At 39.2% G+C, this 60,948-nt stretch overlaps 2 protein-coding genes across 5 annotated transcripts; one reads left to right on the plus strand and one right to left on the minus strand.

Moving 5' to 3' along the window:
* Nucleotides 1-2,425: 2,425 nt before the first annotated feature.
* LOC114313575 (uncharacterized) lies at nt 2,426-51,528 on the plus strand. Of its 4 annotated transcripts, XM_082887848.1 has the most exons (8): nt 2,426-2,786; nt 6,025-6,342; nt 8,672-8,725; nt 9,157-9,216; nt 21,469-21,576; nt 22,560-22,669; nt 50,234-50,333; nt 51,205-51,528. In XM_082887848.1, exons 1-7 carry the CDS (start codon nt 2,480-2,482, stop codon nt 50,285-50,287), a joined length of 1,011 nt encoding a protein of 336 aa, XP_082743974.1. In that variant the 5' UTR covers nt 2,426-2,479; the 3' UTR covers nt 50,288-50,333; nt 51,205-51,528. The 4 variants fall into 4 exon arrangements, with proteins under 4 accessions (XP_082743974.1, XP_028115747.2, XP_082743976.1 ...); XM_028259946.2 differs by lacking the exon at nt 50,234-50,333 and having other exon boundaries at nt 2,428-2,786; XM_082887850.1 differs by lacking the exon at nt 6,025-6,342 and having other exon boundaries at nt 2,430-2,786.
* Nucleotides 51,529-58,739: 7,211 nt separating this feature from the next.
* On the minus strand, nt 58,740-59,978 carry LOC114258235 (uncharacterized). Its single transcript, XM_082889477.1, has 3 exons — nt 59,533-59,978; nt 59,180-59,408; nt 58,740-59,096 (listed from the first exon to the last, which is right to left on the minus strand). Exons 1-3 carry the CDS (start codon nt 59,976-59,978, stop codon nt 58,740-58,742), a joined length of 1,032 nt encoding a protein of 343 aa, XP_082745603.1.
* Between the last annotated feature and the right edge of the window lie 970 nt (nt 59,979-60,948).

Here is a 60,948-nt window from a genome sequence, read left to right on the forward strand (position 1 = left end):
CTCTACTTCATGTCCATTTTAATGATCTGAATTATTCAAGGTGTATGGCTTGTCAACTACAATATTTTTTGTAAAAAATTACATTGATCGGATATCAATAGTCACTTGATCAGATTACGTTTGTGTCAATGAAAAGTATAATGTTAAAATAAATTATTGACACAAATGTAATATAATTAAGTAGTTATCAATATCCGATCAATATGATTTTTTACATGGATAATGTACTCAACGAACACCATACCATATATTTAATGGTTTGGATAATTAAAGTGAGCCTGGAATAAAGTCTACCTTAAGCCAATAGTACCCTTCGATCTGTAAATGGACCGGAGAGAAACTTTTCTCCAAATCATAGAACTCATATATGGAAGAATAAGAGCAAGGATCCTCGGCCGCCGTTTTCGGCAGCCGTTCCATCAGCCCCGTTTTGGGGGTTTTTTGATTTTTTTTCTTTTCTTCTTCCTCGTCGAGCTCGACAGAACCAGAGGGGAGGGGAGGGGAGGGGAAGAAGAGCCGCCGGTGGGCCGGACTGGAGGGGGCCATAACCAGTGGGGGAGGAGGAGGAGGAGGAGGAGGAGGAGGAGGCGGAGGAGACGGCGGTGCGGCAATGCTGCGACGGCTGGCGGCGAGGCGACGAGCTGCGACGGCGACGATCGGACCTCCCCCTCCCCTTCCTTCCCCTCTGGTTTTGGATCATCGAAGAGAGAGAGACAGAAAACAAGAAGGAAGAAGAAGAAAAAAAAAAAAAAAAAAAACCCCAAAACGACGTCGTTTCGGGGGCTGCCGGGTAGGGCGGCCGATGATCCAAATTCGAAGAATAAACCCAACTACGAGGGGACTCATAATATTGCTTGCTATTTGTTGTAGTTTAAATGAAACAAATGTTTTAAAAGAAAAAGAATCCTTAAATAATATTAGATAAATTGGCAAAATTTTATAATTTTTATTTATTGAAGTGTCACTTATCACATTATTAAAAATAAATTTTTTTCTAAAATGTTATTATCATATGACACATTAAGAAAATGGATGAATTGCACTTAGTACTCTTATACATTTATAATAATTTTACTTTGGCTTTTTCGCTTTTAATTGTGACAATTAAGTTCTACATTTTCAAGTGAAGTTAGCCTCTTGTCTATTTGTTCTTAATAAAACTAACGATTTTTTTTCATGTGAATTAAAATGACACTTTTTTTTCATCTTATTAGCGTCTTTATACTTTCATCACAATCTCATTTTACTCATATTTTCACTAAAATTTTAATTTGGGACCCTTTTAATTTTTGTTAATGTCATGCTTCATGGATGGACGGAAATGTGACATTACAACTTGATTTAAAGCGTAAAGAATTAATTGTCACAATTAAAAGTGAAACAATCAAAGTAAGCTTACATCAAAATTAACCTTAAGAAAATTTATAAAAGTAATTAGTTTGTACAACATTTTATTTGCCTAGTAATTATTAGGGGAAAATTACGCCTACACCCCTAAAGTCTGTTTATAATGTAAAATTTTTAAAATTTTAGAAATTACAATGACCACCATGTTAGTTTGTCAGTTAACACCATTAATGAAAAAAATAAAATGACCTTATTACCTTTAACTAGTAATATGAATTTATCATATTATCTTCAATCTCTTGTTTTTCTCAATACTCATTACCAACGTTTCATTACTAACATTGTCACCTTTCATCGCTTAATACCATTGTGACCCACCACTTTCCTCCCATCTCTTCTTTAATATTTTTCTCCTCTTTCTCTCTTTAGCTTTGACATTAGGATTTACAAACAAGTATAGTAAAATGGGTAATTTGAAATGGGTTTCCGTTTAAATTTGAGGTTAAGATTGTTAAGTTGTTAATTTTTATTTCTGATGTCATATAGAATCGTTATGTCACCTAAGATTATGTTTGGTTTATAGATTTAGAAAGAAATTTGAAAAGAAAAAAGAAAAAGATAAATTATTTAAAAAGGAATTTGAAAATAGAAAGGAAAAAGATAGATTATTTTATGGGCAAATTACAAACACCCCCTTGAGGTTTGGTGAAAATACAAATTCCCCCTCTGAGGTTTGAGAAATTACAAATTGCCCCCTGAGAGTCAAATTTTCATAACAAATTAGAAAAAATTAGGGGGGAATCTGTATGAAAATAAAAACCTCAGGGGGCAATTTGTTATGAAAATATAAACCTCAGGGGATGGGATGTAATTTCTCAAACGTCAGGGGGGAATCTGTATTTTTACAAAACCTCGAGGGAGGTGTTTGTAATTTGCCCTTATTTTATTCACACTTTTCCTTTCTCTTTCGAAAACTGCAAGGAGTGGCAGTGTAATTTTCGAAATGTCGAGGGGAAATCTGAAATAAAGGAAAACCTCAGGGGTGTAAGTGTAATTTACTCAATTATTTAAGTAGGAGTGTCTGCGTGTCTGCAGTCTGGCAGCAGCAAGAGAGAGAGAGAGAGAGAGGGAAATGGCGAAGGAGAGAGACTCGCAGCAGCAGGACACAGGGGAAGAACTCGAAGCAGGAGACGATGATGGACCTCCACCTGGTTGGCCTTCAATTTCAACCCTCCCTGCAAAAACCGAACCAGAAGAAGAAGAAGAAGACGATGATGATGATGGACCTCCACCAGGATGGACACAAATGGCTGTAAAAAAAGAAGAAGAGGACGATGATGATGGACCTCCACCTGGTTGGCAATCAATCCCTCCGTCGCAACCGCCAACAATCACCCCTGCTCCGACTACTCCGCCGCCCCCGCCTGCGGTTGCTTCCGGTGAATCTTCTCTCTCTCTCTCTTATTGATTTCCCATTTGTGTGTATCTATATAGATACATACATACATACATATATATATATATATCTGTGTATAATGTGGTGTGTATAGAGAAATGACAGTGGAACCCTTATAATGTTTTTGTATATCAAATTCACTGAAAGTTGTTTGTGGGTAATGGAGTGAACTGGAGCCTCTGACATATATATATATATATATGGATATATACATGGATATATACGTTGGATTGAGAGAGAGAGAGAGAGAGAGAGTCCATTAGGGTTTTGAATCCACATGGAGAATAGAGGGGAGACAAAATGGGGAAAACCCTATAGTTCACTAGGGAGCTTGAATCTACAGATAGTAGAATGTTGGAGGGGGAAGGATAAATGGAGTCGTAGCTCTAACAAACTCAAACGTTTATTGTATCTTGGTCTCATCTCGACTAACCTAATTGAGTTCTATTTACAGACCCTTCAAAACTCTAAAATATGAAATTGCCAAAATAACGTTTTTGTGAATTACCAAAATAACTCTTGTACAAACTTACAATAGCAAATGATACGGTTATTATTTTCCCTACAGACCACATCACATCAACTTCTACGGTTGGAGAGATGGAGATGAGAATGTTGGTTTGCATGGAGATGTTAATTGAGCGTACTCTTGAGGTACAAGGAAGTATGAAGCATGCTAGGTGTCTTTGTCATGATCTGATGTTGTCTTCTCGTAGAGATTTCTCCCTAGGATTGGTCTGGGTGGAGAATGAGACAAGCCACCTCTTAACTCTAGTCATCAAGCCACAACACCCTAATGACCACTTGCAGCTTGCAAGGGCAATAGAGCTGTTCAAGGGCCATCAATTTATGACACCAACTCGAGGGGCTTTGTAAGCCTTGTTCTTCACATTGGCTAGTTTAGCTGGATTGGGGGTGCCTTTGGACAACCATGTGTAGATCATGAGAAGTATGCTTGATCAAGATGAGGGAGATTTGAGTGTATTGATGCAAGTGGAGATGGGTGCATTCAGGTGGGGAATTCACTTGAGCAAGGGAGAGAAGATCAAGAGTACGTGGGGAGCTCTTTGGAGATTCCTGCTAGAAGTTGGCTTGAAACTAAGACACCGTGTATATTAGGTTCAATTAAGAGAGCTTTATCATGGAGTTTGGAGAGAAAATTAACACATGTAAATCCTTGGGGCAATCGGACTGGGAGAAAATCTTTGAATTAACTGTGGTGCACTTGTGGGAAACTCCTTGCCGAAAGCTTGTGCACTCCTAGGGATTAGTCAGATTTTGATTCAAATACCCCGGTGCCCATAAAAAAAAAAAATACTCTCTCTATCCCAAAATATTAGTCCTTTATTCTATTTTTCGTTGTCAAAAAATATTAGTTTTTTTTCAAAAATCAAGGAATAAAATAATATGAATTTACTATTTTTCCCTTCTTTTAAATTCATTAATAACACAAAAAGTATAATTATGACAATTGATATTTAAAAAAAAAATGTACTATCAAAGGGTAATTTTGGAAAATTAATATTTTTAAAATGTAATAATTGTACTATTAAAAAAAGTTGGATTCTTCAAAAGGGACTATTATTTTGGGATGAAGGGAGTAAATAAAAATTAACACATGAATACCCATTGGTTGCACTTGGAATCAAGGCCCAAGGAGAAGATGATGTGGCACCAATTGTGGCTTTCCATGTGGCCATGTGGTCCCATGTACCTACAAAAGCATTGGCTTTTTGCAAAATCGAGAAAAATAATTACTTTTTAATAGATTAGTTGAAGCCCTTCTTGACCTCTTTTGCTTATATTTGAATATAGCATGTGTTGGTTTATTTAACTTCACTAAAATTTACTAAGGAATAAATTAGTTCCTTAAATCTTATCCTTTATTAGTAATTTTGTTCATATTGTTATTGTTTGAATTTGCCAACTAGGACTTGGGGGACTAGGTCTTGATTGAATTTGATGCTGGTATGTCTTTCTCTTTCATGTCATGTTGGCTAGTTGTTATACAAAACACATTAGGACTTAGGAGACTAGTTTCTTTTGTTTGTTTGTGAAAGAAAACTTTGATGGGTTTAAGTTTAGCATCAGTGTGTTATGAGAATATATGTTGGTTTGGATCACGTGGTTTTAATTATCTTCAATAACATTAACTTTGGCTTTTATTTAATTTGTCCTTGTACCCACTTTTTCATGCGTTTGTTTTTATTGTCAATAAATGTGTAATGATAAACTTAACAAAAACAACTCCTCAAATAAATGTAAGAAATTAGCAATATATGTTGATTCTTTACTAAATTATATTGAAACATATGTATCATGTCATGAATCATGAGGCATTAACAACTTGATTATTGCAACACCATTTGTTGTTTTCTTTACATGAAGTGATTGATGGGAAATTGCAATTTTACTAATGATATTTCCAAGTCTCGACTATTTGTTGTTTTCTTTGAATGAAGTGATCGATGGGAAATTGCTATTTTTTTTTTTGATTAGCACTGGGCTGTTGGGATTAAAACCCGACTAATCCCCAAGGGTGAATAGGCCCTCGGCAAGGAGTTTCTCGTAAGTGCACCACGGTTAATTCAAGGGTTTCCCTCCAGTCCAATGGCCTTATAGAATTATTAGCACCTAAGAGGTTTTGATCTCTAAACTTTGGAGGGAGCACACTCCCAAGACCCAAGTCCTTGCCACCAAGCCAACCCCTTAGGGTTGATGAGAAATTGCTATTCCACTAATGATATTTCTAAGTTTAGTGAGATAACTTGGTTTGTTACATAAAAGAAGTAGAGAAGAGAAAACAAGGTAACACATAGCTTGATGAGCACCATCTTTGTTAATATTGGAAAGAAAAAGAGTATTTAGTAGGGGTGAAACTTTAATGGAATGAACCAAACAAGTCAATTTTACAATTTTGGTCAATTTTCCAAATAGTTTTGGTTGACTCGGTTATCCCTTGCTATTTTTTTCTTGCTCGGTTTAGTGGTTGAGATGATGTATGTTGGACCGGAGAGGAGTGAACCGATCGTTTTTAGTATTAATAAATTCCTTTGATCTCGGTTGTCCACATGTAAAGTGCTTTAAATCTCAGCCATCCATACTAATTCTATGCATATACCTTCTTTCTCTACCTCTTGATCAATTTATTGTAAATCCTTCGTCTGTCTTCGACTCTCTCTCTCTGGTTTCTCTCTTTGTTATCTCACTTTCAATCTCAGTCTCATTGAAGGAACCCTCAAGGCCTCTTCAATCTTCGCCGTCAATGACGAGTCACACAATGCCTCTTTCTTCTCAATCTTCTTCGGTAACGATGAATCAGGCCATCCCTCTTTCTCCTCGGTCTTCTCTATCGAACAGGAGTTACATCATGCCTCTTTCTTCTCAGTCTTCTTCGTCGGCAACGAGTCCGAGTATCCCTCTTTCTCCTCAGTCTTCTCCGCTGACAGCGAGTAATGCCATGCCTCTTTCTCCTCAATCTTCTTCGTCGGCGACTAGTCCGGCCATCCCTGTTTCTCTTCAGTCTTCTCCGTGCCTTGGTAATCTCTAAACCCTTTTAAGCCCAAATTTTTTAAAAACCCTAATCTTTTGAAGCCTTGATTTTGTTTTGATATATACATATTTGTTTTATGAACCCTAATTTCGTATTAAGAGTTGTAGTTTTCAAATCGATAACACCTATAGGACCAAACCGTACTTAATTTCATGAGGTCGGCTTAGTGTTCTCCAATAACCGGTCGGGATCGGTTCACAAAAAATTTAAACCAACTACTTTGGTTCAGTGGGTAATCTTGCCAAAACCCCAACCAGACTGAACCAATTTCACCCCTAGTCATTAGGGTTCACCTTACCCTTCCACATTCACTTGCACCTGTGCTATATTGCTGTACTTCCTGCTTAATCTTTGTAAATCACTTCACTTTTCATGTGATAATTTGGGTGGATCTAGAGAGGGATATGTGCTCCTCCAATGTTTGGATGAATTAATCTTCTTTGATGTTTGGATGAATTAACTCAAGAAAATTTTAATTATTAAGATTTTGAAATTTCTGTGTTCCACAATTATTTTTGTTCTCCAGTAATGATGATGTTGTTATGCTGTTCACGGTTAAGAGTCATGTACAGATAAGTTTTGTTCCATTTATGTCTCATGATGCTAGCCCTGAATAGTGCACATAATTACTAAGTTAACTGCATGAATTCAGATCATTTTCAGAAACTAATTTAACCCCAGTAACAGAAACTTCCTTTATAACATAATAGCACCCTATTTTGGAAATAAGGTTTTCTGAATGATTGATAAGTTTCAAAAGCCTTCTGTGCAAAAGAACCAAGTCTCCCCTTTGAAAGAACACAGTTTGTCTTTCAGCTTCTTTTTCATCTAGTGTTTCAAAATCATAAAAAAATTGACAAGTATGCTTGACATTTATGAGTCCTTTTTTCATGGAAACACTTAATGTGGTAATTCATAGCTCAAGGGAGTGCCATGTGTTAGTGTTCGATTTGCCCATCCATTCTTGCTTTGTCTTGATAACTACATAAGACTCAAGACAGCTACGAGGTTAAAATACATTCCTTTGTGTGCTCTTTGCATTTTCTTGAAAAAGATTAGAGGATAATTAAATTTAATCTTACTTCGTTTGAAAACTATCATAATGTCAATAAAAGGTACATTGAAGTTTTGAAGAAACATGTTCTTTTTTTCCCCTTTTTTTGCCCCCTTTAAAAATAATCTACCCTGTATTTTTTCAAAATTTGAATCCATTAATTTACCTTCTAAACCACTACATCGGAGGAACTTAATTATTTTACCATTTCTTCTCAAAATTTTGAAGCACATTGAGATTCCCATTATAAGGAAATATTTCATGAAGTACAAATAAGGTAGAACCTAAACACTACATAAAAAAAATAAAAATAAAAATAAAAAATAACAGTGCATAATAGAAGTGTATCGTGAAACTTTTGGTACAATATTTTTTCTTGGACTATAATTTAGCAACCAGATTATAAAATGTGTGTTTACACACTCCTTACACGAGACACTGTTGCAAATGAGTCACAAAATCATGGGTATTTTGGGAAAGAATTAGAAAAGCCTTACTTAAAAAATTGATGTAAGATGACTCTTTCTCTCAGTTTCAACAAACCAAATTCAAGCCCACCTGCATCTTCTTCAATGACCCCAGATCACAACCTGATACCCCGCTTGCTTTTTTCTTCAATCTCTCTCTTTACAAATCCATCATCAATCACCTCCACAACCCAATAAGTTTAAATTCCAAATAGTACAGATTGAACTATTATGGCTAGTGTGAATGTCTGTTCATCAATTGTTATGCTTGTATCATCCTATTGACATGCGTTGGTTACAAAAGGAAATCAATTTTGACCTTCCAATCTTTCTTTGAAACAACCATGAATTCATCTATCTTCAATAATGAATTTTCTTTGCTTGTTTTCTCGCTTTGATGCCTAGAACCTCTCAACAACTTGCCACCAGCCCTGAGCCACCTCTACACTTCTGTAATCCCGCCACCAACAACTGCTAACTCGAGTCACTGGTGCAATTCCCCTACCATCAGCCATCACCCCCACCCTCTTCAATCATTACATAAAGAAAGTTTATTCACCCCTATTTGCTGTTTAGGGAGCTGTTGACTAATGACCTAAAAAATGTGTGACGGATGGGAAACATTAGCCCCTTGCTGACCCACTGGGATTGTAGGCATACAGAACCTAAAGAATGACTGTCATACCATCCACTGTCATCACTTCAACTTGGCATTGCACTCAAGCCGGCTTCTAGTGATTGACTATTGATGTCTTCCTTAACATTTAGTCTGTATGTCATTTTGTGGGTGACAGGTTCAGGTAATGCCGCTCACACACAACTCCAGCAACAGCCGCCAAAGCAAGAAGGTATGGGTACATTCACAATTTTGCTACTTGATTTTTTTTTTTAATACTACAAGAGGCATCATAATGTCTTCTATCTAGAGCAAATTTCATAATTATATGACTGCCCTCCCACTTATATCGCCATCTCTGGTGCAATTCCCCTACTGTCAGCCAGCACTCCCACCCTCTTCAATCATTACACAAAGAAAGTTTATTCATCCCTATTTCGCTGTTCAGGGAGCTGTTGACTAATGACCTAAAAAATATGACGGATGGGAAACATGAACCCCTTACTGACCCATTGGGATCCTAGGTATACAGACCTAAAGAATGATTGTCATGCCATCTACTGTTGTCACTTCAACTTGCAATTGGACTCAAGTTGGCTTCTAGTGATTGATTATCAAAGTCTTCCTTAACCTTTAGTCTGTATTTAATTTTTTGGGTGACAGGTTCAGCTAAAGCTGCTCGCACACAACTCCAGCAAGAGCTGCCAAAGCAAGAGGCTGTAGGTACGTTCACAATTCTGCTACTTAAATCTATTTTTTAATACTCCAAGAGTCATCATAATGTCTTCAATCTAAAGCAAATACCATATTTAGATGACTGCCGTCCCACTCATATCGTTATCTCTGTAATTTGCAAATGTACCAAACAATCTCAGTCCACTTCTCCTAGAGAGACCCTCAAGATCAAGTCTCTCTCTCTGTCTCTCTCTCTTAGTTTTCTTTATGCCAAATCTGGAATCATTTGAGTTTACTTGCATCAACTTTAGGCCAAGTTTGGCATGTCACAAAAAAGACAAAAAGTCAAAAAGTTACTCAAAAAGTTAAAAAATTATCACTATTCACCAAAAAAATATATTAAAAAATTAATTTTACACACAAAATTACAACACATCAATCTGATAGCTTCAGATCCGTGCTGCGTTGTGTAACAAAAATTGCACAGTTGGGGTGCAATTTTAATACACTGCTGTTCGGCCCGTGGGGGCCCATAACGGGTCATGTTTTGATAATCTGAACCGTTCAATGTGTAGAACTCGTAGAGTACTATATGTCTGTAAAAAATCACATTGATCGGATATTGATAACTACACGATCAAATCAGTTTTGTATAAAAAAAAATAAAGGTGTTATAATTAACGGTTGGAAAAAAAACAAATCTGATCAGATAGCTATCCATATTCGATCAATGTAATTTTTTATAGGCATATAGTACTCGACGAGTTCTACACATTGAACAGTTCAGATTATCATAACTGGACCCGTGATGGCCCCCACGAGCCGAACAGTATCGTCTAGTGCAATGCCCAAAAAGTAGACAATTACTTCTTAGCATTTATTCCACCTTTGCAGACATGACAGCTGTACAACTCACACTCTAATATTCTCCTACACACTAATTTATACAATTTTTTAATACACATTTTTCCATAAAAAGTCAAAAAATTAAACCAAACAACCATATTTTTTTCCTCAACTTTTTAGTCCAAAAAGTCAAAAAGTGCACTTATTTAGGACACTCCAAACAACCCCTTAATCTTCAAATGGTTGTTACGTATATATTTGCCACACCAAAAACTATTTACATTCTCAAATTTATATTCATGCATATTCCTATGTCCATAGAGTGGTCAAAAATTATAACAGCCTTGTAATTTGGTAATTTTAGTACACTAATATAATGGGTTTTCTTGACAAGGCTATAGTGTTTGTGTTATGGCCATAGAAAACGCGGTGGTGGGTTATAGACATGGCATTACTGTTTTTTGTGTTCATGAATGTGTTGTGGTTGTGGAGGAGGTGGTGGTAGGTTGTGATTGTAGTGGTCGATGGCAGTCATTGGTGTGGAATTCGTGTATGTGTGAGGGTGAGCGTGAAAGAGAGATCAGAGAGGAGATTAGAAAGGGAGATTGGTCAAATCTGTAAAAGATTGACAACTAACACACTTGGCACCTTAGCTTTGAGCCATGACACTATGGAACGAGACAAAGCATAGTTCACCCTTGAGGCATGGGCTACATCATTTGGCTGGGTTGAGGCATCTCTGCTTGGCCACCCCAACTCGGTAGTAACATATCTCAATACCCTTGGTGGATCCTCCTAGCAAACCATGATTCTCTTGTGCCTTCTTCTCTTCTTCTTCAATGATTTAAGGAATTTTCATTTCCATTACACATACCTAGGTTGGGAGCACGACCTAGGAATCTTCGCTTAGGACCACTGTAAGTATGTGGCTTGGAGGCTAGAGTTAAGGGATGGTTAAGATTGTTCAGCCTACGCCCTCAAGGAAACACCACATTGACTAGTCATACGGAGAGAATTTGGCTAAGACACATCCCATCTCGAAGGATTTATTATACATATATCACTGCATTTCCCTTGATACAATCCCCGGGTCTAATCATAAGATGTAGAGGTTGTTGAGACTTAAGATACCTTCGTATTCATGAATGAAGGAGGATGATCGACCTATTTAGAGTTGAGCTGACCCAATGGTTTGACTAATATTACCAGAAAACTATAATATCCTGGCGAACTAAGTTTTGGAATGTATGTTCCGAAACATGGTATACATGTTGGCATATTATAATCACCGAAAGTCACTTAGTATTTTATTAGCCGAAAGGCAGTAGGGTCTGTTATCATTGTTATGCCCTCAGGGATCATCTTGTAATTGTCGTGTTTGTAAACCCTAATCTTCATGTATAAATAAGGGGTGATATCTCATCATACCCTAAGCTGATTTATTCGAGCTTCATGGTATCAGAGCTAAACCTATAGGGTTTCGGCTCACCCTCGTTGGTAGACCTTTTTCACCAACAACAACAACACTCTAGGGTTCGAAGCTTACCTGGGTGGATCTTCCTCAGCCGTCTTCCTCGGTCGATCCTCCTCAGTCGATCTCCTCAGCCGTCTTCCTCAGTCGATCTCCTCATTCCCTCAGCTCGTCTTCCTCAGCCATCTTCCTCGTCGACCTCCTCTGTCGATCGTCACTCGGCCGACAGCACCGCAGCTTGGCGACCTCCTCCAGCCATTTCGTCGCTCGTCTTCTTCGTCCTCAGCCTCTGATCTCACTGAGGTATATAAATCTATATATATATATAACTCTATATATATCCGGCTCTATTTATATATATATATATATCAGGATATATAGTTATATATATATAAAGACATGTATCAATAAATCAACGTAAAAAAAAAAAAAACAAAAAAACAAAAAAAACAAAAAAACAAAAAAAACAAAAACAAAAAATAAAAATAAAAATAAAAATAAATAAATAAATAAATAAATCAATAAAATAAAATGAAATGAAATAAAATATATATATATATATATATTCAAAAAAAAAAAAAAAAAAAAATCATTTCTTAATTTTTGATATGTCTTTATAGTGGTCATTGTGCCTGTTATCTCACTACCACCTTCCGGGTTTGTGATTTCTACTAGTTTGTTGTGGGTTTGGTAGTATTGTATCCATGACAGATTCCACTAGTGTGTCCTCTTCGTCTCAAACACCAAAGAGTGAGTCTCATTCTACCTACTACCATGACTGAGAATCCCAACCCTAGTCTGAAAATCACCACCTCTCTATTTAATGGTCAGAACTACCTAGCATGGTCTCAAAGTTTGACTTTGTTTTTGAAAAGTAGAGGAAAGATGGGGTATGTTGATGGCAGGATACAGGCGCCTAGTACCACTGACTCAGGTTATGACCAATGGGAGATTACCAACTCTTTGATTATGAGTTGGCTTATCCATTCGATGGTTCCAGAACTTGGTGAGGGCTACTTGTCTATGGAGACTGCCCAGGACATTTGGGAGGCTGTGGCTGTTACCTATTCCCGCAAAGGAAATTTTTCACAGGCCTTTGAGTTGCGTCGCTCTATTGAGAGCACACTTCAGGGGGAGCAGACTGTTCTTCAGTACTTCACTTTCCTCACCAACGGCTGGAAACGCCTTGACCACCTGGAAGACTATAAGCCCGTTTGCCCTACTGATTCTGTCGGGTACAAGAAGTTCATTGCTCGGGAACGGGTCTTTAAATTTTTGGCCGGCCTAAATATGGAGTATGATCCAGTTAGGGGTCGAGTTCTGAGTATGGACACCCTTCCTTCACTACAGGAGGCATTTGCCTATGTACAAAATGAGGAAAGTCGTCGGTCAGCTATGATGTCCCCTGTCTCTACTGACCGTTCCGCATTACTGTCTACTCCCCGAGATGGCCTCAGCCTGCCTCCTCCGTCTGCTGCTAAGGAGTCTATATTCTGTGATTATTGCAAGAAGCCGCGGCATACTCGTGAGACATGTTGGAAGCTTCATGGAACTCCATCTGGGGGACGAGGTGATCGGTCAGGTTCTCGAGGAGGTCGGTCAGGCCACTCTCGAGGACGTGGTTCCTATTCCCGAGCTCATCAGTCTAGTGCCGTTGATACCCTTGATTCTAATTCTACTTCTGTTACCCAAGCTTCTGATACTGAGCTGGAGGATGCTTTGCGCCAATTGTTGGACCGCCGATCTTCTACTGCTCTCAGTACCGCTTCCTCGTCCTTTGCCCGCTCAGGTAACTTAGCATCTGTTCCTTGTGCTTTCCTGTGTCATACATCTTTGCCTTGGATTATTGATTCTGGTGCCTCAGATCATATGTCTGGCTCCTCTGATCTTTTCTCTGCCTATAAGCCCTCTTCAGGTCAGGACAAAGTTAGGATTGCCGATGGAACTGTTTCTTCCATTTCTGGAAAAGGTTTAGTCCAAGTCACTCCTACCATGCATCTATCTTCTGTTCTCCATGTTCCCAAGTTTTCTGTTAATCTGTTATCCTTAAGTCGTCTTACCCAGGATTTGAATTGTTGTGTGACGTTTTTTCCTGATCATTGTCTTTTTCAGGACCTTGTCACGGGGAGGACGATTGGCAGTGGTAGTGCAGAAAATGGTCTCTACTTCCTAGATCAACCGGACAAACTTGCTTATTCTTCCACCGCGTCTTCTACTACCCACGCTGATGTATGGTTATGGCATCGGCGTCTTGGGCATCCCTCATTTCATTTACTTAAGCATTTATTTCCTTCTAGTTTCGCAAATCATCATGTGTCTGACTTTCTTTGTGAGTCTTGTCAACTTGGAAAACAACATAGAGTTTCTTTTGCTCCCAGTTTGAATAAAAGCTTAGTTCCTTTTTCATTAATACATTCTGATGTTTGAGGTCCCTCTCGTGTTCTGTCTGTGAAAGGTCATCGCTGGTTTGTTACATTTATTGATGATTTTTCTCGTGCTACTTGGGTGTATCTCATGAAAGATAAGAGTGAAGTTTTCTCTGTGTTTCGCACTTTTCATAAGATGATTTGTACTCAGTTTGGGGCCACTATCAAAATATTTCGTTCTGATAATGGTGGGGAATACATAGATTCTGGGTTAGGACAATATTTCTCTACTCATGGCATTATCCATCAGACCTCTTGCACCAATACCCCTCAACAAAATGGGGTGGCCGAACGCAAGAATCGGCATCTTCTTGACATGGCTCGGTGCATGTGTTTTTTTATGAACGTGCCTCAACCCTATTGGGGCGACGCTGTTCTCACCGCTGCCCATCTTATTAATCGTCTCCCTACCCAAGTCTTGGACAAACAGGCTCCGCTTCACGTTCTCCTCGGTTCTCAGTCCTTGTTTTCTATTTCTCCCAAAATATTTGGTTGTGTTTGTTTTGTCCATAATCACTCTCCCTCTCGTGGTAAGTTGGACCCTCGCTCCCTCAAGTGTGTTTTCCTTGGTTATTCTCCTACTCAAAAGGGGTATAAATGTTACCACCCTCCTTCCCGTAAATGGTTTGTGTCCATGGATGTCACTTTCTTTGAGTCCCAGTCCTATATCTTGTCCTCTCCGGTGTCACCGTCCTCATTTCCGGGGGAGCCTTGGTGTGAAGTGAGTCCTGTGTCTCCTATGGTAGAAGTAAGTCCTGTGCCTCCTATGGTAGAACCAGTTGTTCTTGCACCCCCCTCTTCTACTGGAACTATAGAACCCACTGTCACCAAGAATAAGGATGGGCATGTTTATGTCCGGGACATCGACAGAAAACAAGTTAACTGGATACAAGGGACTGTTTCTGCTACTCCACTGCCATCTCCTGCTTCTGATGAGAGTCTAGGTAACTTTGAATCTCGTGAGTCCATTGATCTTGATGTTCCTATTGCCAAAAGGAAGGGTGTGAGATCTTGTACTCAACATCCTATCTCACAGTTTGTATCATACTCTCATTTGTCATCCTCATATAGAGCGTTTGTGTCCAATATTTCCTCTGTTCGCATTCCTAACCATTTTCAGGATGCTCTTGCTATCTCTGAGTGGAAACTAGCCATGATTGAGGAAATGAAAGCACTTAGAAAGAATGGCACTTGGGAATTGACTGAGTTACCTACGGGCAAACGACCTGTGGGCTGTAAATGGGTATATACTGTGAAACACAAAGCAGATGGGTCTATTGAGCGTTACAAGGCAAGACTTGTGGCAAAAGGGTTTACTCAGACATATGGCATTGATTATCAGGAGACCTTCGCACCTGTGGCTAAAATGAATTCAGTCAGAGTACTTCTCTCTCTAGCAGCTAATCTAGATTGGCCGCTTTATCAGTTTGACGTCAAGAATGCTTTTCTCCATGGTGACCTCGAAGAAGAAGTATATATGGACATTCCTCCGGGTTTTGAGGATCATCAAACAGAAGGGAAAGTATGCAAACTTCGGAAGTCATTATATGGTCTCAAACAGTCTCCAAGGGCTTGGTTTGAAAGATTCACTCAGGCTATGTTTAAATATGGTTTCAAACAAAGTCAGGCAGATCACACATTGTTTGTGAAACATTCCTCATGCGGAAAGACTACAGCACTTATTGTTTATGTAGATGACATAGTTCTTACAGGCAATGATAGTGAGGAAATACCTCTGTTAAAGAAATACTTAGCCAAAGAGTTTGAAATCAAAGACTTGGGAAGCTTGAAGTATTTTCTGGGAATTGAAGTTGCTCGCTCTAAGGATGGGATATTTATCTCACAGAGAAAATATGTGCTTGACCTGTTGAAGGAAACTGGGATGCTTGGCTGCAAGGCATGTGCCACCCCACTGGAACCCAATAAAAAATTGGGAGATGATGAAGGAGGAGAAGTTGTGGATAGGGGGAGCTATCAACGATTAGTGGGTAAGCTCATTTACCTATCTCACTCCCGTCCTGATATTGCTATTGCTGTCAGTATAGTTAGTCAGTTTATGCATGCTCCTCATCAGATTCACTTTGAGGCTGTCATGAGAATCTTGAGGTATTTGAAGTCTGCTCCTGGTAAGGGTCTGTATTTTTCAAAGTATGATCATCTTCGTGTAGAAGCCTATACAGATGCTGACTGGGCTGGGTCAGTAACTGATAGGAGATCAACTTCAGGGTATTGCACATTTGTCGGCGGCAACCTAGTTACTTGGAGGAGTAAGAAACAAAATGTGGTTGCCAGGTCAAGTGCAGAAGCTGAGTTTAGAGCTATGGCACAAGGTGTGTGTGAACTTTTATGGATCAAATTATTGTTGAGTGATCTAGGTATTGCTCAGACGGACTCCATGTGGTTATATTGTGATAATAAGGCCGCCATCAACATTGCTCACAATCCAGTTCAACATGACAGGACAAAACATGTTGAGATTGATCGCCACTTCATTAAGGAGAAACTCACTAGTGGTACCATTTGTACTCCTTTTGTTCAGTCTGGTGAACAACTTGCTGACATTCTCACCAAGGGAATTGGGAATAAACCGTTTCATGACATATTAGGCAAGCTGGGCATGAGAGATATCTTCGCACCAGCTTGAGGGGGAGTGTTGGCATATTATAATCACCGAAAGTCACTTAGTATTTTATTAGCCGAAAGGCAGTAGGGTCTGTTATCATTGTTATGTCCTCAGGGATCATCTTGTAATTGTCGTGTTTGTAAACCCTAATCTTCATGTATAAATAAGGGGTGATATCTCATTATACCCTAAGCTGATTTATTCGAGCTTCAATACATTCATTCAAAAACAGTAAATTTTGTTATCTAAACTGAAGTGATTCCAAAAGTTTTGTTTTGTTTTTTTTTTCGTTTCGTTTCGTTTTTTTTTTTTTCAATATATTTGCGTAGGAGGAAAAGGAGGTTGAATTAAATGGGTTGGGCTGTTTGGCCCTCCTATGTAAGGGGTTTCCATGCATTCATTGAGGCATCCAAGTAATCCTCGATCATCTTTACTCCCTTTACAAAGAGTAGAGCTTCTCTCCATTGCCACCCTCTCCCTCTCTCACTAAGGCCGCCTCAGTTGTCACCTTCACCATCTTTGATGCTCTCCTGCCATCTCAATGCCCCCCATCTTCCTAGAAGATCTCACCACAAACCGTCCACAATATGAAAGAAAATTACAAATTCATAAAAAAAAAATCCAACCCATTGGTTTGAGGCATACATCTCAACCTTTGTTGGTAGAATCATACGATATTCGCGATTCTAATCGTACATTGTATGATTCGGTTTGAGACACCTGGAAATTGATTCGAATAGATTGAAGGAATCGCAAATGGCACAAAATCGCAAATGAATTGAACGATTCACGATACGAATTGCAGAATCGTTAGATCGTGCAATTCAGTCTTGTCACGGGTCAACCCAGATTTCTCGGACCCAAATGAAGAAAAATCGATTTTTGGCCCATTTTTTTTTTTGCTTTTTCTTGCTAAATGATGGGTTGCCTGGTCTTCTAAGACCAAACGACAATCCAACAAACCTAACCCACTGTCTCTATTTACTCCCAAAAGACAACCCTAGAAAAACTATTGACTACGCTTGTTTCCACTTTTCAAAAAATATTTTTTAGAAAATTTTACTTTCTTATTTTTCGTGTTTTTTTGTTTTTACTGAATTTTTTAAATATTTTAAGCAATTTTTTTGCTTTTTAGACACACCTAACATAAATACACCTAAAAAATAAAAAAAATTGTAAAAAAAATCTTTTAAAAATTCACTAAGTACCAAAAATACAAAAAAAATACAAGAATTCAGTATATTTTTTATATTTTTATGTATTTATTAATTTTTTAAAATATTTTTTCACAATTTTTTTACTTTTTAGATACATTTAAGTAAGGTGCATCTAAAAAAATAAAAAAAAATATTTAAAATTTAAAAAATATTCACTAAAAACAAAAAAACACGAAAATAAAAAAAGTCAGTTTTCAAAAAACTTAATCCAGAAAACTCAAACCAAACACACTAATTGTTTTCTCCTTCTCTTTGTTCGATGCAGTGCACTGTGTCACTGTTTGGTGGCCCCTTTGCTGCAGGAATATGTTTCGGTGGTCCTTTTTCTTTGTCTTCAACTTGTAGAAAACTTTATTAAAGTTTGTCCTCTTGGGTCTTCAACTTTCAGCTACTAACAGACAAAACTCATAGGTATTATAAAATAGTATATTGACTTTAAACTTTTCCATTACTTTATTGTTGTGTTGTGTACTGTGGACTGTGGGGTATTGAAGCTGCAGCTGGGACATTAGAAAAATATTTTGCTTTCTTTGGTCTTCAATCAATATTTTTCTTTCTTTGATGGATAATAAAAATATGAAAAGAAAAAAGAAACATGGGACACAAGATCCGACATGGGACCATTGTACCTGTGTCAAAGATGACAATAGAATTCATTTGAGATGTAATTATTGTGGAAAAGATTATTGGGGTGGGGTGATTCGAATGAAAGATCATTTTGCCGGAACTCATGATAATGTTGGTGCTTGTAGTCAAGTTTCTGAAGATATTATGAATGTGTTTTCACAATTGTTAAGTGGAAAAAAATAAGACAATGTTATAGATGCTGATTGTTTTGAAGAAAAAAATGTTTGAGGGGAAAAGCAAAGGGGGAACTATGGATGCGTATGTCACAAAGGGGAGGGCAAAACAACAAACTTGAATCAAATGGTAAAGCAAAGGGAGCTCGTGATTAGAGATATTTGTAGAGTCATTTATGGACATGCATTGGTTTTTAATTTAGTGAAAAGCCCCTTGTTTAAAAAGATGTTGAAGTCAGTTGGCGAGTATGGTGTGGGATTGAAACCACATAGTTATCATGAAGTAAGAGTATATTTTTTGAAAAAAGAGGTTGATCATGTGAATGCAAGTTTAGAAGTGTATAGGAAGGAATGGAAGAAAACGGATTGCACTATAATATCCAATGGATGGATTGATGGAAAGTTTCGCTCTCTTACTAATTTCCTTGTTAATAGTCCAAGTGGAACGGTGTTTATTAAATCAATAAACACCTCCATTGCAATTAAAAATTCTATGAAATTATTTGAGATGCTTGATGACATTGTGAATGAAATTGGAGAAGAAGATGTGGTTCAAGTGGTAACCTATAGTGCATCGGCCTATGTGGGTGCTGATAGAATATTGGAAGAGAAGAGGACTGAATTGTTTTGGTCCCCATGTGCAGCACATTGCATTGACTTAATGTTAAGTGACATAGGTGAGTTGACGGTTTTCAAAGATACAATAATTAAAGCCTAGGAAATTGCTGTGTACAATTATAGGCATGCTTGGGTGCTTGATTTGTTCAGAAAATTTATAAAGAAAATTTACCAAAAGCTAGTTATTAGAGTGCTAAGCCTTACTTGTAGTGCCACCGGGTGTGAGAGAAATTGGAGCACTTTTGATCATGTGCACTCCAAGAAAAGAAACCGGTTGGAGCAACAATGGTTGAATGCTTTGGTTTTTGTGAAGTATAACATTCAACTTGAGTTGAGGCAAATTAAGAGACAAGAAAGGGGTGAGACTTGTGATCCTATTTGTTTATCGGATATGGAATCCGATGATGAATGGATTACTGAGAAAGAGGATCCATGTCTACTCGAAGATCATTCATGGATGGACATACAAGAGTGCTTCAAAGATGATGAAGGAGCAACAAGTAGCAAAAAGAGAAAAAGAGGTATAATTCTATATTTGAAATAAGTTAATTTTAAAGATTTAGTTTTTATATTTTCACCTTTACTTGCTCATTCATAACCTTACTTATTTTTATTAATGTAGGACCAAGAAATTTAAATGCCGATAGAGGAAAAAGAAAAGTATTTGAAGATGATGATGAAATTGAATTGATTGAAGGTGGAGAAGAGGAAGAGGAAGAGGAAGAGGAAGAAGAGTTTGATGAAGTGACTATGGTAGATGATGAAGAAGAGGATGACTCTGATATTGACCTTGGAGATGATGATTGACTAATGAAGAAATGAAGACTTTTTGAAATTTTTAAATTTGTCTAGTCTAACTTTTGTTTTGTAAGGTCTCTTTTTGACACAAGGAACAAGTATAGATTAGAGTTTTGAAAAGTTTAGAACTTGTTAAGTTGTGAACCTTATTCATGATCATATATTAATGGAATCATATTATAATGAATGTGGATTGCCATACATATATGATGTGATGTGAATTTACATAAATTATATCATAAATGCATAAATATAATATAGGATCATAGGTCACAGTGGGGCTTGGACCCACATCTATTGCCATAGAAGCGTCTTACCTATTTAGACCACGTGATCATCATTTAAAATAGCATTTTCATTAATTTAAGTCTAAATATTTCATGTTTATAATATCTAAGTGTGTAAATATGTTTATTTATTTATTTGTTAATGTAATTAAGAAAAAGTGATTGAATCTTTACGATTTACAATTCGATTCGATTCGCGATTTGGTATATGGCCATTTCGATTCACGATTCGAATCCCAATTTGACAACTATGATCTCAACAATTTCTTTAGAGATGAATGTTTGGTACTTAATTTTTCATGGAAGGTTATCTTTGGATTTTTACTTTCCACAGCAGAATTTTTGCTTATCATGTTCTATTTTTTTTTCAATTAATGTAATTCATTATATTGAATCTTACGAATCACAACATGATATGAAATATTGGGTTAATACACAACACAATACATGATTTCCTTGATCACTGTACTTCACCAACAATTACTATAAGCTGTGAACAGGTCATATATAAGGATAAACTTGTTTTGGGTAAATTACATCACGGATCTCTCTAATTTGAGCAAAATTTCACTTCTGTCCTTTGGTAGTTTTAATTTGCACAATTTGGTCTCTACACTTTCAATTTTGTTGCAATGTGGTCCCTCCATCATGTGTTGTTACCATCTTGAATAGAAAAAATCATGTGCAAAACTAGAGGGACCAAAGTGGAATTCAAAACAAACTATAGGGACCGCTGATATAATTTACACCGGTGCTCTCTATAATTTGTTTTGAATTCCACTTTGATTGCTCTAGTTTTAGAAATGGTCTTTTTCCATTCCAAATTCTAACAGTAACGGAGGGACCACAGTGCAATAAAATTGAAACTGTAGGTATTGAATTGTTTAAATTGAAACTACATAGACTAAAGTGAAACTTCGCTTAAACTATAGGGATTAGTGGTGTAATGTACCCAAAATATTTTCAACATCAATTTTGAATTAATGGACTTGATGAAGAAAAGGAAGCCAAAAGATAATGTGTTTTAGGTTTGCCTTTCTTTTATAGTTATTGTTCCCTTTTTGAAACATTGTATTTCGTTGTTCTTCTATATTTGTCAATATCTTATAGGACATCGTGCCAAAATTGTATTGTTGTATATGCGTATGCGCCCATATGTTGAGTTAACATGGTTTTTAAAGTTACTCACCCTGCAAGCTGTGTAATTTTGGCAGAGATGGGTCAAATGGTTTGTGGGTCTTGCCAGGAGCTTCTTTCTTATCCTCGAGGAGCCAGGTTGGTTAGATGCCTATGCTGTCAGACAGTCAATTATTGTCTAGAAGGTATTAAGGTCCTTCCTCTTGAACTGATAATCAGATTTGATTTTCATTACAGAACCCAGCTTTTCATTACTACCCTATCAGTTTGCAAAGTTTCTAGTGTAATAGTTCATAGTAGATTTATCTATAAAAGTTTGACATGTCTAATCACTTGTATTCTGATTTTGATTGTTCTTTTTCTTTTTCCCTTCCTCTGTTTCTCTTTTCCCTTTTCCTTGTATGAATTTATGATTGTTCTTCTCTCCTAAATTTGGTGAAAGGACCTTGTGGCATACCATGTCTTAACTTAGGTTCCTTCCCATTTTCAAATTTGAGATCTTAGAGAAGTTTGACTTCTACATGGATTTGAAATGATATCTAGACTCTTGGATCTGATTTTTATGGCCTTTCCAGTTTTTTTATTTTTTATTTTGAAAATTTTATCGAGGCCTATCTCATATTTCCTACAGGTCAGTAAGCCACACCATATTATCAAAAGAAAGAAACAGAGGACCAAGAATAAAGTGAAATATTATTGCAACATTTGATCATGCATTGTCCCGTATTTGGGTGCAGTGCAATATCAATGAGCCACCATGTCTGTTGCTGAATCCAATAATTATGAATAATGATGTTCACTTGCCTTTAAACCTCTCACACCCTAATTTTTTTCTTCTAGCCTCTCACATGAGTGTGAGAAGCTAAAAATGGAATGTGAATATTGTTGCTTTTAACTAGAGCTAATATTTTAGATAAAATGTCCATAGGAACACACCCTTGTGAACCTTTTATTTTTAATTTTTTTTAATACTAGTTTTTATTATGAAACATAAAAAGATATCCAGATCCTGCTTTTGCGGGAGCCTTGCACATTGAGTTCCCCTTCATACTAGTCTTTTTCATTTTCAATTCTTATTATTGTCTACTTTCAAGCCAGGTTTGCTTTCACTTATTATTATTATTATTATTATTATTATAGAAGTTAATTGCTCTTCATTTCTTTTCAGAACATGAAGTTGGGCAAGTGAAGTGTGGGGGTTGTGCAGTGTTGTTGATGTACCCTTATGGAGCACCGTTTGTTAAATGTTCATCTTGCTGTTTTGTGACAGAAATTGGAGTACGTAAATTCTTCCTTGATACTGTATATGTACTTGTGTGCTGCGGACAATTTTTTGGTTGTTATGTACTTAATATGTATATATATAGAGTGATGCTATGCATAGGGGTGTTTGTTACAACTTACATAACCTGCTTTAATTTTAATTTGGAAGCTTGTGCCAAATTGTTTCGTGTAACTTCTATTTACAACTTATTAAGCAGAAATAACTTAAATAAACTGAGAAAAACTGATTATCTAGAAGTTAAAAGAGAGGTACTTTTGACGTCTACTTGATTATCAGTTTTTAACTTACAATATGTTACACCAAACAGGGTCATAATTTCATTTCTTACCTCATTTTCGAACTCCAAGACACAATGGGATCCACATCAATAAATGCACATGTGATTCATTCACTTGTGTCTAGGAATAAAAAAAAAATGAGGTAAGAAAGAGAATTATATGTAGCATTTTCTATATATATAGTAGCTGATCAAAATATATATATGGTATTTTTGCTTTTTGTTCCTTCAAGAATAACTGCCAAGAGGTTAAGTTGGAAATTGGAATCAAGTTATGTATAATTTGGAATCAAGTTATGTACAATTGCATCCAACCTACGCGCCTGTTCATTTTTTATTTAGGTAAATTATAAATACACTTCCTGAGATTTGTCTAAAATATAAGTTCCCTTCTCTAGTTTGAGAAAACACAAATACTCCTTTGTTAGAGTTTGATTTTTAACAATGTTAATTAAAGATTAAATTACTTGATTACCCTCCAATACCTAAAGAAAATGACTTTACTACCCTCATCTTCTTCATCCTCACTCTCATCTTCTCTTTTCCTTATTTTTTTTCTTCATTTTTTTTTTTCGTTCTTCAACATAGTGGCCATCCCTTCCCCTTTTCCTACTACTTCACCATGACAACCAACACCTCCACCAACTCTCAAAATCATCCCCCATCGCTCCATTGCTACTTCATGACCTCCTCTACCTTCATCCCTCTACTGTTACCTTATCACTTCCCTTTCATTTTTTTCCTTGTTCTTTTTTGGGTGCAGAGAAAAGAGTATTGAGGGTTCATTAGGTATTTTAATAAATGATTACTGATCTTTTAGATTGTTGACCTAACGGTTGACTAATAGAAGGGGGTATTTGTCATGCGTTTTGAAACTTCAAGGGGCGAAATGTATTTTCCAAGACTTGAGGGACAATTTTGTATTTTAGACAAATTTTAGGGGGATGTATTTGTAATTTACCCTTTCTATTTTGCTCAAATTTGGTACTTAAACAAAATTTCATTGGTGAGGGTTAATAAAATCACACTCTTTTGTATGAAATAATAAAATATTAAAAAATTATTCTTGTATTTATTCTAACAATATTATATAAAAATTATTTCAATTTCATAATAATGTGACCTAGAGTGTTCGAAAGTATTCAATACTTTTCAAAATTAATATCAAGAATCATATATGTTTACGAAATATCGGTATTTGATATGGGTACGATATGGAAACAACTCTTTTTTTAAGTACTTTTTCATAGCCTAGAAGGATGAAAAATTGTATTCCAACATTTTGATCTTCTCAGAACAAAGGAAGAGCTATTATATTCCATATTTGTGAATCAAATTGGTGGCCATTATAGTCCTTAATAATTAGCTTTTCATGCATGTTCTCAACTTATTATTCTTCTTATTATAGTTGTAACAGTTAGTTTTGGGAAACCGCTCGAGCGGTCAATCGGTCGCTCGAGCAGTGATGCGAACCTCTTAGTATCTTGTCTGGTTGCAGGCGAGGCCGCTCGAGCGGTCAAGTGATCGCTCGAGCAAAGATGTGAGGCTCCCAGTATTTTTACTGTAGCTTTACAATACTTCTGGGACATTGAGTTTACTGCTCGAGCGGTGGAAAGATCGCTCGAGCGGTCTATTCGGGACAACAGTGTTAAAACGCGATCTAAACACATTTTTGGCTCACTTTTTCATGCACTCTCTCAATCAACCTTTTCCAAAAACCCTAGCATTAAAACATTAGATTTCATCCATTTATAGCAAGAATCCGTGCTTGTGCCTTCATCAAAGTTGTTAATCTTGCCAAAAGCTACATTTTGAACTGATTAGATCGTATTATTTTGGAAGTTCATTCCTTAGGTCTTCATCTTTTCACAAATAACCTTTGAGGTAGGAATATCTTTACCCTTTTATATCTATAATTTGGTTTTAGTGTGTGTAAATCTTGTGGTATGGGTAGATATTGAGATCAGTGCCCTCTCTATATATAAATGTATATGGATTTTGTAATGATAGTGAATCTTGTTCGAAATTGATGAAGGATTGAGTATCTATTAATGGAAGATAGTAAAAGGCACAAATTAAGGAAAATTAATACATAAAAGGAAAAGCCCTAAAATTTATTGTGTAACCCTAAAGATTGTTCATGGATTATAACTTAAAGGGAAAGGAAATTGATGAGTATAATTGAAGGGTTTTGAGATTCCTTGTAATATGATAAAAGTGTTAGCTTTGGAATGTGGTTTGTTGTGCTATATTGCTTACTCGTGCGGGGAGAATTGAGGTGCCCACTTGCCCAGTTGTGTGAGGACGACAAATGTGGGAGGATTGAGGTGTCCCCTGGCCATCCGTGTGAGGACATAAAAATTTGAAATTTAATGTGGAGTCGTGTGTTGTGCGATAAAATCAAAGACATTGAATCCATGAGTATTGGTAGTAATCATGCATATATTTAAATCAAATATTTATATACTTGGTTAAATATATTCTCTATTGGGCAATCGTTCATTCCTATCTAATAACTTTTCAAGACTCGATGAGCAACAACCCCACCAATGAAGAAGAGGATGACTATCCCTTTTAGACTTTAATTTTTGTGAACTTTGAAGTTATAATGTAACTGTTGAACTTCTATATTATTATTTTTGGGATTTGTGCCTCCTTGTATTAAATGGTCACATTGTAATGAGTAAACTCAAGGGACAATGGTTTTGTTTTCACAACTTAGTGAACTATGAACTGCAATATGTAGTTTTGTAAGTTGAAATATATAGTTCAATGAGAGAGAAATATTGGGATTGATTTGTGTTGTTGGGAACTATGGAGCATGTTCTTAATGGTTGTTAAATTGGAATTGTTTTCGGAGTGTTACAATATTTGAGAGGGGAATTTCTACTGAATAATGGATCGAGCTAAAATTACGTGGGCCTCTGTCTTGGATCGCGCAATTGAGATAGCTCGCTTCGAATGATGAACCATGTTAGGCGGCGAACTTAGATCTTGGGTTGAGCCAATGATGTGCTATGGTATTGGGTCGGGTTAGATCTAGACCATGATCGTGGACGAGATAAGCTAGGACAGGGCTGTTATTTCAGATTGAACTAATGAAAAGAATGTTACTCGAAAGGATTGACCGAGCTGGATCCGGGGTAGGAACAGAATGCCTTGGAAGGATTGACCGAGCTGCTAAGCCGGTCGGGAAGTCGACCTGAGTTAGCTCGGTGTGAGGTCAGCTTAAGCTAGCACGATTGGAGTTGACAAAAGTGGTTGTTCGATTGGGGCATTCCACGTAGCCCAATGGAGTATGGCAAGGAATCCGCAAAAAGTACGCTTCAACACCGTTTGGTAGTTTGCCCAATGCTGTTTGGCAGTATTAACGCGCACACCTGTAACGATGAGAGAGGGCAGTACAGCCACGTGTCCAGCAAAGGATGACAGAAGTAGTGAGCGCACAATCTTGGGCTGCAAGGCCAACCTAGATAAGGGGCATGACTAGGCTTTGAGGAAGATAAGCAAACCTTAGCCACATTCTCTCTCTCTCTCTCTCTCTCTGTATTCCTTCTTCTTCATCAAGTAAATTAACTTGACCGTCAGAGTGGTTTTTCGGCAAACCACCCGCTGGATAGCTCACCTTTGCTCTGTTCGCAGTGGGTCGGAGTTCATTCAGAGCGAGGCAAGCTTAGTAGCAAGGCGTACGGGTGACTACGGATATTTCTTCCCCGTATAATTGGTGCTGTTTGTGGGAATGTTGACATACAAAACCTTGTCCTTCAAGCTTTTATGATCAACTTTAATGGTGAACAACATTCCACTGTTCGCCGTCGACGATATCATGCCCGAGTCTGTTTGAAGGCTTGATGACTTGTTTGTTGTGCCGACGATGGTTGGTCTAGAGACCTCCATATGAGGGCTACCCAGAGACGTGCGTGACAAGCGCGCTAGGAGTTTGGAGCACTCGTAGAGCCCTGAAGGGCGCCAATGATGGAGAGGGCCGCAAACTCAACATTTGGAGCACAAGTTGAGAGACTAAGATGCCATTATTCGGAAGATGGCGACGGTGATAGAGGTCATGAAGCAGCAGATTAAGGGAAAGGGCGTTGCTGGAGTAGGAAACCATTGTGAGCATGCCCAACCCCATCGTTCTGGCAGTTGGAGTGGACGAAAGACGCCCTCACTCTACATCACCAAGAGTTACGAAGTCGGCGACTCCGTCTTGCTGGCAGAGAGATCCTGCACATGAGACAATAGCTACCGCCTTTCATGTCTGATTACAACATCGAAGTACTCTGACTCAGCTCAATTGGAGGACCTGAGGGATGTTCTAGAGGAACGAGCTCGCTAGATGGAGGCCTAGAGGATGCTGACACTATAGAGGTTGGCTTCCAGAATCCATACTAGTGAAGAGGTCGTAATACCTCCATCTCGTATGGTGGTACATGCGCCTGCGGATCGAGACTTGGCGAGGCTAAGCACCATGCCATTTTTCCTTGAGATTGAGAACACTTCGCTTCCTGTTGGCTTCTACTAGCCTAAGTTCACACTGTACGATGGAAATACAGACCTGCACATGCATGTCAGCCATCATCGGCAAGTTATGGCTGGGCATAAGCGGAGCGACGCCTTGATGTGCCTTATATTCCCAACGAATTTAGGAGAATTGGGCCTGAAGTGGTTCGAGAGGCTGCTAGAGGAGAGTATTGAGAGGTGGCAATAGTTGGCTAAAACATTCATCACCTGATTCAAAACCAACACAAAGACTCCAAAAGAGATCAACCATCTTTTGGGAGTTAAGATGGAGCCAAGCGACTCATTGAAGGCATACAATGCCAAGTATTGAGAGACATTCAACGAGATACATGAATGCCCCACCAACTTGGCGATCACACAATACAAGCGCAGTCTTCCAATTGGACACAGACTGAGGTTCTCACTTACAATGAATCAGCCCGCAACCATGAAGTTGCTCATGCAAAGGATCAATGAGCACATATGGGTTGAAGATGATGCGGCCGTAGCTACCGTGAAGACAAATGATGGCAGACAAAAGAGGTGCTAGAAAGGTTCACTTGGTTAGACAGGAGGATAGTCGTCCAAACAACTGTGGAAAAGATTAGAACCGCGGTGTCAACCTCAATAGCCAAAACAAGAGTCGTAATAACGATTGGGCTAACAATCCTCGCAATGAGGAAGATGTCAAAAGAAAATTGAAGGCATGGACTGGTATCACAACGGTCTTTAAGATATCGATCTATCGCATCCTTAGTGAAAGTTGAGACGAGACATACTTTCGGCGGCTAGCAAAATTGGCGGATGCACAGAGGGGATTCAACCTGAGATATTGTTGCACTTTTCACGATGAAAGGGGGCATCACACTGAAGATTGCATGCCTTCGAAACAACATTTGGAGGAGTTAGTGGCAGCGAGATACTTAGATCGATGCATTGATGGCGGCATTAGGGCGCCACCACAAGGTCAGGCCGAGCCGAATGGTCTAGCAGTCTTGGATGCTGCCTCCCAAGGAGTAATCAATATCATCCACATAGTCATCGACCTAGCGGGGGTATGGGAGCTCAGAGGGATGATAAAAAAGGCACAACACATAAGGGAAGTGTTGTCCGTTCTACCTGCCATCAAGAAGGGAAAAACCATGGTGAAAGACATCATGGCCTTTTCTAGCAAGGACTTAGAGAGGATTCAAAATCCTCTCAACAATGCTCTAGTCGTCACTCTGTGTCAAGGCTTTCGACGTTTAGAGGATTTTGATCGACCAAGGTAGTTCAGCTAAGATCATGTATTACGATGCATTCAAGCAAATGAAGTTGAAAGACAAAGATTTGGCTCCAGCAATTTGTCCTCTAGTTGGCTTTAACTCACAATCGAAATGGCCAATTGGCAAGATAATATTACCAATCAAAGTCGGCTCGATCACAAAGCAAGTAGAATTCTGGGTCCTAAAGGTGCAGTCCACCTACAACTTAATCCTTGGAAGGTGATGGTTGCACGTTATGCAAGCGGTGACATCAACCTACCACCAAATGATGCGCTTTCCATCAGCAAGTGACCGGATAAAAGAAGTCTGGGGGGATCAAATGATGTCCAAGCAGTGTTTCGTAACGGTGAATGACAGCCGAGTTGCTGAAGGCTTCATCCAAATGATCAAAGGACTAGAAGGAAAAGAGGTCCTAGACGATGTGGGCAAGAAAGCCGAAGAAAAGTTTGCAGAGGATTTAGTGGAGGTACGGATTGATGAGAGGTATCTGAGTAAATTTTTTCTGTTAGGCTCATTCTTATCTGGCATCAAACGAATGGAATACGTGAACTTTTTGGTCTCCTATATTGAAGTATTTGCATGGACGCCTTACGATATGCATGGCATCGATCCAAACTTTATTTGCCATCAACTTAACGTTTTCCCAAATGCTTGGCCAGTCATATAGCGAACTCGGTGCTCAGTCTTGTATCACGCCAAGGTGGTTGCCGAGCAAGTCAAGAACTTGTTAGAGGCAGGGACAATCGAAGAAGTCCAACACGGTGGTAGTACTGAAAAAGAATGGCAAATAGCGAGTGTGTGTTGACTATAAAACGGTCAACCGAGCTTGCCCCAAAGATAGCTTTCCACTATTGATAATCGACTAGTTGGTGGAGTTGACCACTGGTCACAAAAGATTTAGCTTCTTAGATGGATATCGTGGCTACCACCAAATAGTCATGTATAAGCTAGATCGGGAGATCACTTCCTTCACAATACCAAGGGGGTTATATTGTTAGAAGGTTTCGGGTTGAAGAACATAGGAGTGACCTTTCAAACGATGGTCACAAAAATGTCTGTCTCATTGCTTGGTGCTGTATGATGGAAGCTTATATTGACGATATAGTGGTCAAAAGCATGGCGGAATTTGAGCACCTCGACGACCCAGTTGAAATGTTTAAAATCGTTAAACGCCACAAGTTGCGACTCAATCTGTCCAAGTGTGCCCCTTTGGTGTGGAGTCAATAACTAGAGCAGCCGAATTCTTCGAAGGACGTGTAACATCTTGCTAGGATGGCAGCCACACTTAATAGATTTATTAGTCAGTTGTTAGATCGTTGCAAACACTTCTTTCAAACGTTGAAGTCCAAGTTCTTTTGGGATGAAGAGTGTGACCGAGCTTTGGCAGAGTTAAAGGCATACCTATCTTCCTCTCCAATCTTGGTCACTCTGAAGCATGGTGAAGAGCTTTTTCTTTAGTTGACCATCTCTCAGCACGTGGTCAGTGTGGTGCTTGTTAGAGTTGAGAGAATATAGCATCTCCCGAGTCAAGATATCTACCTTTGGGGAAGATCACTTTGGCGCTAATGATGGCCTCCAGAAAGTTAGCCCACTGTTTTCATGCACACACAATAGTGGTGCTAACAGAATTCCCATTGAAAGACTTCTTGGGCCAAATCCTAAAGTGGGTAGTCGAGTTGGGGCAATACGACATCAAATTCCAACCAAGAACCGTGATCAAGGCACAAGCCTTAGCTTATTTTGTGGCGGAGTTTGCCTTAGGTACTCACCCAGTTTGCCCAGTCGACCTAACTCAAGCAACTGAGCAAGAGAGAATGGCCAGTGCGGAAATAGCATGGCCAATAGCGCCTTCACATCCAGAGGAACCTTTGTCGCCTTCGACTCAGTCTACTAGCACGCCATTGGGTTTGGAATCAGTCGTGCAATTCGGTGTACCCAACGCTGCACTGCCAGGGGGTGAGATAGTCTTGTAAGTGGTAGAAGGGCAAGAAAGTAATGAGAAACCTGAAGAAAAAATAGTCGATCAGCCGTATAAAGAGTTGGAAGTGCAAGCAGGAAAGCTACATAAGGAAATTGTTCAAGTTCCAGATCTGAAGAATTTTTAAGATCCAATGGACGGTTAGAAGTTGTTCGTCGGTGAGATGAGGAAGTTTTTTGTCGATGGGCATTGAACAGAGAAGGAGCCGGACTAGGAGTTGTTCTAATCTCTCCAAACGGCCTCACAATAGAGCAAACGATCAGATTGGAGTTCCCTGCATCGAACAATGAGGCTGAGTATGAAGCATTGATCGCTGGACTAAGAGGCGCCCTGCAGTTGAGAGCAATCAAGTTAATGATCTATAATGATTCAAAGTTGGTAGTAAACCAAGTGTCAGGCCAAAATGAAGCTAGAGACAATAGAATGACAAAGTATCAAGCTTTGGTAAGGGAGGAGGTAAAAAAGTTCCAAGCCATAAGAGTGGAGTAGATTGGCCAAGAAGAAAATAGTAAGGCAGATGAACTAGTTGGGTTAGCATCTACGGTGAGCTCAACAATTCCCAACCACTTATCGAATTCTTGCCAAAACCGAGCATTGAAGAGCTCGAGGTGGTAGAAGTACACTGTGTCGAACTAGGGCCCTTTCGGACAGACCCCATCTTAATCTTTGCAAGGGACAGAATCTTACCCACTGAAAAGAAGGAAGCCAACAAGATAAAGGCCAAGTTAGAGCCTTTTTGGCTCTCTCCGTTTGGTGTCTTGTACAAAAAGTCCTTCACAGGGCCATACTTGAAGTGTGTCCATCCAAGCTCGAAGCATTTCTTTTTGAAATCCACGAAGGCATGTGTAGAAGACACGTTGGAGGGAGATCACTATCTTACTGCGCTATTTGACAAGGATATTGGTGGCCATGCATCTAGGCCGGTGAGCAAAAGTATGTTTGAAAATGTAGAAAATACCAGAAATTCGTGCACCAGATTCATCAATCAGCCAGAGAGCTTCTTCCCTTGACAAGTCCTTGGCCATTCGCATTGTGGGGGCTAGACATTGTTTGTCTACTTCTGACAGCACTGGGTAATCGCAAGTTCTTCATTGCTGCAACAGGCTACTACACGAAATAGGTAAAGACTAAACTTTTAATGTCTATCAAAGAGAAAGACATGAAGAAATTTGTTTGGCAAAATGTGATAACTCGGTTTGGGGTTCCAAAGGTTTTGATCTCAGACAACGGCACACAATTTGATAAAAAGCTCTTGAGAGGATTTTGTGAAGAACTAAAGATAGAATTCTACAACTTCACGCCGACCTACCCTTAGTCAAATGGCCAAGCCAAAACTTCAAACAAGACAATTATGGGTGGGCTGAAAAAGAGGCTGGAGAAAGCTAAAGGGAGGTGGACTGAGGAACTCCCTAATGTGCTCTGGACATACTAGACTACTCCATGATGCTCAACCGGGGAAACACCTTTCGCCTTAGCCTACTACATGGAGGTAGTCATTCCGCTGGAAATTGGCATGCCAACCATCCAAACCGATAACTTTGAACTAGATTTGAATGGTGAAGCCATTACCTTGGAACAAGATCTTATTGAAGAAAGAAGAGAGAGAGCACTGATTCATATTGCAGCTTACCAACAAGAGCTAGCAAAGAAATACAACATGACTGTGTGCCCATAATTGTTTAAAGTTGGTGAGTGGGTGAAGGCTCTAGTGCCGAGTAAAGGAAAACTGGGAGCAAACTGGGAAGGGTCGTATGAGATTACCGGTCTGGCTAGAAAGGGGGCATATTGTAATGCCCCAACTTTTATTATCCGAATCCATTACCAAATCCTTTATATTATTACCAACTCAATAATGACAAACTTGTGCCGACACAATAATAAATAGAAAATAACATTCCCTTTCGAAAGGAATGATGTTATATAAATAAAATTTGATACAATGCTATTAGGCTTACGTTGAATAACAATAAATAGAAGGGATTTACCCTTATACAATACATGGGATTCAGCCAACAAGCAAAGGCCCCATGGCCAACATAATAAAAGACTTTGAGTCTCGAACAATCCTCCAACCATGTACCTAAAAAGTTTGACAACACATGGGAAGAGCACAAAGCCCAGTAGTGATCTCAAAAATCCTAACCAATAGCAACATACAGATTGCTATGAGCATGAATGCACGATGACATACAAAATAAGTAATGTGATAGTTCATACCCAAGATATACTCATATAAATACATTTTTCCCAAAATCATCCTCTTTAACACAACACGATGTAAAATCACCTCTTAAACCTACCACATTGATATAAAAGAATTTCATTTAATCATTTGTTTTGAAAACACGTTCACACATACTAGTCATAACCTGAACTTACATTCCAACACACTATACACACTTGCGCACCGATGCATCTACTACCTTCCCTAACCATAGGCCCAAGGACAAGGAACACCCACAACGGGATACCAAGAAACATATATTTCTAAATGTAAATAATTGAACGTAATACATACTTCCATTTCTACCAATTTACAGCACGGATGGCAAATGATACAACCCACATAACACAAAAAGCTTTACCGGCCTCACCCTGAGGGGAACAACCCTAAGGTCACACTTTACCAGGCGCAAACCAGAAGGGAAAGGAACCTATCTTAAGGTGCCACGCTTTACCGGCCTTACCGGGAGAGAAACAGACCTCAATTTCACACTTTATCAGACACAAACTGGAAGGGAGAGGAACCTCTAGCAGTGCGCCATGCTTTATTGGCTTAACCGAAGAGAAACAGACCCCTAAACAATATCCAAGCAATAGCACAACATGCTAAACTTCATGAATACCGTACAAGTGTAATACATACACATAATTTATTCAACAATAACAATGTCACCCTCTACCGATAATGTCACGACCCAAACCCGGCCCTATGGGTTTAGTACCGTAACCGGCCAGTAATCCGAGATTACCGAAGGCCTGCAGAACAGTAATACAGTAAAACAGAGTACAGGGCCTGGCGGAAGCCAATATAGTAAATAAATAGTGTCCATTGAGCTGTGACAGTCTGTATGCAAAAAGGCTGTTCACACATTTATACATAAACAGTACAGAACAGTATACACAATATTCACATCCATTCAACTAGGGACTCAACCCTACAGAACAGTACAGAAAACATTCCGTCTGTACAAACAGTACGGTCTATACAAAACAGTAAAACAGTACAAAAAGGGGGAAATTCTAAAACACCCCTAAGCCTTAACAGTAGGCTCGGAACCTCGCAGTGAGGCACAAAGGCTGGCTTGACAAAACTGGAGTAACCCTGACGCCTCTAGCTGCGGTCTGGTGCCTGTACACCTACATATATATATGAGCAGTGAGCTAAAGCCCAGTGAATAACACAATATGTAAAGAGGTTAAGAATGAATGTCCTTACAGTATGAAAACAGTTCATTTCAATCAGTCATTCAGTTGTTCAGTACAGTAAACAGTCATATGTGGTACATCCATTAGCATAACAGTAACAGTAGGTCTTAAAAGACCGAACAGTAATGATGGCCATCAGTCAGTAAACAGTAGTGGTTCCACGAGGGAACCGACAGAGATCTCTGTGACAGTAACAGTAACAGTAAACCGTAGATACTAAGGATGCCACAGTACAGTTCAGAAATAAAGGACATACATTCATTCAGTAAATAATACCAGTTCAGTAAACAGTTCAGTTCAGTATTCAGAAGATAATCAGTTGAACATATCTTTACACAATTGTTACTCACAGAGTTCTGGGCTACAGTATGCTAGAGCGTGCCTCCCTAGTCGCCAACCCTACACAGTTAACAGATTGAACACACACTAAGCTACACAGTTGGGAAATCTCATAACTTAATCCCTAATTTGCCTTGGTGTGTTCTACAATGATATCCTCATCAAGATGCCTTAAACTAGGCCTAAGAATGCCTAGGATGGAATGAGGATGCAAAAATACACTTAGAAAACATTTTGCAAAGTTTGCTGAAAACAGGAGCCTCGCTCGAGCGAGACCTTCTACGCTCGAGCGTAAGTCCAAAATCAAAGGCTTCGCTCGAGCGAGGAATCCTTCGCTCGAGCGGTCTGCAAAACAGTAAAAGTACTGGATGCTGAAATATTACGCGCGATCGTCGCTCGATGGTCGCTCGAGCGGAGCCCTGGACAAAGGTGCTCGCTCGAGCGGGGAATCCTTCGCTCGAGCGAGGAAGCCAAATCTGGAATTTCCAGATTTGCTTCCCAAGCTCAAACCAAGCATTCAACCACTCCAAACTCGACCTCTTGGGCTCAAATTCTGGAAAACACCACTAAATTCAATGTATAACAAGATTCAAAGCTCAATTCATGAATTCAAGCCCCAAAGGTGAGTCAATTAAAACCATATTCAAACCCATTTTCAAGAATATGAAGAACATGCAAACATGCAAGGATTTAAACCAAATCAAAGCTTCAAAGCTTGTTCAAATGAGCTCATTTCTTTTCAAATCAGATGGAAACATGGTCTATAACAACAATATGAGCATGCATGCACTAATGTCTATGTAATCAACCTCAAATTGCAACAATACCAACATGCATGCAAGAAATGATCTTCAATCCATCATTAATGGACCAAATCATGGCTTAGCTCTACAAATGAGGCATGAATTGTGCAAGAATGAACTCAAGAACAGCAACAAGAAGATGGATGTCCTACCTTGGGTGTAGAATTAGAGGTGAGGGAGCTCAAACATGCAAACACTTTCAATTCTTCAAGATTCACAAGCTAAATCAACAAGAACACTTCTCTCCCTCCCTAACTCTCTCTATGGTCGGCAATAAGGAGGGGAAATGGCTGATGAAATGTTTTGATTCAATGTGCAAGGCTCTAGCATCACTAGGTAGTGTGCCACTAAGGGTGGCAATATGGTAAATAAACCGAACTCTTTAATTAGCTTATTTAATCTAATTTAATCATACCTAATCAATTTTCAGATAAATATACCATAAAATCACATTAATTATGAGGGTCACGGAACATCAATCGGTTTCTAATTCGGCCGCCGATAAGGCCTTCAATTAGCAGTTTAAACATATAAACATGAACAGATAATCAGACAATCAAACAGATAGAATGCAATTAACCATCATATACTCAGTTAATTCAGATTCCAATTTCAATCAGTTAGTTCAGTACTTTACTCAGTTCAATTATCAGTCAGTTATCAGTCATTATCAGTTCCGTTTAACAGTAACTGGTGATCAATCAGTCATTAATCAGTAATCAGTATGAGGGTTGTTACAGTCTCCCCTCCTTATAAAGAGTTTAGTCCTCTAAACTCGAGTTACCTTCATTCTGGAAGAAAACAGGATTCAGTGGAAACAGTTCAGGATATCGTTTAGCCATGTCATCTTCCCTTTCCCAAGTGGCATACACGCCACCATGGTTCTGCCAGTCAACTTTCACTAACGGGATCTCTTTGTTCCTCAGTTTCTTGATCCGTCGGTTTACAATCTGTATAGGCCGTTCCTCGTAAGTGTAGTCATCACTCAACACTACGTGGGTAGGCTCTATTACATGGAAGGGATCCCGGAGATAGTCTCTCAACATAGAAATGTGGAAGACGTTATGCATATGCTCCATTTCAGGAGGGAGCGCAACTTGATACGCCACCGGATTGATTTTCTCGATAATCTCATACGGTCCGACATACCTCGGCGCTAACTTGCCTTTGACTCCAAAACGAGTCTGGCCTTTCATTGGTGTCACTTTCACAAACACGTGATCACCCACTTCATACTCTCTGTCCCGTCTTCTGACATCTGCATAACTTTTCTGTCTACTCTGTGCAGTTTTCAGTCTTTGCTGTATCAGTTTCACTTTTTCAGTTGTTTCATACACGATCTCGGGCCCAAGCAACGGCCCATCTCCAACTTCTGCCCAGCAAATCGGAGATCTACATTTTCTGCCATACAATGCCTCGAAAGGCGCTATGCCAATACTCGAATGGTAGCTGTTGTTATACGCAAATTCAGCTAAGGGCAAATGGCTTTCCCAGTTTCCTTGAAAATCAAGGACGCACATTCTCAGTAGATCCTCTAGAGTTTGGATGGTCCTTTCAGATTGGCCATCTGTCTGAGGATGATAGGCACTACTCAGCCTCAATTCAGTGCCCAATGCAGTCTGTAGGCTTTGCCAAAACCTCGATGTAAACTTCGAATCCCTGTCAGAAACAATAGACACAGGCACTCCATGCAGTCTAACGATTTCATCAATATAGATAACAGCCAATTTGTCCGCATTATAAATCGTCTTGACAGGTAAGAAGTGAGCGGATTTGGTTAGTCTATCAACAATAACCCAAATTGAATCCATACCTTTTCTGGAGCGAGGTAACCCAACGATAAAATCCATCGTGATGTGCTCCCATTTCCATTCCGGTATGGGTAAGGGTTGCAGTAATCCGACAGGTCGTTGATGTTCAGCTTTGACCTGTTGGCAATGAAGACATTTGGATACAAAATCAGCAATTTCTTTCTTCATTCCCGGCCACCAGAAATTCTGTTTCAGATCTTGATACATTTTCGTATTCCCCGGATGGATAGACAATTTCGAATTGTGGCCTTCTTGCAGAACTCTTCTTTTCAGTTCAGTATCATTCGGTACACACAGTCTTTCTTGAAATTTCAGTACATTATTCTCAAATTTGAATCCCGGTCTCGGTTTAGATTCTCTTTCTTCGATGATCTTCTTCAAGAAGTCATCCAGTTGCTGTTTCTCTTTAATCTCCTCGATCAGTGCCGGTTGAGCAGAAATAGCAGCTAAGGTTCCACCTTGTTCTCTCAAAACAATTTCAACTTCAGATTTTTCAAGGTCACAAAGCAACTCTTTCTGTCCTGTAAGCAAACAGGCTAAGTTTCCAATCGATTTCCGGCTCAATGCATCGGCAACGGTATTGGCTTTTCCCGGGTGGTACAATATCTGTAGGTCATAGTCTTTAATCAGTTCTAGCCATCTCCGCTGTCTCATATTCAGTTCCTTCTGTGTGAAGAAATACTTTAAACTCTTGTGGTCGGTGTATACTTCACATGTCACCCCGTAGAGATAGTGACGCCAGATTTTCAGGGCAAATACTACTGCAGCAAGTTCCAGATCATGGGTCGGGTAGTTCTTTTCATGTGGTCTCAGTTGTCGGGAAGCATAAGCAATAACTCTCCCATTCTGCATTAAAACACACCCCAGACCCTTATGAGAAGCATCACTAAATACAGTATAACCATCCGTACCTGAAGGTAAGGTCAGAACAGGTGCAGTCACCAATCGAGTTTTCAACTCCTGGAAGGCAGATTCCCTTTGGTCAGTCCAGTCAAATGATGTCCCCTTCTGAGTTAACTGAGTCAACGGTAGAGCAATTTTGGAGAAATCTTTGACAAATCTTCTGTAATATCCAGCCAGTCCCAAAAAGCTTCGGACTTCAGTCACATTTGTTGGTCTAGGCCAGTTCACTACAGCTTCAATTTTCTGCGGATCAACAGAAATCCCATCTTTGCTAACAACATGCCCCAAAAACATAACATGGTCAAGCCAAAATTCACATTTAGACAGCTTAGCATACAGTTTCTGTTCTCTTAAGGTTTGTAGGGCAAGTCTCAGATGATGTTCATGCTGTTCTATGCTTTTGGAGTAAATCAATATGTCATCGATAAATACAACAATAAAGTCATCAAGGTACGGTTTAAAAATTCTGTTCATGAGGTCCATAAAAGCAGCTGGTGCGTTCGTGACTCCAAAAGGCATAACTAGAAATTCATAATGTCCATACCTTGTTCCAAAAGCAGTTTTATCAATGTCTTCCGGTTTAACCTTCAGTTGATGATACCCCGATCTGAGATCAATCTTAGAAAACACTTGTGCACCCTGTAACTGGTCAAATAAATCATCAATGCGTGGCAAAGGGTATTTGTTCTTTACAGTTACCTTATTCAGTTCACGGTAGTCGATGCACAGTCTCAGTGAGCCATCTTTCTTCTTGACAAACAAAACAGGAGCACCCCATGGTGAAGTGCTAGGTCTGATAAACTTTTTGTCTAACAGTTCTTGCAGTTGCACTTTCAGTTCTTTCAGTTCAGTTGGAGCCATTCGGTAGGGAGCTTTAGAAACTGGTTGTGTTCCGGGAATCACATCAACGGTAAATTCAATCTCCCTGTCAGTCAAATCTCCTGGAAGATTATCTGGGAAAACATCTGGAAATTCCCTGACTATAGGAATACAATTCACATCAGTTTTAACACTATCATCAGTAGACACAGTCAGTACAGAACACAGATATCCTTTACACCCCTTTCTAATTAATTTAACAGTTTTCACTGACGAAATCAAATACGGAGGAGGTACTACTCCACTCCCATTAAACACAAATTCAGGCAAACCAGGTGGACGGAAAACAACTTGCTTGGTCACACAGTCAATAGTGGCATGATATTTTTGTAACCAATCCATCCCTAATATTACGTCAAAATGACCAATGTTCAATGGCAGTAAATCAATAAACAGATGCATATCCCCAACAATAATTTCACATGCGGGGTACACATAAGCACATGTCATGGATCCCCCTACGGGTGATGATACGGCTAGCAGATAGTTCATAGGTTCTAAGGGTCTATCCAATTTCCGTGAAAAAGCATATGATACATAAGAATGCGTAGACCCCGAATCAATCAGTACATATGCATTTTGAGTACAGATAGAGAGAATACCTGACACAACGGTCTCGGTATTCTGCACATCTCCCGGTACTAGTGCGAACACTCGGCCTTGCCTCACAGGCTCTTTCCCGGTAGCTCTGGGGTTAGGCTTTGGTGGAGCATTTGATGCTGCTGCGCTTGGTGCAGCTTTACTACTAACTTGTGGAGCAGAGGGGCAGTCTTTAACCATGTGGCCCACCTTGCCACACCTGTAACAGGCTCCAGATATTCTGTAACAGACTCCCTTGTGCTTCTTGCCACACTCAGGACAGGGTGGTATGAATCCACTCCCTTGACTGGGGCTAGTTGTTGTCCCCGTATTCTGTTTCTTGTTGGCTGGGTTGTGCTTGCCTTTCTTGAATTTGAAACCCTGCCTTTTTCCATGCCATTCAGTCGTTGGTGTTTCAGATTGTTTCACTGCTGCAATGTTCGACTCGGCCATCAATGCCCGGTCGAGAACACCCACAAAAGTCAGTAACTTCAAAACATTTATCCGGTCAAGTATTGCCACATTAAGGCCACCTTCAAATTTTCTGGCCTTCTTATACTCAGTATCCACCATATGCGGTGCATAACGGGCAAGTTCAGTAAATTTGGTTTCATATTCTGCAACGGACATTGTGCCCTGCTTCAGTTGTTCAAACTCAGTTACTTTCCTATCCCTAACACACTGAGGGAAGTACTTTTCAAAGAAGGACTCCTTGAACTGAGCCCAAGTCATAACAGTATTTGTTTCGCGAATCAACATCCACCACCTTCTAGCCTCTTCTTGTAGGGTGAAGGTAGCTAACAATACTTTGTTTGCTTCTGAGCACGGAAACACTTCGAACAATTTTTCCGTTTCCAGAACCCAAGCTTCAGCTTTTAACGGTTCAAGGCCTCCCTGGAAGGATGGCGGTTTCATTTTGCTGAACTTCTGGGTCAAAGCAATTATGTCCCCATCATTCGCATTCGCATTAAGTTCCGGCTGTACCGGAGGAGGAGGAGGTGGGGGCAGTTGGTTCTATTGTTGTTCAAGTCTAGCAGTTATCAGTTCTATCATTCTTTCCATTCTTTCCATTCTTGCCTCGGTAGACGAGGATTCAGGTTCATTTGCATTGTCCATTTCACTATAAGCAGTTATAACAGTTTTAAACATAAGCAGTCATTTGTTTACCAGTTTAACACATTAACAGATATTCAGTCATAACATAACCACACACTTATCATGCTCATGAGATGCCCTAATCACTTTTCTAGGACACCCTATAGCTCATTTGGACACGTGTGTGCGGTATAACTCGTGGTTAAGTATCGCTCTGATACCACTCTGTCACGACCCAAACCCGGCCCTATGGGTTTAGTACCGTAACCGGCCAGTAATCCGAGATTACCGAAGGCCTGCAGAACAGTAATACAGTAAAACAGAGTACAGGGCCTGGCGGAAGCCAATACAGTAAATAAATAGTGTCCATTGAGCTGTGACAGTCTGTATGCAAAAAGGCTGTTCACACATTTATACATAAACAGTACAGAACAGTATACACAATATTCACATCCATTCAACTAGGGACTCAACCCTACAGAACAGTACAGAAAACATTCCGTCTGTACAAACAGTACGGTCTATACAAAACAGTAAAACAGTACAAAAAGGGGGAAATTCTAAAACACCCCTAAGCCTTAACAGTAGGCTCGGAACCTCGCAGTGAGGCACAAAGGCTGGCTTGACAAAACCGGAGTAACCCTGACGCCTCTAGCTGCGGTCTGGTGCCTGTACACCTACATATATATATGAGCAGTGAGCTAAAGCCCAGTGAATAACACAATATGTAAAGAGGTTAAGAATGAATGTCCTTACAGTATGAAAACAGTTCATTTCAATCAGTCATTCAGTTGTTCAGTACAGTAAACAGTCATATGTGGTACATCCATTAGCATAACAGTAACAGTAGGTCTTAAAAGACCGAACAGTAATGATGGCCATCAGTCAGTAAACAGTAGTGGTTCCACGAGGGAACCGACAGAGATCTCTGTGACAGTAACAGTAACAGTAAACCGTAGATACTAAGGATGCCACAGTACAGTTCAGAAATAAAGGACATACATTCATTCAGTAAATAATACCAGTTCAGTAAACAGTTCAGTTCAGTATTCAGAAGATAATCAGTTGAACATATCTTTACACAATTGTTACTCACAGAGTTCTGGGCTACAGTATGCTAGAGCGTGCCTCCCTAGTCGCCAACCCTACACAGTTAACAGATTGAACACACACTAAGCTACACAGTTGGGAAATCTCATAACTTAATCCCTAATTTGCCTTGGTGTGTTCTACAATGATATCCTCATCAAGATGCCTTAAACTAGGCCTAAGAATGCCTAGGATGGAATGAGGATGCAAAAATACACTTAGAAAACATTTTGCAAAGTTTGCTGAAAACAGGAGCCTCGCTCGAGCGAGACCTTCTACGCTCGAGCGTAAGTCCAAAATCAAAGGCTTCGCTCGAGCGAGGAATCCTTCGCTCGAGCGGTCTGCAAAACAGTAAAAGTACTGGATGCTGAAATATTACGCGCGATCGTCGCTCGATGGTCGCTCGAGCGGAGCCCTGGACAAAGGTGCTCGCTCGAGCGGGGAATCCTTCGCTCGAGCGAGGAAGCCAAATCTGGAATTTCCAGATTTGCTTCCCAAGCTCAAACCAAGCATTCAACCACTCCAAACTCGACCTCTTGGGCTCAAATTCTGGAAAACACCACTAAATTCAATGTATAACAAGATTCAAAGCTCAATTCATGAATTCAAGCCCCAAAGGTGAGTCAATTAAAACCATATTCAAACCCATTTTCAAGAATATGAAGAACATGCAAACATGCAAGGATTTAAACCAAATCAAAGCTTCAAAGCTTGTTCAAATGAGCTCATTTCTTTTCAAATCAGATGGAAACATGGTCTATAACAACAATATGAGCATGCATGCACTAATGTCTATGTAATCAACCTCAAATTGCAACAATACCAACATGCATGCAAGAAATGATCTTCAATCCATCATTAATGGACCAAATCATGGCTTAGCTCTACAAATGAGGCATGAATTGTGCAAGAATGAACTCAAGAACAGCAACAAGAAGATGGATGTCCTACCTTGGGTGTAGAATTAGAGGTGAGGGAGCTCAAACATGCAAACACTTTCAATTCTTCAAGATTCACAAGCTAAATCAACAAGAACACTTCTCTCCCTCCCTAACTCTCTCTATGGTCGGCAATAAGGAGGGGAAATGGCTGATGAAATGTTTTGATTCAATGTGCAAGGCTCTAGCATCACTAGGTAGTGTGCCACTAAGGGTGGCAATATGGTAAATAAACCGAACTCTTTAATTAGCTTATTTAATCTAATTTAATCATACCTAATCAATTTTCAGATAAATATACCATAAAATCACATTAATTATGAGGGTCACGGAACATCAATCGGTTTCTAATTCGGCCGCCGATAAGGCCTTCAATTAGCAGTTTAAACATATAAACATGAACAGATAATCAGACAATCAAACAGATAGAATGCAATTAACCATCATATACTCAGTTAATTCAGATTCCAATTTCAATCAGTTAGTTCAGTACTTTACTCAGTTCAATTATCAGTCAGTTATCAGTCATTATCAGTTCCGTTTAACAGTAACTGGTGATCAATCAGTCATTAATCAGTAATCAGTATGAGGGTTGTTACAGATAACTAATGACGAAACCTCTAAACAGATAAATAAATGACTCATGAATTAGATTTGCAATTTCAAAACATCAACATTACAAACATTCACATTTCCATTTCATTTTATAAAAGAGTTAAAACTCATGGTTTTATGTAAACCAAAAAAAAAAAAAAAAAGCAGTTATTCCAAACTCTCAACATTTCCAAACCATAGCTAAACCTCTTTTTGTTTAACAAATCCCATTTTAGTATACAAAACTACTAATCAGCTCAACACAACATTAATCAAACAATCACAAGACCCAATTAAATTATATTTTTAGTAACTAAGTGTTAAAACCTATCACCTACTTCACCCACTTAAACCTACTCCACTAAACCTAACCCACTACACCACTACCACCTCACCTACTCCACTAAACCTAACCCACTACACCACTACCACCTCCACTTCACCTACTCCTTACCTACTACACACTCACCCTCTTCTATATATAGGAATCATGAATCATTGTAATAAATACAACATACATCAATCAATAATACATCAATTTATTTTACATGGTATCAGAGCAAGGTTAAGAAGCTAGTAATTTTGCTTCACCTGCGGGCGGCAGCCTCGCCTTGGCCGCCCGCCGGACCTCTACACATACCTTGACTCCGCTGCCACTAAACCCAATTCAACATTCACCTTCAAGATCAGAGCATCATCACCATCATCCATCTTGGTCACCTCCACCAACACACATGAGCTAAGACCAAGGCCTCTCTCTCTGTCTTTTCTGCAAAAAGGGCCGACCCGTCGGAATCTCGCATTTTCGAAGCCGTGCAAGTCGTTCACTCTATTCAATGGCTGATGAAGCCACTTCCTCCTTCTGGTTTGCCACCCATTGCTTAGCAACCAAACCAGCCTTCAATATCTCTGTTACCAAAAATGCATTCTTGGGTTGTTCCGAGGCAATTAGTTATCAAAAAAAAGACCCATCATCTATCCCCGATGCAGTTAACAGAGCTGGATTGATGCTACCTCTTGTTGCAAAGCCTTTGGTTGTCGATGGAAGTGCAAAGTCACATGAATTGTCACTAGCATATGATCAATACTCCCTCCAGATACTTGAACCTCCACTTGTTCTACAGGAGTTTGTTAACCATGGAGGTGTTCTCTTCAAGGTTTACATCGTTGGGGAAGCTATTAAGGTTGTCAGGCGCTTCTCTTTACCTGATGTTAGTAAACGTGAGCTATCAACAAATACTGGGGTATTCCGCTTTCCAAGGGTTTCTTGTGCTCTAGCATCTGCTGATGATGCAGATCTGGACCCCATGGTTGCTGAGCTTCCTCCACGACCTTTGCTTGAGAGACTTGCCAGGGAACTTCGTCGGCGACTGGGCCTTCGGCTATTCAACTTGGATATTATTAGAGAGCATGAGAGCCTCACCATATCTCTAGCAACTTTTTACTTATTTTATAATAATAATAATAATTATTATTATTATTTTCTCTCCTCTTTTTTGGCAGTTTGAAAACATACTTTTCACACTCTCTCTCTCTCCACACAAGGACACCCACCATTTTGTCAACTTTCTAACCTATCTTCTTTCACCTTTTGCACCCCACTCACCGACTCCCTCACCACCAAAAGGAATACCTTTATTTATTTATCTTATCTTTCTTGTGTTCCATTTTTCACAAAAAAAAAAAAGCAAAAAAAAACAAATCTTACTGATTCACATTACCCCCACTTTCCTTTTATTTATTTTATTTTATCTTCCTTTTTTTCTCGTAATAAAAAAAAAAAAAAAAAAAAAAAAAAAATCCATTCCCAACCAACTCGGTTTTCATTCCACAAACTTGTCATTTTTTCATATCGGGATCAAGCCCGATCACCATTTTACACCACAACAAAAAAAAAAAAAAAAAACACAAAACACAAAACACAAAACACAAAACAAAACAAAACAAAACCAACACAAATCGGAATAGTGGCATTTTTCTTCTCTACTCTGCCGCCGGCCTCTTCTTCTTGCCTCCATCCTGAGCGGCCCTTGACGGTGCTGCCTCCGTGTTTTTCACGCCGCCGAGCACGTTCACTCCCCCATACTCCTCCACTACAGCATATGGTGGACCTCCAAATCGGAACATCACGGTGGCCTTCCGCTTCAGCTCCTTGTTTTCTGTCTTTAGCACACTTATCTCTGCTCGCGCATCCTTATACATGCGTTGGAGCAGAGCCAGCTGGGAGTTTAACTGTTGCACCTCATTTGTCCTGCTCTGCAGCCGGTGCGACAGGTTTGTGACCGCAGTCATGGTTTCCACACATGACTTCAGAGTATACTGATTGGCCTCAATATCAGTTTGCACCGCCATTTTTTGCTCCACCGACCGCATCGGAAAGTTCAACGGAGCAAAACCAGAGGTGTTTGGTTGAGGTTCACTGGCCACCGCACCAGTTATTTCTCTTGTGGACTCGTTCAATTCTGGAAAGAGCGTGAGCAGACCACGGGAAGAGGAGGCCATGTTCTGGGTCGCTGGACGGGAAGAAGAGGCCATGTTGCTGAGTGTTTCAGAGACGGGTTGGTTACAGAGTATTACAGAGTTTCTCTCTCAGCAAAGAAAGAGTTTTTTCAGAGGATTTTCAGAAGTTTTTTGTCTGCCTCAGCCTCAGCATCAACCTTGGTTAAATAGCCGAGGCAGCCACGCGTCTCGCGCGCCACTTGACGCCAGACGACAAACGGGCGCGCCAGCCAAGGCACTCACGTGCCTCGCCATCATGTCCGGCACACCTTTTTATGACTTGGGCTCGCCTTTTGATGGCACGCCTTTTTTGACAGATTGGGCACACCTTTTGAGGGTGCGACTTTTTAGGGGTCCGACAAGACTCTGTAAACTGTCCCGACATTGATTCCGGTTAGTTTCTACAAGGGTCCGACAAGACTCTGTAAACTGTCCCGACATTGATTCCGGTTAGTTTCTACAAGGGTCCGACAAGACTCTGTAAACTGTCCCGACATTGATTCCGGTTAGTTTCTACACGGGTCCGACAAGACTCTATAAACTGTCCCGACATTGATTCCGGTTAGCTCCTTTATGGGTCCGACAAGACTCTGTAAACTGTCCCGACATTGATTCCGGTTAGTTTCTACAAGGGTCCAGCAAGACTCTGTAAACTGTCACAACAACTGTCACAACATTATCTGCTACAACGGTCCGACATGACCCCATAAACTGTCTTCTACATCGGTCTGACACCGTCATCCAGTGTCCTCTACACCGTTATGACACCACCATACAGTGTCCTCTACAACGTTCTGACACCCCCATACAGTGTCCTCTACAACGTTATGACACCACCATACAGTGTCTTCACCATCGGTCTGACACGACCATACAGTGTCTCCTATCCTCTTTTCTTTTATGTATTCGTCTATTTTCTTGTTTTGTTACTCTCTTCAAACTCAAGTTGGCTCGTTCCTATCCCCCTTGAGTTTGCGGGGGGCTGTTAAAACCTATCACCTACTTCACCCACTTAAACCTACTCCACTAAACCTAACCCACTACACCACTACCACCTCACCTACTCCACTAAACCTAACCCACTACACCACTACCACCTCCACTTCACCTACTCCTTACCTACTACACACTCACCCTCTTCTATATATAGGAATCATGAATCATTGTAATAAATACAACATACATCAATCAATAATACATCAATTTATTTTACACTAAGCCACTAATTCAATTCCTTAACACATAATTCGGTTATTACATAAGTTACTCCCGTTGGATTAATTAAGCCCATAATAATAAATTAGAGTTTTTCTCCATTCTCAACATAAATATGCTTAGCTACCTCCCAATAACCAAAACACCTACAAATCATCCAATTCCAACTCCCAAAACTCAAACCCTAAAACCCTTTTTTACATGATTTCGAAAATCCATAACACCTATGATTTTAATGCAATAAAATCTACCACATTTCTATCAATAGACGAGGTATTGAGGAGGAACAAAAAAATCCCTACCTCTTGAAGCGAAGAGAAGACAACCCAAAAATCATCGACGACGAAATGACAATTTGCTCAGATTAAATGGAAGCCCTCGTTGAGCTCTACGTTTTGGTATATGGAACTAGGGGTCAAAGATGTTTAGAAATAGATGAAATCAAGGGTTAAAGAGCTTGGAAGCTCAAAAATGATGGAAAGAGAGAGAAGAGAGTGAAAAGTGAAGAGATTTGACCCAAAAAGTGACTTATAAAGATCTGATCCCGAACAGACCGCTCGAGTGATGAAACTTGCGCTCGTGCGTCAAAGACACAAGACCACTCGAGCGATGAAATATTCGCTTGAGCGTAGAATGCACACTCCCGGAAGTTCAGACATTCAAAAGTACAGGATGACCTGTAAGACCACTTGAGCGAATGACTCGTTGCTCAAGCGATGAAGTGGGAAAAAAATTTTAGAATGCTACATATATCATCTAGAAGACTTGGACGGCAAGGCTATTTCTAGGCAATGGAACGCGGCCAACCTAAAATTGTTCTACTTATGAATGTAATCTCTTTCCCTGTACGGAATAACCCTATTCACTCAATGTAATACGCTCATGTTTGTTAAGTCTTATTTTCTACTTCATGAGTAATAAAATGAATAGACTATTACCTTTGAAATTGTTATATTTTTGGTTTGCTGCACTCCCAACTTTCTCTTCGGTTTCTTGCACTCCCAGCTTTCTATTTGGTTTACTGCACTCCCAAATCTCACCGTGCAATTACAGCACGGTAGTGGGGGCACCTAAAAGGTGATTTGTCCGACTTAAACTTCCTTGCTGAGAGGATTTTGCTCCCCGAGATGTAAGTTGTTGTTTTGCCAACTTTAGACTTCCTCGCTGAGCGGATTTTGCTCACCAAGATGTAAGTTGTTGTTTTGCCAACTTTAGAGCTCTCTACTGAGTTGATTTGCTCACCGAGATGTAAGTTGGTGTTTTGCCAACTCTAGAGTTCTCCATCGCATTGGTTTTGCTCACCGAGAAAAAACTTAGTGTTTTGCCCAACTTGAAATTTCCTTACTGAGCGAAATTTTGCTTAATGAAAGGAAGTTGGTGTTTTGCCCAACTTGAAATTTCTTTGCCAAGCTGAAGTTTGCTCGGCAAGAGTTGTTTGACTTAAAATCTTTTTGCCTAGTCGAAGTTTGCTCGACGGAAGGAATGTGGGCGTTTTGCCCAACTTAAAAAACTTCCTTGCCGAGATGAATTTAACTCAGTCAGAGCTGAATAGGAGTTTAAGTTTTGCTTGCCGAGCTAGATTTTCTCGGTCTAAAGGGCAAAGATGTCATCAATATAATAACAAATTACAATGACGCTTGCAAATTTTTTTGATCCATTCAAGTTTTGGAGTGGTTACAAAAGGTGGGGCCTTCAGCCCGGTTACAATCCTTCAAAAAAAAAAGAAAAAAAAAAAAGTGATAACAAGTTCATTTGGCACATGTTAAACGGCCAGATCGGTGGCTTTCTCTTTAGTTGCATCACCATCTTCTTTTATAGCATCAGGCAACAAGGCGCTGATTTGAACAGTTTCTTGTGGTGCCGCACTGTTAATTTGAGTAGTCGGTTGCTGCACGATATTGTTTGCTTGGACGGTGGATTGTTGGGCCACGCTATCCGCTTGGGTGACTTCTATCAACTTTTGTTGCACGGCGATAGCATACGCTTGCATGCATGGCGGGATGAAGTGCAGCGAAGGGTTTTTGGAAAACTTAGCCTGCCCAAGTTTTTCAGTGGCTGCCTTCTAGCCGCTTTGGAAGAAGATATCCTTGGTGGCCTCTACTTGGCATTCATAGACCTTTTTCCTTTCCTCGACACCCCGGTCTTTCGCTTCCTCGACTTTTTCCTTCAACTTGGCCCTGTGCCTATCCCGGTGCTTCTTTAGCTCGGCCAAATATCTCGTCTTCTTGGCCTCCACAGCCTTGGCCTTGTCCTCGTCCTTGTCCTCGTTCGTTGACGTCAATCGCCCAACCAACTGGTCTCTTTCGGTGGTGATGTCTGTAAGAGCATTCTTGAGAGATGCTAGCTCGGCCTCCTTTAATTTGTTGTCACTGATAACTTCGTGAAGGCTCTTCCTAAGCTCGAGTATCCGTTTATAAGCAACAAAATTCTTCTGCGTGGCCTGCAGGTAGAGGAGTCCAATACAAAGAAACCAAACAAATAGTTCACAGAATAAGGAGTAGTGGTTCTTACCAATATTATGGACTCAGAGGCTGACCTGATGTCTTTTAGGTCAGATAATTGTTTATGCCTCTTCATATCGGTTGGGAGGAGCAAGCTCTTGGTCTGATTGAAGCCGAGCGAGTTGTCCTTGTTTGCATAAATAGAGTCCAACGTGGCCATAGCACGTCTCTTATACGTCAATTTTGGGAAAGAGAACTTTTATTTTATATCTTGGGCCGAGCCAATGATGTGATGTGGTATTGGGCCGGGTTAGATCTAGACCGCGATCGTAGAGGAGATAAGCTAGGACAGGGTTGTTATTCAAGACTAGACTAATGAAAAGAAGGTTGCGTGGAAAGATTGACCGAGTTGCATCTGGGGTAGGAACGGAATGCCTTGGAAAGATTGATCGAGCTGTTAAGCCGGTTGGGAAGTTGACTTGAGTTAGCTTTGCATGAGGTCAGCTTAAGTTAGTGCGATTGGAGTTGACATAAGTGATTGTTTGGTTGGGGCATTCCACATGGCCCAATGGAGCATGGCGAGGAATCTGCTAAAAGTACGCGTTAATATCGTTTGGTAGTTTAGCCAATGATGTTTGGAGGTATTGACGCGTACATGTGTAACAAAGAGAGGGGGCAGTACAACCACACATCCAGCAAAAGACAACAGCAGTAGTGCGCGCATAATCTTGGGTTGCAAGTCTATCCTATAGATAAAGGGCGCGGCTAGGCTCTGAGGAAGATAAGCACACCTTAGCCATGCTCTCTCTTTCTCTCTCTCTCTCTGTGCATTCCTTCTTGTTTATCAAGTGAACTAACTTGACCGTCGAAGAGGTTTTCTGGCAAACCACCTATCAGGTAGCTTACCTGTGTTCTGTTCACAGTGGGTCAGAGTTCATTCAGAGCAAGGCAAGCTTGGTAGCAAGGCATACGGGTGACAACAAATATTTCTCCTCCATACGATACTCTATACGAACGTCTAAGGTTTAGTTTTCTAAATGTCAAGATAAATTGTATTATAATTTTTTTAATAATTTTAGGGTAAATTACAAATACACCTCCTGAGATTTGATTAAAATACGAATTGCCCCTATAGTTTTCAAATTACATTCCACCCCCTGAGGTTTTTAATTTTATAACAAATCGCCCCATTTATTAATAAATTATCAAGTCAATTAACAGTTTTTAATGATGTTAGAAATATGTTTCAATTAATAATTTAGATAATTTTATTATTGTATAAGAGAGCAATTATTAATTTTATTTTTTCAGTTAATTCTACTAAATAAATTTTTTTGACAAGAGGATATTCGTAATTTTCCAAATCACAAGGAGCAATATATACTTTAAACAAACCTCAGGGGATGTATTTGTAATTTACCCATAATTTTATGATTTTGGATCCACATCTCTTATGATGTCTTTGCCTTCCTAATTAGACAGTATAATTATGTCCGTCATAACATGTACCAAAGTTAATTTATTTCATTTTTTTTTTTCATATATACTATTCTTTAACATTATTGTTATTATTATTATTTTTTATAGTTGGTACCAAATCTTAATGATTTTCATTGATTTGATACACGATTTATAAAATAAGACTTTGATTCACAATATGATACCCTTCTTTATTTTGACAACTATGATTTGGGCTAATTTATTATTATTTTTTTTTTTTGAGGAAGAGAACTAATTTATTTTATATATGGGCAATATGAAACATTTTTCATGTTCTCAACATGATAAATACTTCTGAGATCTTCAACAGGGAAAGCAAATTTATATTCCATATTTGTGAATCAAATTTTAGGACATTATATGTTCTCATGATCAACTTTTTGTGGATGTGTAGGAGCACAACAGACGACCTCCTCTATCGGTGCAACAGGGCCGGGGAATGCCTCCTCCCAAACCAACTCAATAGACTTCTTTTTCCTATCTATATATGAGTTTGGGATTTGAATCCGTAACTGAACTTTCTCTCCCAGTTTGTGTTTGGTATATAACTGTTTGTGTTAGACACTGTTAAATGTGAATGTTAAGTATCGTGTTTTCGTACAAGTTTATGTATGTTTATCCCCCCCAAAGTAAAATTGTAAACTCGAATATGCATTACAGCTTTGGTTGAGATTTGTTGTCTAATCTTTGATATATGAACTGTTTGCCTTATGAGAAATCCTGTTTATTATATTTATTCTATCTGATATTCTTTGATTAAACAGATAGAGACTGTTTTATGGCTTATTACAGGTTTGGAGGGCAACTTGTGACATAGCTTGAGACTTTTATTTTGTTTATTTTTTGGAGGATGACTCTTGTAACTCCTTTTATTTTAATGATGGTCACTTTGTTGCTACAGAGAGAGAGAGAGAGAGAGAGAGAGAGAGAGTAACCAATAGGAGCAGTAATTATAAAAACAAAAAAAGAAAACAGAAATCATAGATATACAAAAGAAATTCTGTTCATAAAAATGTATTATATGCAACCTCTATTTTTAGTTGTTGGATCTGAAAATGAATATGAAACATTTGAAATTTGCAAACGGGTAATGCTAATAGCATCTGCATAATCTCTTTGAACCACTCATTTTTTAAACCTCTAATAACTAATTTCAAATTTTATAAAATTTCTTTTGATACCAAAACTATCTCATACCCTCTTAAAACTCTAACCTTACTCATTGTAAATATATATATAGATATATATTTATTTATTGAGCAAATTTCACTTTACCTTTTGTGATTTAAATTATGTGCAATTTATCTTTTAACGTTTAGAAATGATCACATAACTTCTATGTGATTTATGAACTGAAGCATACTGTTAAGCATTCCGTCCAACTTTTTAAGTGTAAAACACGTGATAGACATGAGGGGATTATATGTTCATTTTCAAATTTCAATGCGGTAAATCACACATAGAATAAAATATAGAGAGTTAAAATGCACTTTTCCTTTCAAATAAATGACAAAAATACGGTGATATTTTAGTCTTTCTTATTAAAATGTTAATGGGCCTAATAATACACTTCAGTTCATAAATTACAAAAGAGTTATGTGATTATTTGCAAACTTTAAAAGGACAAATTGCATATCATCCAAATCATAATAAAGTGAAATTTGTACTTATTTATTTTTAATAATAGAATTTTAACATAAAGTGGACAAGACTCTGCCACAACACAAATATAAAATTCCAACATCTATCATCAGGAACGCTAAGGTTCGGTCTGTTTGGCCGCTTCAACGGTTAGACTGGAGTAGGATGGATGTGGGTCTCACCCACAACATGTTTGGTGTTGATTTGGGATGTTGGCTTGCTAGTGTGAGCGGCTTAGTAATCCCCTCAGTAGGGGAATTAGCTTGGTTGAGAAAAGCGTGGGATTAGGTAAATAGTGAGCGAATTGGGTCTGTAAACACAAATTTCGTATCCTGCAATTAAGACACGGAATAAATGCACAAATAATTAACTTTATTTGATTATTATAAATGGGTATAACTCTCTGTGGTTTCCTCTATTACAAAAGAACAAATCCTCTGATTCGATCTCCGAAATTGGCGTAATTCAACGGCTATAAAAGCTTGTTGTTGAACTAGACAAGTTGATGAATTTCTTCAAGTCTTTGAATGGAGAAACTTGGAGATGAAAGGCTTGATCTCGAGCTTGAACGGCTTGATTCTTGAGATGATCTCTTTGAAAAGAGAGACCAAATTTGTATTTGTAACTTGAAAGGATTGGCACAAGTTTGGAGTATTTGATAATCCTTTCTTTTAAGTTTGAGGAATTTTAGAGAGAATTTTAAGAAGAGAATCAAGCAGAGTCTCGAGATTGTTTAGAAGCTTACAAGACCATTAGCCAAAAACTTTCCCTTTTCCTCTAATGAGAGCCTTTATTTATAGGCTTAAGAGGGGAGGGTTAATTTTGAAAACTTCAAAATTGACTCTAATTTCCAAGAAGCAAGCAATTTATTTCTTATTTTATGGACATGATTTGCATTTAAATTTAAATTTGAATTATTTCACTAAATTTTGATAAAATATTTTCATAGGCCCTACACATTTGGATTGACCCAATTGTCAAAATAGGTTCATTTTTCTTTTAGTGTGACCCATAATTTAAAATGGATTGAGATCCATAATTTTAGTAGGATTCACATCCATTTGAAACAATTTGACCATCTTAATTTTGACTAATCAAGAAAATTTCATTTATCTTGATTAAGTAGACAGTGATCAACACACGTAAAAATTTAAGTGTTTACAAATTGCCCCCACTTCAAAACTCTAGTTTGATGCTTGCTTGCTAATATCAAAGGTGGGATTTGAAGTAGATTGGTCATGTTCACTAGGTGAGGATTTCAATTTGGTCCCTCGTATTTTTTATTTTTATTTTTTTGCGTGAGCACTGAGCAGCTCTTTATTCCTAATATGGAAATAATAATAACAATCATACTAGGGTTTGCACAACCTATATGCATCACTGCTCCCTATTTAATTGATTGATGATGAGTTCCTTTAGACGTTGCTACCTTTGTGTTGCTGTTCTGCTCATTAACCTTCAATTCAAGCCACATTGATAAGCTGCAGTAGCTGCTTTGTGCCTGACAACAAGAGGCAAGGCTTATATATATATGTCATGGTGCCTTGTCATTTAGTGGTGCCTTGGCACTTTTTAAATTATTATTATTATTATTATTATTTTTTTCTTGTGTTGTCAGGTTGCCTTTCTTGTGCCTTGCGTAGAGTGATATATATATATATATATATATATATATATTTAAGTGTGCATGATGTCATTTTGGTGTGATATGACCATAAATTCCATGAATACTGTTCTTTACTTATTTGATTGCATCATCAATCTGAGCACTAAACGACTTTTTTTTTTGACAAATTGTATTTTATTATTGTCCATAAGAATAATGATTTTTTTAAGAATATTGAGTAATATATCCCATTACCTTTTCACCATCACTGGCTATTTTAACTTATATAGAGGGAGAGGGATGAGCCTATCGAGCTAGCCGCCTAGATATTGGGCTAGTGAAGTTGACACTTCCACCACCACCCATTCGACCGTAAGTGATTAGTTTTGACTAATGTAAGGGAATGTGCCTATCGAGCTAGCCGCTTGGATATTGGGCTAGTGAAGTAGACACTTCCACCACCACCCATTCGACCAGAGGTGATTAGTTTTGATTTTTGTGGGGGAATACGCCTATCGAGTTAGCCGCTTGGATATTGGGCTAGTGAAGTTGACATTTCTTCCACCACCACCACCCATTCGACCATAGGTGATTAATTTTAACTTTTGTGGGGGAATGCGCCTATTGAGCTAGCCCGCTTGGATGTTGGGCTAGTGAAGTAGACACTTCCACCATTACCCATTCGACCATAGGTGATTAATTTTGAATTTTGTGGGGGAATGCGCTTATCGAGCTAGTTGATTGGATTTGGATACTGAGCTAGTAAAGTAGACACTTTCACCACCACCCATTTGACCATAGGTGATTAGTTTGGCTCGTGTGAGGGAATATGCCTATCGAGCTAGCCGCTTGGATTTTGGGCTAGCGAAGTAGACACTTCCTCCACCACCCATTTGAACATAGGTGATTAGTTTGGCTCATGTGAGGGAATGCGCCTATTGAGCTAGCTGCTTGGATATTGGGCTAGTGAAGTAGACACTTCCACCACTACCCATTCAACCATAGGTGATTAATTTTGACTTTTGGGGGGGGGGGGGGAGGGAATGTGCCTATCGAGCTAGCCACTTGGATATTAGGCTAGTGAAGTGGACACTTTCACCACCACCCATTTGACCATAGGTGATTAATTTTGACTTTTATGGGGGAATGCGCCTATTAAGCTAGCCGCTTGGATTTGGATATTGGGTTAGTGAAGTAGACACTTTCACCACCACCCATTCGACCATAGGTGATTAATTTTGACTTTTGTGGGGGCATGCGCCTATCGAGCTAGCCGCTTAGATATTGGGCTAGTGAAGTAGACACTTCTATCGCCACCCATTCAACCATAGATGATTAGCTTGACTCATGTGGTGATCATATATCATATATGTCTCTCTACAACACGTTTTTTTATTTTTATTTTAATTGTTTGGCTTTGTCACTCAGTGATGGTGTACTTCAAGACTTTTAAGAATGGATACTTAACCATTCTTGAGGACTCTAGTGACACTATTGAGGAGGGGACTACTCTTCCAATTTGCCATCCTTTCCTTGGTGCTTAGGGCTTGAAGTTTGAGCCACTTGATAGTTCTTTTCATTTGGTACAATGGCTTGTGAGACTTCATGTCGATTGGTTGAAGGCCTGTCACACTCTAGGGTTTTATTATTAAAGTCATCTAACCATGAAGACATTGAGGATCTTAGTTCATTTCCTACCATTGGGAGTGCGGTTTGAGCTCAGAAGGTGGCATGGGGCACTATTTTCAAGGCCATAGCAGAACCTTGTTTTTGTGAAAGATATTGGGAGTGGTTGGATGATGCACTGGGGCAACATCGTGAGGTATTACAACAGGCTGGCATTTACGATGCAATTTATGCCTCATTGTTCTTGTATGACCGACTACATAGTGTTATGCAGCATTTTGTGAGCTTTGGTGTCCGTCCACTAATACCCTTCACACTTTCATAGCCGAAATGTCTATCTCGTTATGGAATTTGTGTTAGCTTGGTGGACTTTCTATTAAGGTTACAATTACGATGAAGTGGTGCCAAATGCCCAAGAGTTGGCTGGCAATATGAGGGACAAGAATTTCTTTCTTCCTGTCAGTTGCAGATATTTATTCCTTGTTTACCATCGGCTTTGTAAGGAGTCGAAAAAGAATGTGGTGAGGATTACTAGCTGGATAAAATTTTGGTTGAAGGGGAAGTCAAGTTCCATAAATCAACCAAGCAGGCTTTGAGGAACAAGACTCAACGCCCTAAGGATACTAGCAACCTTTCTGGTATTATTAACACAACTCGGTCTCGAACTGTGCAAGGGGTCAAAGTCTTTAGTGACTTGGGGATTGCTGGTGTGGCAAAGGGTGAGACTTATTTGCCAGCTTTATTTGTCTGTTGGTTGTGCAAATTTGTTCTACCCCGTGGGGATGGCTACTTGATTAGACATGGGGTGTTTAAGGTTGCTAGTATGATGGCTCATGGTCGTTCATTCAGCCTTGCTATTCCTATACTTGCTAGCATCTACAAAGGGCTGAATAGAATTGTTTCTTCTTCTGATCCTGGAAAGTGCGATGCCATCTTCCCGATCCATTCTGTTTATGCATGGTTAGCAAAGTATTTCAACACACACTTTAGTATTGAATCTGCTCTAAAGCCTCGAATGACGAGATATGCTGGTGAAAGGATGGCCAGACATTTTGAGGAGTTAGAGGCCTATGACTTATTTCGATTATGCAAAGATATGACCTTGCACCGTTTGACGTATAGCGAGGGCAATCCCAAGGAATTGGTTGATGACAGTCATTTTTCTAACTTAGACTTAGAGTATTTCATCAGCATCCGCTCGAGCTATTTAACTTTGCGAAGTTTGTCCGCTATGGTCATTAAGCCATACAGTCGTCAAAGGTTTAGCAGACAATTTGGTTTTATTCAAGCCATCTCGGGTAAACTTAAGGTTGATCTTCGAGATGGTAGTTTATAGAACATTATTCAGCATTGGGGTTCTTGTGTTCGTGATAGTGCCCATTCTGTATTGAGGTTACCAATGCATTTTGATTTCTTATCTCGTTTCACTACCAAGGCTTATTTGGAGTGGTGGTCCCAGCTTTATGTAGGCTATTTCACTAACAAAGAAAATCCTATCCCAACGAGTAAACGCTTAACTTCACCGAATCAAGAGATGGTTAAAGCGAGAAAAAAAGCAATTGCTAAGCAAAATTCTAATCTTAAGACTAAGGAAATGGTTCGAGGAAGTGTTGATGGGACTTTTGGTGGAGTAGCAGACGAGGACCATAGTAACGGTGATCGTAATTGGTGCCACTTACGGAGAAAATCTGTTACTGGCACCATTGGAAGGAACACCACTTCTTTTAATGATCTGGAGTCATTTTTGATTGGCGTTTCTAGCACTTCTCAACCAATGGCTCCCAGTGTTGTACTGGTGATGATAAAATCTATATTTGTCATTTCAATTTATTGTGCCCTTTTTTATTTTTATTTTTATGACTCCTCTTTAATTCGTTTTGACAGTTGCCAAATGATGACTTTGATTTGGTGTCTAGCAATGAGGACATGAGACTTCTTAATGAGTTCTTAGATAATGAAGAATCAGTTCATGGGCCATCAGCCTTTGATTTAGTGATTGTTCGTAAGAGTTGTCTCTCAGTTGACCCAACTCCAATTGTCTAAACTTCTTTCTTACCTACTGCTCCTACACTAAGTCAAGTCACACCTTCTGTGGCTTCTACCATTGATACAAGAAGCATGATTGTTAGTGCTCGTCGCTCAATAGCTTCAATACTTGATAACCATATTAAAGGCTTATTGAGCAAAACTCCTATTCAAAAAGTTCCAGCATTGGGCCCAAAACTCCAAGAGCTTTATGATGAGCTCTCATAGCTTCAGATAGACTATTCTCCATTGCAAAGCCAGATTGAGAAGTACATACAAAATGTTACTACGTACATCTCTATGAAATCGATGTTTGCTCAAGGGATGACTTTAGAGCTACAAGATCAGCGTTTGGCGAATGTCAGTCAACGTGTTACTCATGCTCTAGCTCTTAAGAATGAAGGAATTGAGCAGGTTCACTTGCTGAAGTCAAATTTGGGTAGCCTTGCAACAAAGAATGCAAAATTGTTAAAGGCGTTGGAACATTTAGATGAACAATCACAACAACTAGAAACTACAATTAGTGTTGTTGAAGTTGAAGCAGTTCAAAGGCGAGCCATTGTTTCCACTTTAAGCGATGAACAAGCTATAATAGAAGAAGCTGAGGTGATAAGAAGCGAGGATATCGAAGTCGCCAACAAGTTGGAGCAGCTCTTGAAGGTTGAACAAGGCGAGATCCAGAGTTTGTCATGGTTGCCAAGATTTATCTATTTATTATTATTTTTTATTTCATTTTAATTTTAAAGAAATGTAGCTCGGAACTAAATACTTCATTATAAAACAATTGCTCTAGCAAACACTTTATTTATGAAATAAATATTATAGTTCGAAGCAAAATACTCTTATTGTAAAACACATTTGGTTTATTGATTTATTAGCCGTACACAGTTTATACTCATGCAGGCCAGGAGTAGTACAAATTATTATTTTTTATTTTTTTAAATAACAACTTTATTTCATATGGGCTAAGAGCATCATGCAGTTTATGCTCATGCAATTAGGAGCATCACATTCTTATGGATTGTAGCGCTTTAAAACTTGCCATTGATTGGGCCAACTCTTATACCTTCTTTATCAACAATCTTGTATGCTCCGTTAGTATAGATTTTAGTCATCATGTATGAACCATCCCACTTGGACAAGAACTTGTTGTTGGTTTGATGGGTAGTAATGATAGGTCTTTGAACAGCCAACACCAATTCTCTAACTTGACAAGACCGGGGTCTAACCTTCTTGTTGAAAGCTCTGGAGAGTCGAACTTGGTAACACTCAAGTTTTTGTTGTGCTTCCAATCTCTTCTCATCCAATGCTTCTAACTCAGCAAGGCGTAGTTTTTCATTTTCATCATCAGTGAGATCTTCCTGTATAGCTATCTTTAATGAAGGAATCTATTGTTCCAAAGGAAGAACTGCTTCAACACCATACACAAGGGAGTATGGGGTGGCTTGTGTTGGGGTATGACGTGTCGTACAGTACACCCAAAGTGGTTCTCTAATTCTTTCATGCCAATCCTGCTTTGATTAGGAACTACCTTTTTCAATAGGTTACCCAAAGTTTTGTTAAACGCCTCTGCTAGTTTGTTGGCAAGTGCATTGTACATTGAGGAATTGTGTTGTCTAAATCCAAATCTTTCACAAAATTTGTCCATTAGACTGTTGTAGAAAGGCTTTTCATTATCAGTGATGATGTAGCGAGGTACACTATACCGATAAATAATGTAGGATTTGATAAAGTCAACAATAGTTTCTTTCTTGACTTCTTTAAGCAGGACGACTTTAGCCCACTTAGAGAAGTAATCTGTAGCGACCAAGATGTGCAGAAGACTTGGTCAATGGGCCAATTACATCTAGACCCCATGCATCAAATGGCCAAGAAGCAATTGTTTGGTGTAAAGGTTCTGGTGGTTGATGGATAAAGTTTGGATGAAACTGGCAAGGTTGAAACTTTCTTGAGTAGTCCAAGTAGTCTTTAACCATCGTAGGCCAATAGTAACCCATCCTTTTTACTCGAAAGTGAAGTTTAGGACCAGACTGATGTGCTTTACATATCCTGGAATGGGCTTCTTCCATGGCTTGTTGAGCTTCATCATCTCCTAGGCAATGAACAAATATTCCTTTAAATGATCGTCGGAATAAAGTTCCCTTGTAGTAGATGAATCGAGGAGCTCGACGTCTTATTTCAGTTCTATAGCGAGAATCATCAGGGAGCTTCTCGTGTTCAAGGTAGTCTATAATTGGCATTCTCCAATCGTTGACTTCGATGACTGGCATTGAAATTGCGTTTGTTTCTACAAGGCGACATTCCAATAATTATGGCAATATCCATTGTTGCCATACAGGGACACTAATTTGTTTACCTTCTAACAATGGCAGTGTAGTTATTAGATTGGCAAGTGCATTAGCCATGTGATTCTCTTTCCTTGGAACATGCTTGAGTACCACCCCCTCAAAATTTTCAATGAGATAAGTTGCATACTGGAAATATGGGACTAAGTTGTCTTTCTTGACTTCATAATCCCCTAGGAGCTAATTAATTATTAACTTAGAATCCCCATAGAAATCTAGGTCAACAATTTTTAGCTCTGTTGCCATTTGTAAACCAATGATTAAGGCTTGGTACTCAGCAACATTGTTTGAGCAATTTTCGCCAAGAATAAATGAGTAAGGAAAAATGTGCCTCTGTGGTGAAACAAAAATGACACATGCTCCTGCCCCTTCCTTGCTTGTAGCCCCATCAAAGAATATCATCCAAGGTTGTAGGACTTCTATGAACAATACATCTTCATCAGGGAATTCCTCAAAAATTTCCCAATAAGCAGGGATGGGATGGTTGGCCAAGAAGTTTGCAAAGGCTTGCCCTTTCACCGCTTTTCTTGGCAAGTAAGTTATCTCAAATTCATTAAAGAAGAGAGACCATCTTGCTAAGTGTCCTACGAGAATGGGCTTAGATATAACATACTTTATTGGGTTGGCACTTGTAATGAGATGTACCATGTGGGCTTTAAAATAATGTCTCAATTTTTGAGAAAAAAACAAATGCCAAACACATCTTCTCAATGGGTGAGTACTTGAGTTCATTTTCAGTTAATCTGCGACTCAAGTAATAGAGCACTTGCTCTTTATTTTCTTTGTTATTTTGGGCCAACATCGCTCCAAGAGACTCTTCTTGAGTAGCAATGTAAAGTATCAATGGTTTTCCCTGATTAGGAGCTCCTAATATTGGTAGATGAAGCAAATATCT

This window comes from Camellia sinensis, chromosome 9 (genome assembly GCF_055761805.1).
Source record: "Camellia sinensis isolate YWXY chromosome 9, ASM5576180v1, whole genome shotgun sequence".
NCBI classification, from domain to species: domain Eukaryota; kingdom Viridiplantae; phylum Streptophyta; class Magnoliopsida; order Ericales; family Theaceae; genus Camellia; species Camellia sinensis.

What these genes read in the sequence shown, in the direction of transcription:
- LOC114313575 (XM_028259946.2), top strand. Translation starts at nt 2,480, where the DNA reads ATGGCGAAGGAGAGAGACTCGCAGCAGCAGGACACAGGGGAAGAACTC. An exon ending in CCCGCCTGCGGTTGCTTCCG is followed by an intron (nt 2,787 to 6,024) that starts GTGAATCTTCTC and finishes TTTCAATCTCAG; the next exon opens with TCTCATTGAAGGAACCCTCA. An exon ending in TCAGTCTTCTCCGTGCCTTG is followed by an intron (nt 6,343 to 8,671) that starts GTAATCTCTAAA and finishes TGTGGGTGACAG; the next exon opens with GTTCAGGTAATGCCGCTCAC.
- LOC114258235 (XM_082889477.1), bottom strand. Translation starts at nt 59,978, where the DNA reads ATGCCAGTCATCGAAGTCAACGATTGGAGAATGCCAATTATAGACTAC. An exon ending in GTAATTGGCCCATTGACCAA is followed by an intron (nt 59,409 to 59,532) that starts GTCTTCTGCACA and finishes TTATCGGTATAG; the next exon opens with TGTACCTCGCTACATCATCA. An exon ending in AGAACCACTTTGGGTGTACT is followed by an intron (nt 59,097 to 59,179) that starts GTACGACACGTC and finishes TTGGAACAATAG; the next exon opens with ATTCCTTCATTAAAGATAGC.